Source organism: Malus sylvestris, chromosome 9, assembly GCF_916048215.2.
Source record: "Malus sylvestris chromosome 9, drMalSylv7.2, whole genome shotgun sequence".
NCBI lineage: Eukaryota > Viridiplantae > Streptophyta > Magnoliopsida > Rosales > Rosaceae > Malus > Malus sylvestris.
Genome location: NC_062268.1, coordinates 5,351,018 through 5,420,203, shown reverse-complemented (window position 1 = coordinate 5,420,203; position 69,186 = coordinate 5,351,018). Strand labels below are relative to the sequence as shown.

General features: G+C 37.8%; 9 protein-coding genes and 1 long non-coding RNA gene across 12 annotated transcripts; 7 read left to right on the top strand and 3 right to left on the bottom strand.

Annotated features, from left to right (window-relative positions):
* Nucleotides 1-5,514: 5,514 nt before the first annotated feature.
* On the top strand, nt 5,515-7,499 carry LOC126583005 (phenolic glucoside malonyltransferase 1-like). Its single transcript, XM_050247298.1, has one exon. The coding sequence runs from the start codon at nt 6,034-6,036 to the stop codon at nt 7,237-7,239; it is 1,206 nt and encodes a 401-aa protein (XP_050103255.1). The 5' UTR covers nt 5,515-6,033; the 3' UTR covers nt 7,240-7,499.
* A 7,650-nt stretch (nt 7,500-15,149) lies between these two features.
* Nucleotides 15,150-17,013, top strand: LOC126583004 (phenolic glucoside malonyltransferase 2-like). The gene has a single exon (XM_050247296.1). It carries the CDS (start codon nt 15,494-15,496, stop codon nt 16,916-16,918), a length of 1,425 nt encoding a protein of 474 aa, XP_050103253.1. The 5' UTR covers nt 15,150-15,493; the 3' UTR covers nt 16,919-17,013.
* Nucleotides 17,014-23,060: 6,047 nt separating this feature from the next.
* On the bottom strand, nt 23,061-23,897 carry LOC126583003 (stress-induced protein KIN2-like). Its single transcript, XM_050247295.1, has 3 exons — nt 23,739-23,897; nt 23,570-23,638; nt 23,061-23,337 (listed from the first exon to the last, which is right to left on the bottom strand). Exons 1-3 carry the CDS (start codon nt 23,793-23,795, stop codon nt 23,257-23,259), a joined length of 207 nt encoding a protein of 68 aa, XP_050103252.1. The 5' UTR covers nt 23,796-23,897; the 3' UTR covers nt 23,061-23,256.
* An 8,001-nt stretch (nt 23,898-31,898) lies between these two features.
* On the top strand, nt 31,899-34,821 carry LOC126583002 (proline dehydrogenase 1, mitochondrial-like). The gene is made up of 4 exons (XM_050247294.1): nt 31,899-32,608; nt 33,395-34,040; nt 34,140-34,380; nt 34,472-34,821. The coding sequence occupies exons 1-4, from the start codon at nt 32,057-32,059 to the stop codon at nt 34,509-34,511; spliced, it is 1,479 nt and encodes a 492-aa protein (XP_050103251.1). The 5' UTR covers nt 31,899-32,056; the 3' UTR covers nt 34,512-34,821.
* Nucleotides 34,822-36,464: 1,643 nt separating this feature from the next.
* LOC126583001 (probable inactive ATP-dependent zinc metalloprotease FTSHI 3, chloroplastic) lies at nt 36,465-41,323 on the bottom strand. The gene is made up of 5 exons (XM_050247293.1): nt 39,879-41,323; nt 38,745-39,068; nt 37,862-38,162; nt 37,571-37,767; nt 36,465-36,821 (listed from the first exon to the last, which is right to left on the bottom strand). The coding sequence occupies exons 1-4, from the start codon at nt 40,995-40,997 to the stop codon at nt 37,571-37,573; spliced, it is 1,941 nt and encodes a 646-aa protein (XP_050103250.1). The 5' UTR covers nt 40,998-41,323; the 3' UTR covers nt 36,465-36,821.
* Nucleotides 41,324-42,053: 730 nt separating this feature from the next.
* LOC126583000 (uncharacterized) lies at nt 42,054-45,871 on the top strand. 2 transcript variants are annotated; one of them, XM_050247291.1, is made up of 9 exons: nt 42,054-42,303; nt 43,159-43,391; nt 43,522-43,717; nt 43,876-44,046; nt 44,121-44,244; nt 44,877-45,070; nt 45,163-45,222; nt 45,315-45,413; nt 45,502-45,871. In XM_050247291.1, the coding sequence occupies exons 2-9, from the start codon at nt 43,252-43,254 to the stop codon at nt 45,592-45,594; spliced, it is 1,077 nt and encodes a 358-aa protein (XP_050103248.1). In that variant the 5' UTR covers nt 42,054-42,303; nt 43,159-43,251; the 3' UTR covers nt 45,595-45,871. The 2 variants fall into 2 exon arrangements, with proteins under 2 accessions (XP_050103248.1, XP_050103249.1); XM_050247292.1 differs by having other exon boundaries at nt 42,058-42,303; nt 44,128-44,244; nt 44,873-45,070.
* Nucleotides 45,872-49,683: 3,812 nt separating this feature from the next.
* On the top strand, nt 49,684-50,203 carry LOC126582999 (uncharacterized). Its single transcript, XR_007609643.1, has 2 exons — nt 49,684-50,009; nt 50,123-50,203. It is a non-coding gene; the product is annotated as an uncharacterized LOC126582999 (long non-coding RNA).
* Nucleotides 50,204-50,981: 778 nt separating this feature from the next.
* LOC126582997 (S-adenosylmethionine decarboxylase proenzyme-like) lies at nt 50,982-52,515 on the top strand. Its single transcript, XM_050247287.1, has one exon. It carries the CDS (start codon nt 51,166-51,168, stop codon nt 52,288-52,290), a length of 1,125 nt encoding a protein of 374 aa, XP_050103244.1. The 5' UTR covers nt 50,982-51,165; the 3' UTR covers nt 52,291-52,515.
* A 734-nt stretch (nt 52,516-53,249) lies between these two features.
* LOC126582998 (protein PXR1-like) lies at nt 53,250-56,869 on the bottom strand. Of its 2 annotated transcripts, none has more exons than XM_050247290.1 (9): nt 56,504-56,869; nt 55,903-55,995; nt 55,657-55,803; nt 55,250-55,324; nt 55,000-55,116; nt 54,753-54,899; nt 54,488-54,585; nt 53,850-54,063; nt 53,250-53,588 (listed from the first exon to the last, which is right to left on the bottom strand). In XM_050247290.1, the coding sequence occupies exons 1-9, from the start codon at nt 56,577-56,579 to the stop codon at nt 53,503-53,505; spliced, it is 1,053 nt and encodes a 350-aa protein (XP_050103247.1). In that variant the 5' UTR covers nt 56,580-56,869; the 3' UTR covers nt 53,250-53,502. The 2 variants fall into 2 exon arrangements, with proteins under 2 accessions (XP_050103247.1, XP_050103245.1); XM_050247288.1 differs by having other exon boundaries at nt 55,657-55,806; nt 56,504-56,868.
* A 1,559-nt stretch (nt 56,870-58,428) lies between these two features.
* Nucleotides 58,429-59,240, top strand: LOC126582996 (uncharacterized). The gene is made up of 2 exons (XM_050247286.1): nt 58,429-58,593; nt 58,823-59,240. The coding sequence occupies exons 1-2, from the start codon at nt 58,534-58,536 to the stop codon at nt 58,964-58,966; spliced, it is 204 nt and encodes a 67-aa protein (XP_050103243.1). The 5' UTR covers nt 58,429-58,533; the 3' UTR covers nt 58,967-59,240.
* Nucleotides 59,241-69,186: the final 9,946 nt, after the last annotated feature.

The window sequence follows — 69,186 nt, the reverse complement described above, 5'->3', positions numbered from 1 at the left end:
GTGAGATGCATGGTTCAAGGCGAAATAGACTTTTGTCTTTTCTTTAAGTATAAAGTTGGGACTCCCAAGTTTCTGACAGCAACTTTAAATTTATCTCCCTCCTTTTTTATATGACTTTCCAGGCCTTCAAGTTCCAGTAAGACTTTGAAAGTTCAACAAAACCTTATTTCTTTTCCATATAAGGAGACTCCCACGTGAGGTGATCACTCTCTGGCAATTGAAAAAGGCATCATGGCAGAGAGTTCATGGCCGTGAACGGCATTTGTTCGAACGGGGGAACGACGGATGCGCCTTCTCCTACTTCAGTAACCCAATGGTCATTTTCTCTGCGGAACAAAGGCACCAGTTTTGGTGGACTTTGTTTCTTCTTCTTCTTTATCGTCAGTAGCCCTTTTTTCTTCACTCGATGGCTATGACGGGAAACGGAGCTCTTGGATTTGATCGGAACTTCACGGGGTGGTTTAGACCCCGAAGAAATTCATGAGATTAAACTGCAGCGGTAAGGAGCGGAAGTGGTGATTTCGTTGCCTTTGTTGGACTGCAACTCGAGAATGCTAGGGAGTGGGAAAAGTTGAAGAAGCAAAGTGCTTCTTTTCTTCCTACAAAGCAGAAGAAGGAAACAACCCAAAAAATTAAATGAGATGGCTTTATACCTTCAAATGCTATGTAGCTTTTCCTGCTCTTTGTTCTTGCGTGTAGCTCTTGATTTCTTCTTCTTCTTTCTTTTCCTTTGTTGTGCCTTTGCTCTCTTACTTTGCCTCTCTGTTGTCTTCTTTGTGCTTCTCAATTTTTGCAGCGTCTCCTCTCTTGTTCCCGTTTTTTCCCTTTTACATTGCAACTAGTACTTATTTATAGGCATGGTTGGAAGGCTCTGGAGTTTTTACGTGGGGGAGTAGAGGCCTCCACTTTCCCTTAACTTCTCCCACTATATGTGCATCAATCTTCCACGACTGCAACCTTCCCAAGTTTTGCAGAAAATGAGGAGTTTTTGCTCCACGTTTCTTTCTCTTCTGTAGGGAGATATATGTGTTTTTATTTATATATATTTATTATTATTTTTGCTCCCGTCTTTGTCGACTTGGGTTTTCCAAGTCTGAGATGTGCTACCTTTCCTTTGTCTTTTGAGAAGTTTGTTTGCAAAATTCTCTTTAATGTTATTTTTATTTATTTTTTGTTCAACACCAACTTCTGGGAAGCTAAATCCCCTGACCAAATAAAATTCCTTGCGCAAGCAGAAAGATGTTTTAAAAGGCAAGATGGCAATTGATAAACTGAGAAACTATGGAGGAACAAGCTTTGATAAACAGACTGCACTAATTGAAGTCGTCCAGCCATTGAGAGAAGTTTTCCTTTCCAACCTGAGAGGTTGGCTTTAGCCTTGTCAACCAAAGCTTGAAAGTGAATTCTCCTTGGCTTATCACGAAAAATGGGTACCCCAAGATAAGTGAAAGCAACAACACCCAAATGAAAGCCAAGGTGTCTCAATACATGCACTCTACGATGAACAGAGGAGGAGCCGAGATAAAAAGTACTCTTAGTTGCATTAACAAGTTGCCTTGATGCACGACCATACTTATCCAAGAAATTTCGAAGAGATCGAACATTCCCACGATAAAAAATGAAAAGATCATCATCATATAACACATGAGTAGGAGGGCAACAACCTCGTAGGGCTAAAATAGTAGTAATCTGTCTAGTAGAGAAAGCGAAGATAAACCTCTGCTTAGAGCTTCATCCGCTAGACAGAAAAGAAGAGGAGAAAGAGGATCACCCTGACGTACCCCATGGGAGTAAGAGAAAAACCCATGCGGTGTGCCATTTACCAAAATTGAAAGGTGAGCTGATTGTAATAAAACATGTACCCAATCCACAAAGATGTGTGAAAAACCAAAGCTAGAAAGCATATGGAGGAGAAACTTCCAATTCAATGTATCAAAAGCTTTAGTGATGTCGACTTTTATGCCTACGTTACCACCAAAAGCCTTTTTGTCCATAAAATTGAACCCTTCTGAAACTAGCCCAATACAATCAGAAATACGTCTACCTTTTAAAATTGTCGTTTGCTGAGGAGAAATAATGCGAGTGGCAATTGGGCCGAGGCGATCAACAAGAATCTTTGGAATAATTTTGAATAGAAAATTAGTAAGAGCAATGGGCCGATACTAAGCAATAGTGGTAGCCCCATCAACTGACACGACCCGATCCCGATATTCCCCAAATACCAGGATAGACACGTGCTAGCCGACACCCTAGAGTGACGAAAGTCATTAATTGATACAAAAGCTAAGAATAAAAAGTAAATAAGGGTTATGAACTTAAAATACCATGAATTACTAATTTAGAAACGTGTTCAGAGTATACAACTAACTAGAGTTCTAAAAGAATTAATGTAAAATTGAATAAATAAGAGGATGTGGGTCCTATACCGAGAGGACTCAAATATGCCAATGCGAAAACGTTGACGTCGGGATCGCATGCCTCGATTCTAAATCCTGAAATGGGGCGCAAAACAAAGGTGAGTGGACCAAGTTATATATACATACATAATACGAAAACAGTTGTGAACATAGTAACCCCCCAATTTTAATAATAAAAACTACTAGCATAATAAGTGATAGGTTTACTAAAAACCTTAGCATACCATAAACATCTCAAAAGACATATCGCAGAAAAACATCGAGGAAATCAAAGCATCAATAGTCTCACAAATCGTCTCGTAAGCGCGATGTACTGCTAGAAATATCACTGAATAAATATAACTCCCGGCCCAATGCCTGATCCGTGGTCTCTGCGCCCGTAGCCAGAGATTACCAACTCCCGGCCCAATGCCTGCTCCGTGTCCCTCAGCTTGTAGCTAGGGATTATTTCTCCCAGCCTATCTGCCAACACCAGATCCTCGCCCCAGGTGGCATAGTGTCCACTAGGTACGTACAAATAGTTACGCCTTTAAAAAATAATCACTTCATAGTATAAAGTCATCCATCGTCTATACTATAAATAGGGGTTTCGAAAACATGTTCTAGCATCCTATCGTCATCCATCAGATTGTCTACCAGTTCATGGTTTTTATAGAAAATACGATATATCAAAATACAGCTCAATATAGGCCAATAATTAATTCCTCACCAAAAATGAGATGATAAACAACATATTCCACAAAATGCTTAACATAAATCAAATCACAAACTCGTAAGACATGCTATTCATTTATGCAATTAAACTATGAAATCATGTAAATTTTAGAAGGGGTCCACTCACAGTACTTAGCCGCCAAAAAGCCACGCAAACGAGCAACCACGAAAACGTCACAAATATTGCCCCTAAGCACTTAAATGGTCCAATTAATAAAACTCTATTATAACAATTGAATTTCGGAAAACGGACGTCAGAAACGAGTTCAGGACGTCGAATTACCCTAAGAAGGGTCCCGATTAATTTTCGTAAAAGTCGATAGAATATGCCTAGAATATTCCCTGACATAATATTTGAATATTCCCTAATGGAATATTACCTAACGGAATATTTCTCATAAAGGGTTTGGACCGATTAGGGTTAAAGGTTTTAAAGGTTAAAGGGTTTAGGATTTTAGATAAGGCCCAAAGGCCTTGGTTTAATAAATAAAATAAAAATAATTTAAAATAAAGGGTTTTTGGGTTAGGTTGAATGGCCCAAATGCCTTTTGGTTTCTAACAGAAAATAAAATAAATAACAAAATAAAAAGATTGGGTTGCCCTAAGTTTTTGGGCTTAGGTTCAACGGTCCGAAGGCCTGGTTCGAAAGGGCTTTGGGGCTTGAAAGCCCAGCCCGAGTTCCAATTGTGGGTCGCCGGACCCATTTGAAAGAGAAGGCCGGAATTTGGCCGAAAAGTTCCTTAGCTTTAAACGTTCATAACTTTGTCAAAACTCAACAAAATTGAATGATTCAAAAACGAAAGTTGTAGCCCTCGAAGAGACAAAGAGCATGCTACCTCACACAACATATAACTCGCCATGGTTTGGCTGGAAAACTCCTCAAAAGCCACTGAGGTCGTCAGAAACTGGATAAGATTCAAATGGATATAACTTCTTCAATACTCAACGAAATTGGGTGAAACAAAAAGGAAAGTTGTATTAATCAGCGAGACGAAGAGATTGATATCTTGCATGCCAGCCAACTCGCTGTGGTTTGGCCGGAAATTGTCTCAAAAGTTGCCGGAGGCGTCGGGGGAGACTTGGGTGTTCTCTGGGTGTCCCGGAGCTTCGTCGAGACGGGGGAGAGAGAGAAGAAAGTTCCAAAGGTGATGGTGGTGTCGTAGTTAGGTAGTTGTGGTGGTGGGTGTGTGTGTGTGGGTGCTCACGGTGATAGAGAGGGAGAGAGATGAGTGGATTTCGAGAGAAAGAATAGAGTGTGCAGAGAAGGAGAAAAGAAAGAAGAAAGGGTCACGGGGGACAAAATCAACGGGTGGGCCCCTTGGGCACACTAATTAAGACCTAAAAACAATTTTAAAAGCAAGATAATCACAAACTTAGTGAAAATACAATTTAAATTAGGGGTGGGTGTAACATCAACTTTAGGGATAAGCACCACAAAGTTGCAATTAACATTCGGATAAAGAAAATATCAATACACAATTCGCATGCACCAACATAAACTAACACATCTCAATTCCATCTGCACAGTTCATGTACATCCCCAAAATAACCAAATCCAAAATTTATTCACATGAATCGCAGTTTCATCAATGTTTCCATGAAATCCATTCAGGAGCCATATATCAAATGTCATCTAACAACCAATGCACAATTGAATTCCATAACTCCAAATCAAGTAAAATTTTACCTCTGTCTTCTTCAATAATATTGTTCGACCAGCCTTGAGACTTCCAAAACTCTCAATTCAACCATATAGCACTTCAAACATGAATTTTTTCAAAGTTATTAACATGAAATCCCCAACCAAAATATAATTTCGAATATGCAAATAAGCTTTGAACTCTTACCTTCGTTCGTAGAGCTCGACGTTGTGATCATAGAGGCGAAAACGGATTGCAGTTCTGATGTCTAGAAATTAACCTACACATTTTTCTTTCTTCGACACCTAAAGAGAACCCATGGCTGTTTCTTTTCCTTTCTGCCCTTTTGGAAACAGTGCACCGAAACACAAAAAGAAGAAGGGATCATCCTACACACACGTGTTCTCCATTCCTTTTGTCACACATATATATATATATATATTTTACACACACACACTTTAAACCATCTAAACCTTTACAAGCTCCCTATAACTAAATATATATTTCTGGGGTTTTACACCTAGTAGTATATACATGAAGTTATAGTCCCTGCTCCCGTATGTGAAAAAACCTAAGTATTAGACCTATTCATACAGTAAGGGAGCTATTGAGTAGTGGGAGTAGAAGACTGACTGGCATCTCATCCATGGCGTCGAATACAAGTAGGTGTTCTTGAGATAAATTTCTGTTATGTGCGGTATTATACTCGGCATGAATTGAATGAATGTATTGTAATCCTAGTACCTAGTTGATATAGTTCTGACTAATGAGTTTCATTGAACTGCTTACAATATGGTACCACTTACATATAAGTACTCGAACAAGAAAAACAGCAAGCAATACTAATTCGAGGGTCTGGAAGCCTGGAACAACCAGATCAAATCCAGAAAAAGCCCCAAGGACCAAATTAAAAGCTCCACAAATATAAAAACCAAAGAAAAAATCTTTTTAAGTTTTGCCGTGGGGTTCAGTTTCGGTGCGGTTTCATATGTTTCATATATTCAAAACAGAAAGTAAACCTTTTTTCAAACTGCAGTTCGGTTTCAAACTAAAACAGTTTCAAAATGGCAAAACCGAATTGTTCAGTGCGGTCTAATTTTGTTCGTGTTTTAATTTCAGTTTTCGGTTCCAAGTATTGGAAAATATTAGTATTTATATTTATTTTAGTATTTAGATTTTGCTTGTTAGTTTAGGAATTGAGCTTAGTCCATCCAAGTTAGTGTTTCTTAAATGTTCTCTATAAATATAATTTGTAATTTAGTATGAGAAATAAGTTAGTCAAAGAGGCCGTTACTCTCTCTTCGTGCCCCTCTCTCTCTTCCACCTCCATCTCTTCCAGGAGCTGCGTGCCGGATTTGAAACTGCAACCAACCGTGTGTAAATTTTCGGTTCGGCTCCCGGTTTCAGGGGTCCGGCTTTCTTTTCCATCTCCGATGACAAAACCAGGCTCAGTCAAAGTTGTTGAGGTTCGTAGAGTGGCTCCGAAACCAAGCTTGCCGCCGAACTCCGCCCACCCGGAGGATCTGTCTCTTCCTCTAACATTCTTTGACCTCCGCTGGCTAAGGTTCCCACCCCCTCAACACCTTTTCTTCTACAACATGCCTTCATTCGACACATCACACTTCTTCGATTCCGTACTTCCGAAACTCAAAACCTCGCTTTCTGCCACCCTCCAACACTTTGTACCTCTAGCGGGAAACCTCATCTGGCTTCTAGACTCCCCCAAACCCCTTCTCAGTTATATCAAAGGCGACGCAGTTTCGCTCACAATCGCCGAGTCTGATGCTGATTTCCACCGTCTAATTTCGAGCAACAACTTTAACATTGAAGCCAAAGAATACCATCCTCTTGTACCCCAATTGGCAGCGTCTCAGGACAAAGCTGCTGTGCTGGCATTGCAAATAACCGTCTTTCCCAAAGACGGCTTTTCGATTGGATCAGCCATGCACCATGCCGCCTGTGATGGCTTATCTGCCATCTCGTTTTTAAAATTTTGGGGTCACTTTTGCAAACATGGAGAAGGAGGAGGACTGCCACCTTTGCCAAGTCACAACAAAAAGGTCATAAAGGACCCTTCCGGGCTCCAAGCAATCTACTCAAACGAGTGGTTAAGACTGGGTGGTCCAAACAACAGAAGCTTAATGCTTTTGGAGGCTAGAGGTCCAGGAGACGGAATTCGAGGGACCTTCGAATTCACACGCGCGAAAATCGAAATGTTAAGGCGGGTGATGAGGATTATGATGGCAAAGAAGAAGGAACAAGCTGATCATTCAAAACTGCTGCATTTGTCGACATATTTGCTAACATGCGCCTATACATGGGTTTGCTTAGTCTGGGCTGAGGCGATCAAGACAGAGAAAGTATTATTCATGATTAGACCCTCCTCTACTACCAACCTATTTCGGGAATTGCAGGACATCGAGCTGTTGCAGAAACAAAACGCCTATTGGGAGAAGATGGACTGTTAGTGGCCTTGAATGCAATTAGTGAAGTGAAAAAAAGTTTGGATAAGACCCTTTTGGAGGAGGCAGAGACTTGGGTCTCAAGAATCTTCAATGCAGTACTGCAGCCTTGTTCTTGCTTCGAATGTCGAGTTTAAGAAAGATCAACCAAAAAACAAAGAATCACAAAATAAAAACAGGAACACAAAAGGTACATACTATCAATTGAATTGTTTTGAGTATCAATATTTGAAATTAAAAATCTTTTGCCATGTGGCCCTTCTTTCCACAGTTGTAGTACTTGCCCTCAAGTCTTTTATTATTCTGGGACTGACCACAGTTGCCATGATATTTTGGAACTCCCCCTACTTGAGAACTTCCTCCTCCTTGAGGACCTTTCACCTCATCATCATTTCTTTTAGGTCCACTAACAACATGCTTCTTGAAGCTGCTTTTACTTTTATTAGTGTAGAGTGCTTCTTCCTTACCTTTTGACGAGACCCCTCCACTTGCTTAGTCAAAGCTTCTTGATCGGCAAACAAATTTTCAAACTCAACAAGTGATAAATGGATCGGCCATCCTTGCACAGTGGCAACAAAGCCTTGGTATTCGGTCTCAACCCATGGAAAAATATTCCTTTTATCCTAGATTCTAAAATGGATGCAATAGGATCTAACTTAAAAAATTAACGGCATATAGACTTTACCTTGTGGAAATATTAAGCAATCGTCATGTCCCTTTGGGCCATCGATAACAGCTCGTTCTCGAGAAGCTGTAGTCTCATATCGTTTCTTTTTTAAAAGAGTGTGGCGAAGATGTCCTATGCTTCTTTCGGCGTTGAAGCTTTTCGTAGGTGCTCCAACTTTTGTTTTTTTTTTTAAGAAACCTCGACGGTACGAGGGAAATTTTATTGATAATGAAAAAAATTACACCTAGTCAGGGGGGTCATAAACCTTACTCCACAAAAAAAAAAAGACAACAAAAAGGAATACACGAACATGGCCTTTCCTGCTTTGATCTTCCACTCCACAGAGTGTTGTGACTCATTGATGCCTTCTTACGGCTTCGTAACTTCATTGCCGCCGACAATCTCCTAAAGATCTTGGCCTTGTAGGTAAGACTTCATGCATGTTGCCCACGTGTTGTAATTTTTGTTGTTAAGCTTCTTGATTCCTCCAACAACTTGAAGGTTACCCATCATGCCGGCAGAACTTCGATAAGCCGAACAAGATTAGTCAACAATCTTGCGAAGTACTAAACTTTTCACAATTCTCAAAAACTTCACTAGAGCCAATCTCTTATTGTACCACTCTGATACTAATTGTTGAGAAAAATTAGAGTGCACAACTCTACTATAAGTGTTGTAGAGCAAAAACAAGTAAACAAATTATTTGTATTACACTTACAAAAATTTCAAAACACAAACTCTCAAAGACATAATTTTAGAAGTTATGACACTCTCTCATTATCTAGAGACAAACTCTAGAACACTCACACTCTTATTTGATTCTTTCCCTCGCACTTAGAGTGAAACTCACTTCTTGATTCTTGCTAGCTACTTGCTTGCTTTGCTTCTCTTCTTGCTTCTCTCTTGCTTGCCTACTTGGGTGATTACAATAAGCATAGGCTAGTGCCTTTATATAGAAGCACTCCACCCTAAGCTCCTAAAAAGGTTCGGATATCTATCGTTGTGTTGCTCATTTATAGTACAAACTATAAGTAAAATTTCTTATAATTGAACCTTATAATTGAACCTTTTAAAGCATTCATGCACTTGACATATCTATAAGGACACCAATGTAAAATATAGTGTTTGTACCATACTTGACCAACCCCGACCCCGAAACTACTAAGCACTGGTCAACATTATACCGCCAAGGACCCACAAGAGTCTCCCTCCAACCAGGAGGCCAATCACAACGCGACACATGTCAACATCAGAGGCCAATCATAACGCAACACGTGTCGACATCAGAGGCCAATCACAACACGACACGTGTCAATATCAGAATGAAACTAGAAACTCTCTTCTATAAATAGAGATCATTCTCTCATAATATTTCCGAATGTCATTTGTACTAAATTATTCACTAGTACTCACTAAAGGAGAGTTTGAACCTATGTACTTGTGTAAACCCTTTACAATTAATGAGAACTCATCTACTTCGTGGACGTAGCCAATCTGGGTGAACCACGTACATCTTGTGTCTCACTGATTTTGTGCATCAACATATAATTTGAAATGATTCATACCTAATAAACATTCATGCTTTAATATCGTACAATGGCCAATAGGATGTAGTGTTTTGTTTTCTTTAAACGAATGATGGGTACGTATTGCCGGTCTCATTTTTGTGTATTTTTGTTGGGAATGTGTCCGAATGTTAAAAGTATTTAAACCCCAAATTCGATTTGCGGTGTCTGAAATTCAACATTGCCGTGCTTTGATTGGAACCTGTTCTTGTGGTTTTAGTTTAAAAGACCATATTCTCAATACATAATTTTGTGTATCCGCACCTTCGATTTGAACTCTCGCCAACCTGATAACGGTTTCAATATGATTAACAATAATTTGATGTCCCGTTAACTTATTCCTTGGATTCTACTGTGATGCTTTTCTTAGTGAGTCATGCATTGTCGTGTGTTTTAATTTTTTAGCATGATGGTGCACGTTTATTTTGGACCACAACAATGACTTCCCGTGCTACTGTGGCATACGATTTTCATGATCCATAAGGAAAATTCAACCACCAAAGGCTTGTGGTTCAACACAACACGAGCAGCTTTCTCATAGTACAAGTTGGGCATGTGGTTACTTTTTGAAATAGACTGGCATACTAAGGCCATCTCCAACCGAATGAGGGCCAGAAAGCTCCTTTTAATCCTATAACATTCCAAGAAATTATATTTTAATGAACAGTGTCAAGCCATATTTTATATCATCTATAACCGAGGGGGCCAAATGGCTATAGGCCAAACATAATTTATTATTTTAATTGAATTAATATGGTTACTTAAATTAAACTACCATATTAAAATAAGGTTTTAGGACATATTTTGAGTGCCACTTATCACCAAATGAATAAGTCTCCAGATTTCTTATCGTTCTATAATCTGAATAATTTTTTTGATAGGATTTCAAGTGGCACTTGTCGCTAACGTGAGTAACTCTCCAGATTTCTTGTCGAGATGTAATCTTAATAATTTTTCAGATAGGATTTCGAGTGCCACGTGTCGATATGTAATTGGTTATGCAAACTTTAGATGAGAAATTTGAAAATATAGCCATTTCAGAGAACACGTATAAAAATATGACCTACTTTTTCTAATTCTTATAAAACTAACCAAAATTTATGTTCCAAAGACTATATTACCCTAATACTAAAACCTTCTAAGTTCCTCCCTTCTTCCCATTTCTGAATTCTGATTGAGATGCTTCTTTGTTATGTCTGATATCTATCATTTCCTCTGTCTCTTCGGCCTTCGACTTCCATTTTCAATCTTTATATAATTCCATGAGATTGAGCTTCTCTTTCTTTCCAGTATACACAGCTCGCCATTCTGCTAAGTCAGTCGTCTTCCTCACGAGTGTGCGTTGGTAAGTGGGTGGTTGAATCAGTTCAATAACTACTCTATATTTGGTAAATAAAGTTTGCTTTCGCAGAATCTGGGACTGAGGAAGTGAGAGGGAAAAAATGTGTGACAGCATATGAAAGTGCAATAATGCATGGAAGACAGCTAGAAGCTGCGATACCAATGATGCATGCAAGTGCAAAACAAAAAATAAAAAACAAAAAAAAACATCAAAACCCGGGAAATTTATGCATAGCCTGTTAAAGATCAACACCAGCCCATTAAGATCAGTAAGTACAAAGGAACTAGATTATTCTAGTTCAAACATGCATGGAATTGTTCTAGAAGATTCTAGCATATAATATTGAAGATGGCTGGTGCATGCTTGAATATGTTAGAATATTCTAGCAAGCTAATGTCGGTGGGCAGCTGCAAATGAACTAGATTTTTCTAGTTGAAATATGCATGTTAACATCGGTGTGCATGCATAATAATCTAGAAAGTTCTAGCAGCTTGTAGAATTGTATGGATATTGCAAAGCCTATGTCGGTGATGGTGCAATGCATGATAAGTAGCTAGAAAGTTCAAGCAGTACCAAAGTCGGCAAACCTCACACTATAAATATGTGAGGTGCTAAGCTATGTAACCAACCAATCAAGAAGAAAGAAGCCAAGAAGCAAGCAAGTAGGCAACCAAGTGAGAGTGAGAAGAGTAGTCTTGTGAGGAGTGTGAGTGGTTTAGAGTGTGTCTCTAGAAAGTGAGTGAGTGTCATAGCTTCTAAGAGTGTCCTTGAAAGTGTGTGTTGTAATATTTTGTGAATGTAATACAAGTAATTTGTTTACTTGTGTTCTCTCCAACACTTGTGTTAGAGTTGTGTACTCTAAGTTTTTCCCCAACATAGCCAGCAAACAAAGCCACATTGCCATAATTACTAGTTTACCCTTGATTTTCATACAAGTGGATGAGAGAAAGAGAGCACAAAACGGTAGAGCTGCGGGGCGGCGCGTGCTAAAGATTGGCCAGCTGCCGATACCCAATATAACCCAATGATCCACCTACCACTCGGGTAGCAATCGTGAAAATCGTACGGTTGAGGCATTAACTGCATAGTTTGTGGTAAGAAAAAGGTGACATTCATTTGGGTAAAGTGATTGGTGTGCTGATCTCTTAGTTCAATTGCTTTTGAGTAGAGATAACAAAGTTGTGTGGTGGTGCTTGGACCATGATAGTTCAATAATAGGGACGATGTTCGGTGCAAAAAAAAAACACAATATTAGGAGGAAGGGAAAGTTTTAGTCTAGGGGTAATTTTGTCTTCTAACATCAATTTTGGTTAAATTTATAAGAATTAAAAAAACTAGGATATATTTCAGTAAGTGTTCTTTAAAATGGCTATATTTCCAAATTTCCCATTTTAGATAGGATTCTTATCTACATAGCGACATGGCTTAAGTATTTATAGGAAAGAAATTAGAATTTTTAAAATAAAAAAAAATTCAAATGCAACGGTACGACGTCAACTAACGTGTCACATCCTGGCCCGGGACGGATCACTTCCCGGGCCCGCTCCACCACCGTAGCACGATATTGTCCGCTTTGGGCCCCGACCACGCCCTCACAGTTTTGTTTCTGGGAACTCACGAGTAACTTCCCAGTGGGTCACCCATCATGGGAGTGCTCACGCGCGCTACTCATTTAACTTCGGAGTTCCGATGGAACCCGAAGCCAATGAGCTCCCAAAAAGCCTCGTGCTAGGTAAGGTTGGGAATATACATTTAAAGATCACTCCCCTGAGCGATGTGGGATCTTACAATCCACCCCCCTTAGGGGCCCGATGTCCTCGTTGGCACACACACGGCCAGGGTTAGGCTCTGATACCAAATGTCACATCTCGGCCCGGGGCGGATCACTTCCCGGGCCCGCTCCACCACCGTAGCACGATATTGTCCGCTTTGGGCCCCGACCACGCCCTCACGGTTTTGTTTCTGGGAACTCATGAGCAACTTCCCAGTGGGTCACCCATCATGGGAGTACTCACGCGCGCTACTCGCTTAACTTCGGAGTTCCGATGGAAGCCAAAGCCAGTGAGCTCCCAAAAGGCATCATGCTAGGTAAGGATGGGAATATACATTTAAGGAACACTCCCCTGGGCGATGTGGGCCCGCTCCACCACCGTAACACGATATTGTTCGCTTTGGGCCCCGACCACGCCCTCACGGTTTTGTTTCTGGGAATTCACACGAGAACTTCCCAGTGGGTCACCCATCATGGGAATGCTCTCGCGAGAACTCACTTAACTTCGAAGTTCCGATGGAACCCGAAGCCAGTGAGCTCCCAAAAGGCCTCGTGCTAGGTAGGGATGGGAATACACATTTAAGGATCACTCCCATGGGCGATGTGGGATGTTACAATCCACCCCCCTTAGGGGCCCGACGTCCTCGTCGGCACACCACAGCCAGGGTTAGGCTCTGATACCAAATTGTCACATCCCCGCCCGGGCCCCCACCACATCCAGGGTCCGCTCCACCACCGTAGCACGATATTGTCCGCTTTGGGCCCCGACCACACCCTCACGGTTTTGTTTCTGGGAACTCACACGAGAACTTCCCAGTGGGTCACCCATCATGGGAATGCTCTCGCGCGAACTCACTTAACTTCGAAGTTCCGATGGAACCCGAAGCCAGTGAGCTCCCAAAAGGCCTCGTGCTAGGTAGGGATGGGAATACACATTTAAGGATCACTCCCCTGGGCGATGTGGGATGTTACATTGGACATCTTTGATCATCTACGCTTGGGAGCAGGGAGGAGGGAAAAAAGGAAGATATCATGAGGGATGAGAAGGAGACATTGTGAGGGAGAAAGAGAAGGAAGAATAGGAAACGTTTTGGAGGATGAAAGAATATTAAAGATATTTGAATTCCTATACTTAATCCGATCATTAAGCATAAGATAATCCTATGAATAAATAAGGATTAAAAATCATCATAAATAAAAAAATAATAGTAATATATTAATTACTTAATTAGTCAATTTAGAGATAAATTTGGCAGGAGAATAAAAATAAGTTGATGTGTACAATGAGCCATTGGACCTAAGTCAATAATCAAGCAAAATTGGACCATATCTCATAAAGGCTCACAAAATTGGACTCGTATCAAATTTTCCCTTGTTATATTTCCCACAAATTATTAAATCCTAATTTATAAATTTATGAAATTGAAGAGAAACTTCCGAATCATAAAGGCAATTCAATTGATTAGAGTGATGTAGACTTCGATCAAAATAAGATATTTACTAATTTAAGTATATTGACTTGAAATTTGAAGATTTTGGTATTTCTCATGTATAATGATTTTTTTTTCTTTTGTACTTTTCAAGGCAAAATAAAGAGAAGAGCAGTCACAAAAAAATGACTAGACGCATTCGTATTACGGACTATCAGGTTTCATTGTTCATACTTACTATAATTTTATTGTGATCTTGTTTGAGATAAAAAAATATGACACCTATTAGAAAATATCTATCTGACTACTTAGAGCGTCAAAGAAAAAGAAAAGTTAAACAATTGACTCAATCTCAAAAATGAGCTATTGTTAGTTATTAGTATTATGGTTACTTTGTATCTTTCTTTACATTTAATAATATTTAGAAATAGGTGGTTAGTTAGTTTTAAAGTTTATTTCGATATTATTGTTCAATTTTTTTTAAGATGTCTTATAAGAAGGATCATTTTTATGAATTTCGCACAAGATCTCCGAAATCTCGAAGACGTTCCTATGTTGCGGCATACGATTTTCACGATCTGTAAGGAAAAAGGAAAACTAATGAAAATGACTTAAAAACTTTGAGTTTTAATGAGAATGACAAAATAAAAGGTAAAATGAATAGTACCAAATTTGATTTTTTAGTGTAAAAATATAATTTTTCATAAAATGAACAATATCGTTGGTTTTTCGTTAAAATTCCTTAAAGGAAAATTCAACAACCAAAGTAATGGTAGTTGTGCAGGCTTGTGGTTCAACACAACACGAACAGCTTTCTCACAGTACAAGTTGGGCATGTGGTTACCATGTGATGTAGACTCTGGCATTCTAAAGCTGTTGTCAGTCTTTATTTTGTATTGTTTGTTAATACCACTTGTGTAGTTCTTTCTTTTCTGCATGTACAAGTAAGCCTTCTCCGTAAGGATTTAAAATACTCCAATTCTATTTTTCAATTCAACAAATCAGTTTGTAAACTGTTTAATATATCAGATAGTGTTTTTCCTAAGGTACAAGGATTGTTTGTCCTTCTTATTTTTCATGTCCTTTCATATTTTTTTATTTTATGTGATAACGATTAAACCACGTTAATATTTTATATTATTTTTTATAAAAATAATAAGATAAAAATAAATAATAATATAAAATATTAACATAACTTAACCGTAACCTTACAAACAGGAGAGCATGAAAGAACTTGAAAAAAAAAGAGAACAGACCATCCTTGTCCTTTTCCAAGAAGCTTACTGACACTTCCAACAACCAAACTACATCTTCCTTTCTTGTGTAGATCATCTCACCCCTCAATCACTCTCTTCTCCGGCCCATCCCAATTCGTCTCTTGTTCGGTTTCTTCTAAAATTTTCGGTTTTGAAACTGTACCCAACCGTGTGTAAATTTTCTGTTCGGCTCACGGTTTCAGGGGTCCAGCATTCTTTTCCATCTCTGATGGCAAAACCAGGCTCAGTCAAAGTTGTTGAGGTTTGCAGGGTAGCTCCCAAACCAAGCTCGCTGCCGGACTCCGCCCACCCGAATGATGTGTCTCTTCCTCTAACATTCTTTGACCTCCGCTGGCTAAGGTTCCCACCGCCTCAATTCCTTTCCTTCTACAACATGCCTTCTTTCGACCCATCACACTTCTTCGATTCCATACTTCCGAAACTTAAAACCTCGCTTTCTGCCACCCTCCAACACTTTGTTCCTCTAGCAGGATACCTCACCTGGCCTCTAGATTCCCCCATGCCCCTTCTCAATTATGTCAAAGGCGACGCAATTTTGGTCACAATCGCCGAGTCTGATACTGATTTCCACCGTCTAATTTCAACCAACAACTTTGACATTGAAGCCAAAGAATACCATCCTCTTGTACCCCAATTGGCAGTGTCTCATGACAAAGCTGCTGTGCTGGCATTGCAAATAACCGTCTTTCCCAATGGCGGTTTTTCGATTGGATCAGCCATGCACAAGGCCGTCTTTGATGGCTTATCTGCTTTCTCGTTTTTCAAATTTTGGGGTCACTTATGCAAACATGGAGGAAGAGAAGGAGGAGGACCGCCACCCTTGCCAACTTACAACAGAAAGGTCATTAAGGACCCTGCCGGGCTCCAAGCAATCTTCTCAAACGAGTGGTTAAGACTTGGTGGTCCAAACAATAGAAGCTTAATGCTTTTGGAGGTTGGAGGTCCAGGAGACGGAATTCGAGGCACCTTCGAGTTCACACGAGCGAAAATCGAAATGTTAAGGCGGTCAGTGATGAGGACTATGATGGCAAAGAAGAAGGAACAAGCTGATCACTCAAAACTATTGCATTTGTCGACATATATGCTAACATGCGCCTATACATGGGTTTGCTTAGTCAGGGCTGAAGAGATCAAGACAGAGAAAGTAGTATTCATCCTTCACGTGGACTGCCGGTCGCGCTTAGACCCTCCTCTACCACCAACCTATTTCGGGAATTGCATCGCAGGACATGGAGTAGTTGTGAAAACAAAAGACCTACAGGGAGAAGATGGACTGTTAGTGGCCTTGAATGCAATCAGTGAAGTTATAAAAAGTCTGGACAAGACCCTTTTCGAGGGTGCAGAGACTTGGGTCTCAAGAATCTTGAATACACTACTGCAGCCTAGTACTGATAGAACAATTACCACCGCCGGTTCACCCCGGTTTGATTTTTACGATGCGGCGGATTTCGGATGGGGGAGACCGACGAAGCACGAGATAGTTTCGATAGATGGAACAGGGGCGATATCTTATCAAAAGAGCAAGAATGGCGATGGTGCAGTTGAGGTTGGGTTGGTTTTGGAAAAACGTTACATGGAGGCTTTTGCTTATCTATTTGCTGAAGGTTTTGAAGAAAAGTTAAGCCGAATGTAGTAGAGCATACTACAAAAGCTTTGTGTGTCGTGCTGTGATTTTTCTCGGTTTATTTTTTGTGATTTGTAGATTAATAAAAATGGTTTTCGATTTCATTTGTCATTAAAAAAAAAATTGAACAAACACTCTGAAGAAACACTGGTGCTGCTGGAGAAAAATCATTGAAATTATTAGCATACACGGTCAGACTTTGTTCTTGCTTCAATTGTCAAGTTTAAGAAACATCAACCCAAAAACAAAGAATTGCAGGGACACAAAAGGAGCATACTCTCAATTGAATTGTTTTGGTATGCATCATATTGTGATTTGCAATTAAGTAGAAACGGCTTCCGAGTTCATTTGGTATCAATTAAAATATAAAAAAAATAAATTGAACAAACACTCTGAAACATTGGTGCCAGAGAAAAAATAAAATTGGAATTATTAGCGTAAGGTTCTCTGAACGAAGCGCCACCCATTGGATAAGGATTGTCTGTGTATCACTTCTGGTGTCTTTTCGTGCTTTTTGTTTATATGATGACGGTTAATTCATGTCAACATTTTATATTACTATTATTTTTATCTTATTATCTTTATAAAAAAAAATATAAAATATTAACGTGATTTAACCGTGACCACACAAAACAAAAAGACACGGAAGGGCACTGACTTGGGATGGCAGACCATCCTTCTCCGCACCCATTACCCGAGTAGACGGATGTCCAATCACAAAAATGGTTGAACAAGGCTTTGCCACGTTGTTGAAACCATTGCCAGACAAAGAAGACGACGTATGAGGAGGCACCGAATTGGAATCCGAGACCGTCGTCTTTGTCATTGGCGGTGGAGCAAGAGGACCCGACCTGATTTAGACACCGAGCCATTAGCAGTGAACTCATGACGGTACTAAATAGAATAGTGAGCATTTAGTATAAAATAGTAGAAAGATTAAATTTTTAAACCAAATTTATAAACCAAATGATATATTATCAATAGAAAATAAACACGGTAATCAACACTTGACTAATAATCTAATCATCAACAGCCACATTCTTTGATTTACAAAATTTGATTTAAAATTGTGGTCTTCCTTAGAGCATTTCTAAAGGAAATGTCAAATAAAATATGTCTAAATTTTATTTGATGGCTGATCTGGCAAATTGAATACAAGTGCTAAATTCTTTTCTTTTTCAATAATTGTGTTAAATATTTATTTTATTATTTTATTGGGCCTAGAGTTACGTTAACTATTAAAAAATAATCAAAATTAATTGTAGTTTTTATTCTATTTGTTATTAATGGGATCTATGTATTAAAAAAATTCAATTAAATATATTTGACTTCTTGTTTGCTGTCAAAAGAGGTAGCTAGAAAGTAAGGAATCAAATGACTCACATGTCATATCATATATAGCATATCCATTGAAGAACACCTAAATGTCTTTTAATCCTATTTGGCATATTTGACATCTCCTTTGGAAATAGTCTTAGCATTACCCTCTGATAGGCCTGGTAATTCCTGACATGACCCGATAACCCGACAAGACACGACACGAAATTAAAAGGTGTTCGGGTTGACACGATAACGAATCGGGTCGTTATCAGGTAATCCGATAAACACCTGTTAAGATAACGGTTTGGTTCGGGTATACAAGTAGGTAACACGATACACGATAAGCAAAATATTAATTTTATAACCCAAAAAAAAATACTATAATTATATATATATAACAATTTTATACCCCTAAAAACTATAATAATTATATATATAATTAAATATTCAAAATTAATGACCATTAGATCGGCTTAAATATATATATATCATTCAATTTCTTAAGTGTTATATGAACAAAATAAATAAATTTAAATCTACTTAATAAATAAATATATATACCATTGAACTTGATATGATACGAATTCTACAAAACTAATTTCAATGATCCAACCATCAAACTTGTTTGTATATGCTTCGATATTGCATCAGCAAAAAACAAAAATTCATAGATTAAGTAACGAGACAAAACTTTTAGACGGTTATCAACGAAAAATCACAATTTAACGGTTATTTTAACTCTGATTTTGATGATTTTTTATAGCTACACTCATTGACCATATATGAATACTATGAATGAACTCAATCTTCAATTTAAAATATTTACACTAATGGATACCACAAAATTTTATGTTATACTTAATGAAAATTTGAATAAACTCTTCAGTATTAGTTAATCTATTGTTTTGATGGGATACACATTCTACGAAACTAGTTTCAACGATCCAACTGTCAAACATGTTTGTATATACTTTGAGATCGCATACACCAAAAATTGAAAAAAATAAACATTCAGAGATCAAATAACGGGACAAAACTTTTCGACAGTTATAAATGAAAAATCATAATTTAACGGTTATTTTAACTCCGATTTTGATGATTTTTTACAGCTACACTTCTTGATCCTAATGAATATAATGAATGAATTCGATCTTCAATTTAAAATATTGACACTAGTGGATACCACAAAATCTTATGTTATATTTAATAAAAGTATAAATAAACTCTAAGTGTTAGTGAATCTATCGTTTTGATGAGATATGCATTCTATGAAACTAATTTCAATGATCCAACCGCCAAACTTGTTTATGTATGCTTCAAGATCGCATACGCTAAAAATCACAAAAAATAAACATTCAGAGATCAAGTAACAGGACAAAACTTTTCGACGGTTATCAACGAAAAATCACAATTTAACGATTATTTTAACTCCGATTTTGATGATTTTCTACAGCTACACTTCTTGACCCTATACGTATACAATGAATGAACTCGATCTTCAATTTAAAATATTTACACTAGTGGATACCACAAAATCTTATGTTATACTTAATGAAAGTATGAATATTCTTAAGTGTTAGTGAATCTATTGTTTTGATGGGATATGCATTCTACAAAACTAGTTTCAACGATCCAACCGTCAAACATGTTTGTATATACTTCGAGATCGCATATGCCAAAAATTGCAAAAAACAAACATTCAAAGATCAAGTAACAGAAAAATACTTTTCGACGGTTATCAACAAAAAATCACGATTTAACGGTTATTTTAACACCGATTTTGATGATTTTTTACAGATACACTTCTTGACCCTATATGAATACAATGAATGAACTTGGTCTTTAATTAAAAATATATACACTAGTAGATACCACAAAATTTTATGTTATACTTAATGAAAGTATAAATAAACTTTAAGTGTTAGTGAATCTATCATTTTGATGGGATACGCATTCTACGAAACTAATTTCAACGATCCAACCGTCAAGCTTGTTTGTATATGTTTCAAGATCGCATACGCCAAAAATCGTAAAAAACAAACATTCAAAGATCAAGTAACGGGACAAAACTTTTCGATGGTTATCAACTAAAAATCACGATTTAACGGTTATTTTAACTCCGATTTTGATGATTTTTTACAGCTACACTCTTTGACCCTATGTGAATACAATGAATGAATTCGATCTTCAATTTAAAATATTTACACTAGTGATGATTGATGAAAATTGAGGATTTTGTAAAAGGAATAACATGCAAGCTTTGAGTTCTAGTGGCAAGGTTTAAACTTTTAAGAAAGGTTTCACAACCTTGAAAACAAAAACTCTTTCATTTTGCATATCCTTGCACATTTAATATTTTGTAATAGACTAGTAGTGTATGGATGTTTGTTTGTTATGCTCTTATTTTCCAGTGTAGATGTAGTACTTAAACAACAAATGTGTTTTAATGTTTTGAGTAATATTTATGTAGCAATGTGTGGTATGTGCAAATTTAAGAAAAAAAATATTTTCTTAACGGGTCTGGTGGGTAAAGTGACCCGACCTGTTAAGGACCCGTTAAGATAATGGATGTAACACGACTCGTTAAGATAACAGGTGTTACACGACACGACAGACATGACACGTTTGCCAGGCCCTACCCTTTGAGCATAATATTTCAAAAAATGAAAATATACTATTATTATATATTTATATCATCATTTGTATGTTTTTCTAACAGATGTGAGACTCATGTGTTGGTAAGCCACACCTGTGGGGGTGGGCATAATTTGGATTGGTTCGGTGCAATTTTGCGTAAAACCGAAACTATTTTGGTTTGCTTTGATTCGGTTTTAAATGATTTTAGTTTCAGTATCAAATTTGCAAAGTAAATGTTTTAGCCATTAATACAATCCAAAGGGATTCAAATTGCCACTAAAATCCAAATAATATTCCAAACTGTACACCAGTTTAAACCAGAGCCGTCGTGATTCAGCGGCTTCACTGCAATCTCAAAGGGATTCATAATCTGGAAAAGTTCTAAACAAAAACTACAAAAGCAACAATAATTACATGACTTTACAGAGTTTTCTTCACTATGCGGAAGAGCATAAGGCCGGTGGACATATGTGTAAAGCTCTAGTGAATGACAATGAGTGTTAGTTGATATTACTTGGATGACAACTTTATTCTCGAGTTATTTGTAATACAAGTGGTATAGTTAATCTTTAATTCATGAGGACTACGGAGTCTTAACTCGATGCAACTAACTTAAAGAAATCCTGATAAGGATTGAATGCAAAGATATTGAATCATGATAGGACTCATTCAGTATTAAGATGATAAGGATATATAAATGTTAATAGGCTGGTTGTGTAACCCTGTCAGTATATATATGAAGTTATAGTCTCTGCTCCCATATGTGAAAAAACCCTAAGTATTACTGAGACCTATTCATACAGTAAGGGAGCTATTGAGTGGTGGGAGTAGAAGACTGACTTGCATATCATCCATGGCGTCGAATACAAGTTGGTGTTCTTGTGATAAATTTATGTTATGTGCGGTATTATACTCGGCATGAATTGAATGTATTGTAATCGTAGTACCTAGTGGATATAGTTATGACTAGTGAGTTTCATTGAACTGCTTACAATATGGTACCACTTACATATAAGTACTCGAACAAGAAAAACAGCAAGCAATACTAATTCGAGGGTCGGAGCTGCAAGCCTGGAACAACCAGATCAAATCCAGAAAAAATCCCAAGGACCAAATTAAAAGCTCCGCAAATATAAAAACCATAGAAAAAACCCTTTTAAGTTTTGCGGTGCGGTTTCATATGTTCAAAACCGAAATTAAACCTTTTTTCAAACTCTGGTTGGTTTCAAACTGAAATCGTTTCAAAATGGCAAAACCGAATCGTTCAAGGTCTAATTTTGTTCATATTTCAGTTTCGGTTTTTGGTTCCAAGTGTCGATCCCTACGCACCTCTGTTAGACCATCTCTAACCGTTGGAATAAAAATTTAAGTTTTAATCTAGAAACAGTTTTTCTGCTCCAACTCTTTTGGCTTAAAATTTTAGCCCTATATTATTAAAGAATAAATTTAGGCTATTTTTTTTAAAATTAACTTTAAAAAAAATATGTAGACTATCATAAATTAATTTTATAAATATGGGGGAGATCGACGAAGCAAGAGATAGACTATCATAAATTAATTTTATGAATATGGGGGAGATCGACGAAGCAAGAGATAGACTATCATAAATTAATTTTATGAATATGGGGGAGATCGACGAAGCAAGAGATAGTTTCGATAGATGGAACAGGGACGATATCTTATCAAAAGAGCAAGAATGGCGATGGTGCAGTTGAGGTTGGGTTGGTTTTGGAAAAACGTTATATGGAGGCTTTTGCTTATCTATTTGCTGAAGGTCTTGAAGAAGAGTTAAGCCGTATGTAGTAGCATACTACTAAAGCTTTGTGTGTGAGATTTTTCTCGGTTTATTTTGTATCTCGTACTGATTTTTCTCGGTTTATTTTGTGTTCCGTACTGTGATTTGCAGATTAATAAAAATGGTTTTCGATTTCATTTGTCATAAGAAAAATGAAGAAACACTGGTGCTGGAGAAAAAATCATTGAAATTATTAGCATACACGGTCAGACCTTGTTCTTGCTTCAAATCTCAAGTTTAAAAAACATCAACCCAATAACAAACAATCACAAAACAAAACACAGGGACACAAAAGGAGCATACTCTCAGTTGAATTGTTTTTGTATGCGTTGTATTGTGATTTGCAATTAAGTAGAAATGGCTTCCGATTTCATTTGGCATAAAAATAAAAATAAAAAATTAACAAACAAATATAATTGAAATTATTAGCGTAATGTTCAATGAACAATAAGCGATTACATGATCAGACCTTGTTCTTGCTTCAAATGGCAAGTTTAAGTAAAAGATCAACCCAAAAAAAAAAAAATAGAATCACAAAACAAAAACAGGAACACAAAATTTGGGAGGAATCAGACGGATGAGATCTCCCATCACCTTAGCTTCTTTTGTTGGCTCCAACTGCATCCTTGACGGAGTCAGCTGCTCCCTGTGCCTTCTCCATCATTTGCTGACCAGCCTGCAAAAACATACATGCAATTACAACATGCATATGCAACGCATAATAAGTGTAGACGACGATTCTTTATTAAATGACGGATTATTGATACAGTACCATTAAGACGTTGATATCATTGCACATAACATGTCAATAATATAGCGCATTGACATGTTATTGGTACAAAATTATTCCTTGGCAAAGAACGGATGTAATGTACGTAGAATTAACAAAAGGAACAAGAAGTTCAAACCCCTTGGGCAGATTCCTTGGCAGATTGGGCAGCATTGCTCATTTGGTCCATCATGCCACTGGCCTTTTCCTGTATATTAAAATTGCAAAAGCACATGATCATCTACCATCAAAACGACCAACAAACTTTTAACCAAAGTGCTTTTCTAGACAGCTGCTTTTAGACTCACCTGAGCTTGGCCCTTGGCCTGGCCAGCTTGTTGGCTCATGTTCTGGGATTGGTTCATCTTGATAAAGTATAATTCTCTTTCTACACAAATACACACAAGAAAATATGAGGCAGCTGAAAAATGCTTACAACTTCCTTATGATGATGAAATGTTGAGGTTAGTGAGGGGGATTTTATAGCTTTTTCAGCTCCATTCATTGCTCGACACATGTTGAGCAAAGTTTAGACTCAAGCCTAAAGACCAGGGCCGCTTTTGATTAGGGTTTGAGTCATTCTCTCATGAAAAAGCTAATTAGTTACGAATTTAGAGAGGGTTGTTTGCAGACAGGCTAAATTATGGCCTAATTTATCGACTTTGAACTTAAATTTAGGCAGCTTACAGAGTAAAAATAAAATGTCAAATTTCCATATGCACAGTTTAATTACTCATGGCAAAAACAAGAGAGTAGGCCACTTCAAGTTAGTTAAGTTAGTTTAATTCTATGTCTTATGCTTAGTTTAATTCTATGTCTTAGGCTCCATTCTCTCCTATACTAAAATACAAACAAGCATCTTCACCAAAAACAAAAAATACAAACAAGCATGAGAGTACGGTATTGTCTATTCATATACTGCACGAAACTCTTATTTGTACTTCTCAGCTGTTTCACTCTCGTTTTTCGCTTGTTGAAGTATATCTCTAGCACCGGAAATCTTATGAAATTAAATCTCTTTTAATATTTGAATGATTTTGATTCTAATTGTATCAAAGACTTTTTATAACTCAATAATTATCGAATTGTACAAATGATTAAGTTAAAATAATAATAACGTGAGTAGTAATAATCCACTAAGTCTTTGAAACTTTGACAGTACCCTCTCCAACGTGCGAGAGAGATAAAGGTGTGATGAGACGTGGATGTTTCCTCATTGCCCAATAATGTAGGAGTCACTAAACTAACAATATGTTGATAGAGTGTGTTTCTCATGCTGCGGAGCTTTAATTATGATACAAGACTAAACAATCAATAAAAAATGGATGGATAAGATAAGAGTAGAAACTTATTATATTAGGTTCATAAAGAATAACAATATTGATATAAAAAAGTGAGAGGGATTACATCTAGACCTAATAATTTTGTACTTGACCACATGTTAAGAATCCATTAATAACAAGATTTTAACAAATTTCCTCATAGTAACCTGATAAAAATATATATTTTATAAGTGATGAGTAAAAATACACTCACCGTAAAATACAATTAAACAAATTGATTTGATTGTAAGTGGGGGTTTGTTTTCTTGCTTTTTGTGCCAGATGACAATATTTATGGTGGAAGAAAAATTAATATAATATAGGTTGGGGGGTTCAATTTCATATGCCCCATAAGAGCAACTCCATCCATGTGGGTTGCTCGGGGGACAGTGGAGAAGAAGGGGCCGAAGGCTCGGTGGGAGTCCGAGCGAAGGGGGGGTGGGGAGTCGACGGGCCTGTGGCCTGAGGGCTTTGCAATTTTTTATTTTTTTTGTGTCAGAGAGAGAGAGAGAGGGGGACCAGAGCTTTTGCAATTTTTTATTATTTAAACAAACAAAAAAACTATTATTTTAATTGCTTATTGTCAGGGGGAGGGTTCCAAGGGTGGAGATGTAAATGACAATTACTGTTCATTAATGGTAGTTACTATTCATTTAAGGCAGTTACTGTTCAATAGGGTGGATTGAATAGTGGATTGTCAGGGGGGAGGGCTCCATGGGTGGAGTTGCTCTAAGAGCAAGTCCACCACTGTATTTGGCCCGATAGACAAGTGACAGAAATGAGGCAATAGCCCCAGCAATCAGCTCCAGCCCATGCGGGCAATGGGGCTCGGGGGAGGCCCGTTGGACAGGCCAAACACAAATCCACAGCCCGAGAGCCTAAGGCCCAAGTGATGAATGGCTGACGTCAAGGTGACGTCAACCACAATATAAAATTAATAAAAATAAAAAATATTAATAAAAATTTAAAAAATGTAAAAAAGTAATAAAAACTAAAAAAAATTAAAAAAAGTAAAAAATTAAAAAAAAATTAAAAAAAAAATTTTAATTTTTCTATAAATATGTTATCATTATCTTCCAACTTACACCATAATTTTATATTTTCTCAAATACTTTGAGTTGTAATTTCTTATTTAATGACACGTGGTACAACAAGACTGATTAAAAATCATATCCGAAATTACAAATAAAATTATTTTGTATTATTTTATAAAATAAAAAATACTAATATTTTATTGTCTATTGCCATGGCTATTCAGTGTAGGGATAGAGATGCAAAAGGCAATTACTGTTCATTGGAGGCTATTCAATAGTGACTTGCCCTAGGGAGCCTTTGCAACGGTGGAGTTGCTCTAAGAACAATATTTAGACGTCCCCAAAAAGTAAGCAAAATAGTGGCAGTCATTTTCTTTTTTTTTCGATCAAAGCAGTAGAAATATTACCGTAACACACTAAAATTTACAACGGGTGAGGTTCAATTACAAGAAAAGTCCAAAAAAAAATATGGACCCCCAAAACAAAGCCCAAACCAAAAGTTTGAGCCCAAAAAGCAAAAGAAACAGAAAACCCTAGATTCCCTGCGACCACCTTTGATGCATCACCGGAAAACATTCGTTCAACATAAAATCCAGCCAAACAATTCCACAAAAATGATGGAATGACAACATCAACAACCTTCATAAAGCATCATAGATGATAGATCAATAGCAAACCAAAGGAAGCTGGTGAGAGAACTCATCAGCAACAAAGTCACTAATGGCAACAAAGCCGTCAAAGACAAATCCATGGGAGGTGGTGGTGTAAACACCCAAGCTGAAGCAAAACACACTTCCCAATCCGTGAGAGGTTGTGGTGTGATCACTTGCACCGGAACTCTATGCACATCCCGTGATAATCGCGTCAAAACGCATTTAAGTTAAGTAGCTACAAATCCGAAATCAAATGGGTTTAAGGAAAGCCAAGGAGGTGGAGGATGGGAAAATTGGTTAAAAGAAATTGGAATTGATGGCATAGGATTTGGAAAATTAAAGCACAAATTGGTGATGATCAGCGGAAAGATTGCAAGGAGAACTAAACTCGAGAGCCACCGACCCAAGGCTTGGCAAGGACCGGCGGCGAAAGAGATGAAGTCTAAAGAAAGCTCAGCACATAGACTAAAAAGGCTCTCACGGGGGTGGAGAGAAAGACTCTCATAGTGGGAGAGAAAGACTCTATCAGTGGCAGTCATTTTCTTGAGTTGCATATGACAGAGAGAGAATTCAAAGACAGTACTAGAAACTGGATCCTCTTATGTTTTGGTGGTATATGATTTTTAATCTGTTATTAACAGCATTATATATGAACGGCACGGAACCAAGTTATGTTGTTCATAATTTTTTTTTTGTTTTGTGGTGGTGCTATACACGCAATCATTTTCACCTTATATATATATATATATTTTTTTTTTAATTTTTAGTTTTCTGATCGAAAAAATTGAAGAAGATCAAGGGGCAAAAATTAACAAGGATGTGTGGGAGGTAAAAAAAGAGTATGAATAACACTACCCTTCTTTTAATACAAGGACGGTATTCGATCGGGATGACTTCAGAAATGGTTCAGCGAAATTACACAATGAGTTAGTAATGTTACAAATTCATTCATCTGAGTCAAACTTAATACTTCTTATTTATAAATGTCCCATTTAATTGTAGTGATATTAGACTTGTTTGGAAGTGCTTATGTAATGACTGAAACCATTTTTGAAGAAATTTCTTTTGGAACCAATTCTTAGCAAAAAAGTAAGCGAATTCTGAAAAACATTTGAAGTATTTTCTACATGCAAAAAACACATAAATGGTACTTCTTGTATAAAACACTTCAAATGTTTTTAGAATAAAAAAAATCGTTTTAAAAATACTTCTAAACGAGCCCACATTTTGCACTATAACCTGAGTAAAAATATAATATAGTGGGTGGGATTTAGATAACCTTCCATTGGCCGATAAACTTCGAATATTTATTTTGTACGTTTTATGTAGCAACTCAATGAAGTTATTTATAAAGAGTAATGTTAGGGAGACTAAATTTGTAAACTAAATGATGTGTCACCAATAGGATTAAATACGTTTATCAACGTTTAAGTAATCAACCAATCATCAACTTTCATGTCATTTTAGTTTTTAAAATTTTGTCTTCAAATTTAATCTTCCTGACATTACCCATTTACAAATAGTTCATCTAACAACAATAATTGAACAAAATATGAACAACGTGGTTAAGAAAAAAGAATAATTGAATATAAAAATCAGTTAGGCCAGTTGGCTTAATCCCTCTACTTCTCATAACTTAGCTCATGTGATTTTTGCTATATATAACAAATTTTGAGAAATCTCATGCGCTGACATAGTGTATCCATATCTTTGCATTTGAGTTTTGATTTTCTCTAAAATAATTTAATTAGAATATCATTTTATAATACAAAGGTGACAAAATTTAAAAAAAAAAATCATCTCCTTTGTCCTCTCCTCCTCTTTCTCTCTTTTTCGAGAGAAAGGTGAAGCTCCTGTTATTGACACATCCCGACGCGGAATGTTCACCAGGCCCCGAATCGAGCCGTGTTGGCCGACATCTGGAAGGTGACGAAGCCATAAAGTGTGATAATGTATAAAATGTGAATAAATTAAAATCTAAAAGTGCCTAAGTACACGAGCGCGCAGTGAGCGGGTCTGAACCCATTTCACGCATGATACAAAGCATAAGTAAAGTCTAGTAAGGTAAGATAATGATTATACCATCATAAGAAGCCACATACACTGGGAAGTGCCACGAATCCTCGTCGATACAGAACTTTGCTACTAGAACCTGGAGGGGTACAAAAACAGAAAATGTGAGTGAGTGAAACAAAACTCTTCAAACCAATTCCAACTACCAAAGATAGTAGCCCCTCGTCGCAATACTTGCTTAATTTCCCAGAAAATAACAGGCGTGACTATAAATCAAGACCATAACCAAAATGATAGTCTTACGGTTATGCTATGTCAATTATCTTAACATGAATGAGTAACCCAGGTGAATTAAACCAATAGGAAATGGCATGTTAGCCGGATCCACCCATCATGTACGGTTGAATCAATATTTCATCCCATATATGCTAGCATTTCATAACATATCTCATCATAAATATATGCTAGCATCTCATCATCATATATCATCACATTTATACTTGCATTTCATCACATATCTCATCATAAATATATGCTAGCATTTCATCACATATCTCATCATAAATATATTCTAGCATCTCATCATATATCATCACATTTATGCTAGCATTTCATCACATATCTCATCATATATCTCATCAATCATGGCTAGCATATAAGTCGGAATCACCTTTAGTGACCTGTACGACATATTCATGTCCTCAAGGACCTTCAAGAATAATTTGAGACCTATTGACCAAGAGTCAACAACCCTGTATAACTCGATCCGAAAGATCCACAAATCAGATTTCCAATCCGCAACTTCTAAAGATCCACATTATTCTTCTAGAATAACATACTAAAATTTCATTACGATCCAACGGTGCCAATTGCCCAAAACCAAGTGGCGGTTAACATTTATTTTATAAACTTACAAATCCAATTCGGGAAGACCCGTAAGTTGGATTCCCGATCCGTAAGTTTCTATGGTTCTCAAATATTACGTACTATAATGTATTAAAGTTTGGTGATGATCCAATGGTCGGATCGTTGATTACTATCCTAATCAAGTGGTGGACCTTAGTGGAACTTTGCCGGATTTTGCAGATTTCCTAGGCGATCTTTGAAACTCCATATCTCACTTGTTTTTCAACCAAATTCAACCCATAATACACCAAATCAAAGCTAGAGAAATGTAGAACAAAATTATACCAGCTTGGAGTCCAAATGGTAGCTGGAGGTGGTCGGAAAATGGTCTGAAAGATGGCAACATTTCAATGTCCATAACTTTGTCAATACTCAATGAAAACAGGTGATTAAAAAATGGAAATCATAGTTCTCGACGAGACGAAGAGATTGGTACCTTACACGATGGCTAAATTTCCGTGGTTTAGCCGAAAAACGCTCTGAAAGTGGTGGAGGTCGCCGGAAACTGGGCAACCTTAAAATCGTTATAACTATCTCATTTCTCCACCAAATTAAACGATCCAAACATGAGAATTCATCTACAAAACATGAGGAATTGATTTATACCTACTACTAAGGCTAATTGGGCCGAGAAACACCTCAAATCACCACGAACAGTACAAAACCCTTGAATTTAGGTGTGCTCCATTCGAGCTCGAACGAACTCCGACGTCCCAAAACTTGTTTGGGCTTTATTCTAGACCTCATGAGGATGCTATAGGTGGTGGTAATTGGTGAAAATCATTTCAATAATAGGAGAATCGACGGTAAAGGTTTCCCGCACCCACCGATTCGGTCTTCATACCTTCATGGCTAATTTTCTACAATTTTGGGATGTAATGGGTAAAGGGAAGGTCGTGGAACATTTTCCAAGGGGTTAGATAACGTGGTTCGCCGGAAAAACCGACGAAAAACCACCGGAGAAGATGAAAAGGACCGGGTCGTGTCGAAAAATGGAACCGGGTTGACGAATCCCCCGCTCCCCTCTTCTCTCCTTTTCCCTCCTTTCCTTTGTTTCTAATTGGGCCATCCTAACTCTCTCTTCTCCCTATTAGTCACACACTTCCTCTCATTTTTTTCTTTTATCTTCTTTCCTTTACATCTCCACCATCCATTCCTCATTTCCTTTAATCTGGGACACCCACGTGACACTCCAGATTTTCCCCTCAACAAAATCCAAAATTAATTAATTAACTAAAATATCCTTAACTTTAAATATTAATAACTCTTTCGTTATAGCTCCAAATCACGTCCCGTTTTCGCCCACACGTACGTAGCGACGAGTAACACGAGAATCACCCAGAAAATGAGTCTCACATGACACGACCCGGTAGTCAACACAAGTGAACACTTTGCCTCGAAGGGCATCTTCATAGCTCACGTATTAAAATTATAAAATCATCATTTTTAGGGACGGGCTGTTACAGTTATAGCTTGTTTTTAATTAGAAAAAAAAAAGGTAGTTAGCGTACAAGCCTCCGGCTTCTAAATTTTTCCAAAACGTATTTCGTTTTATGTTTTTAGTTCACTATATAACTGAGAATTGTTGCCGAAGAAGCTGTTAAGTATTTAAGGTTTTTCAGTTCATTTTCCGTTGTTTTAGGGAGGAATGGAATTAGGTAGTTTAGTTTTATATATACATTGCATGAAGATCGCAGGTGATAAATCCAACTAAATTTAAGACCACCTAAATTGCGAGATAAGTTTCTTGGTAATCCTACTACTTATTTGGAAAGTCAATACACTTACTTTTCTAGACCCTAATTTTTCGGAAAAAAAAAAACAAAATATCCTACTTTCTATCTGAGAAAATTTCTAACAAAAAAACAAAATTGAAAAAATAAAATAGAATAGAAACTTGAAGAGAATTATGTGGAGCTAGATTTTTCAGTGTGCTGAAACATGGAACGGTATGTCACATGTTATTATATAATTGGATAGACAATTCACATATGTATTCAATTAAAATTTTGAAGAATTTCAATGGATTTATAAATCCAAGATTTTGAGGGAGTTTAATTGATTTGCATAGATTTAATGTAAAATCTTGATTCAATTCTTTCAAAATCTCAAAGGGAGAGGTCAGAGGTGAGATTTGTGAACGAATCTTACAAATTCCCTCAAATTTATCAACTTTTTAAAATTCTTTAAAATAAATTAAATACACTTCAATTGTTATAAACTTCTTTAAAATCCTAATTTAATATATCCATATTTCTATAGATTTTAATAAACTATCTTAAAATCTTGATTCATTACATGTTGACAATCACTTAAAATCATAATTGAATACCCATAGATTCATTAAAAGAATTAAAATCTCTCAAAATCTCAGTAAATACACCTCTTAAAAACACTTCTTTTAATTGTATAATAATATTCTTTTAATTGTATAATGACATATGATTTACCATCGCTCGTATCCGGAACAAAAAATTTCTCACCCGACAGCAGCTCACACCGCGCTGTAAAAATTCTGAAACTGTCTATATAAGGAACTGAAACCCAACAGTTCTAGCCACATAACAGAGAAAGACATTTCTAGAGAGAGAGAGAGAGTGCTAGAGAGAGAGAGAGGAGGAGGATTAGAAACAGAGAGCTAGAGAGGGAGAATTAGAAACAAGAGAGCTATAGGGTTACTCAAGCCACCCACCGTTGAATGGCAAACCGTGTAATCCCAGCAGCATCAAAACTCCTGAAAACTATCAGGCCGCTTAACTCCGCCTCCTCCACCACCATCTCTGCCATCTCCCAGCCAATTGGCCACGCCGAAAAAGCACCACACCCCACTACCACCACCACCACCAACGCCGACAGCGTGACCCTCAGCCTTTCCAGCTTTGATGACGCGGACAAGCTCTTTGCGTCGGTCTCCACGTCGCGGCTGTTGAGGGCGGCGCTGAACCTCCACATGGTGGCGGTGGAGCCGATGGTGGATGTTGGGATGTGGGTCATGCGTTCTAGGCTCATGCAGACTCCGTTGATCAAAGACGTGATCTTGGGGTTGATACGGTCAACGATTTATGACCACTTTTGCGCCGGCGAGGACGCTGTCGCCGCCGGAAAGTCGGTGATGGAGCTGAACGAGGCGGGGCTGAGAGGGATGCTGGTTTACGCTTTGGAGTACGCCGGCGACAACGAGGCTTGTGACAGGAACTTGCAAGGGTTCTTGGACACCGCTGAATCCACCAAATCCCTGCCACCTTCTTCGGTAAGTTGTATCTTCATATCACCCCACATCAAAGATTCAAGATTCTATTTCTTGACTCTTTCTTTGGTAGTATCAAAATTCTGCTTTTCTTTTCTATTTTTTTCGAATTAAAAACGTTGTTTTTGTTGTCATAAAAGTGAATTTCATTAACCATATTTACTAATTACATCACTAATCACGCTTATAATGATAATAATAACGTAACGTGGGCCCTACATAGCATGTTTACTACAAAGACTAGTGTTACGGAGTCCAAATTTTAACTGTTAGAGCTTAATTTTTATATTTTAAAACAGAATGTGTAACGATTAATACCTCGTAAAAGATCCATGTTCATCATGCATTTTTTGCTAATAAAGTTTTGAATGGTATTAGACCAAAAAACATGAATCTTGTTGTTTTAGGAGATTGTTCAACATGTCACGCGATCAAACAGTCTGAGTACATACAGTTGGCATGTCATGCATCTAGGTATGGAGGATTGCGGGTCCTACTTTCTTACTTATACCAGTTGGTTGTTTGCATGCACCATCATGTTGGTTGTCCGACGTTGAATCTGCCACCTAGGCCTAGGGCTGTTTACATTTGACTTGGCTTCCTAGTTGCTGGCTGCCGATTACCTGTCTACGGACAAATTTTCCAATTGAGTTCTGATTCTGGCAGTGACTTATCAAAAAAGCACTTTCAAACAAAGCAGATTCTTGATGTGATATGTTTCTCTTCACCACTTCCATATGAAGTTTATATGTGATGGTAACTGAAAGTGATGTTTTTGGCTTGTAACAGGTGAGCTGTATCATTGTGAAAATCACTGCAATTTGCCCTACGAACCTGCTTAAGCGAGTGAGTGACTTGATGAGATGGCAACATCAAGATCCTTCTTTCCATCTTCCATGGAAGCGCGATACGTTTCCCATTTTCTCCGAATCGAGCCCTCTCTACCATACTCTCGAAAAGCCGGAGCCTTTGACTCCGGAAGAAGAGCGCGATCTCGAGTTAGTCCGCCAGAGACTACTAAAACTGTCCCAGAAGTGCGCAGAAGCCAATGTGCCTCTATCCGTCGATGCGGAATACACTTCAATTCAACCGGCCATCGATTACTTGACCTACTCCTCTGCAATCATCTACAACAAAGATGATCACCCGATTGTTTATGGGACGCTTCAAGCTTACTTGAAAGATGCAAAGGAAAGATTGTTGCTGGCAACAAAGGCTGCAGATAAGATGGGTGTTCCAATGGGGTTCAAAGTGGTGAGGGGTGCTTATATGTCAAGTGAAGGAAAATTAGCTTCTTCCTTGGGCTGTAAGTCTCCTATCCACGATTGCATTGAGGATACGCACGCGTGTTACAATGATTGTGCTTCGTTCATGCTCGAAAGGATTGCCAATGGCTCTGACGCAGTGGTTCTTGCAACCCATAATATGGAATCAGGTAAATAAATCACACACCTTAAACTTGCAGAAAAGCCAACTGCATTGTTACGAGTTTTGCATCTGTATGTCTGACGTACAATTATTAATGCAAATGTAGGGAGACTGGCAATGGCAAAAGCACATGAAATAGGGGTCGGGAAGGTGCACCAGAAGCTCGAATTTGCACAGCTGTACGGAATGGCAGAATCGCTTTCCTTCGGCCTGAAAAATTCAGGGTTTCAAGTGAGCAAGTACATGCCATTCGGACCGATACAGTTGGTGCTGCCTTACCTGTTAAGGAGGGCTGAAGAGAACAGGGGACTCTTATCTGCTTCATCTCATGACAGAAAACTCACAAGGTAAATTCAAAATCGGATAAAAACTTACATATTCACAGCATAAAAGATCAGTTTTATTCTAACGCGGTTTGAACTCTTCGTTTGAATACAGGAAGGAGCTGATGAGGAGACTTAAAGCAGCAATCATCTAACGCGAAAGTAACGGCTTTGTGGAACAGCAAGCTTGGTGATCCGTCGCCAATCTTGTAAATAGGATGGTCTGTAATTGTGGTGGCTTGCTCGTAAGTTAGTTGAATTAAAATGTGCATATAGGAATTAAGAAATTTGGTTTCTGCTTTCCCCATTACATTATGTTGCTCTACAGGGGAACTGATCCATGCTTCCTAGGTCTACTTCCATGGCAATCCACCGCAAGCGCCGCGGCCCTATTGACAGTGTTTAAAATCGTGTTGCTTCCTTCAGCTGAAGGAATATGAATAAAATGTTTATGTTGCCTCCAAATTACTCAATGTGTGTGGATGACATTTGAATGACTAGTAGGAGTAACTAAAGAGGAACTTGGGTAAGGTTGCCCTCTCTCACACGGATGGGACCGGCATCCCATGATTTTGTGAAGATAGTCCGAATGGCCACGTGATCAGACGGTCTGATCTAAGATTTTCTCTTAAATCTAGAAATATAAAAGCACATCCTTGACTCAATTTCCCAATACTTGCGACCAAAGACACCTAGGAGTGGCTTGCAGTGGTTATCAACATCTTTTCTCAGATCAACATGTGCAATGGATGGGCGGTGGGGTCACAGGTTTCCAAACCATAAAATATTCCCTTCATTTAATTATTATGGGTAAATTACATGAAACTACCTCAACTATTGGGTTAGTTACAGTTTCATACCTCGTCTTTAAAAAATTTCAATATCATACCTTTCGTCAGTTGTCTTTCAATTCCTCTATTAAATGCTAACGTGGCTTGAGACGGGGTCCACTTTCTATTAAAAAAAAATTAAATATTAAAAAAAAAAATTTACCCTTAAAAAAAAAAATATATCAAACACCCATCTTCCCCGACCCCTTCCACTATCCAAAACCACTCCCACCCACACCAACATCTCCCCCCCCCCTCCAGACCCACCTCATTCTCTCCCACTGCCACATCATCCTCCTCCTCCTCCTATCCAACCCCCAAGCCTTCGAGCTTGGCCATCAAGCATCTGCATCGTGCCCGAAACAGCAACACGGCACGGCGGAGAAGAAGACGAGAATGAAGATGAGGAGGTCAAGGGGGAGTTGAAGATGTAGGAAAAGTAGGAGATGATGAGGAAGGTCCTGGAGAAGGGGACGAGAATGAGGATAAGGAGGTCGAGGGTGGCCGACGGCGAGTGCTTGCAAATGAGGGTGCAATTAGGGCTTGAGGATTTGGGTTTGGGGGTTGGATAGGAGGAGGAGGAGGATAACGTGGCAGTGGCAGAGAAAGAGAAGGTGGGTCTGGGGGAAGATGTTGCCGCGAGTGGGAAATGGGTTTGGGGTGGTTTTGGATTTGGGTTGCAAGGAAGGGGAAGGGGTAGGGGATGATGGGTGTTTGGGTTATTTATTATTTATTTTAAAGGTAAATTATTAAGGGTTTAGGTTTAGGGTTTGGCGTGGGTGGGAGTGGTTTTGGATTTGGGTTGCAGGGAAGGGTTGGGGAAGATGGATGTTTGGGTTTTTTTTTTTTTTTAAGGGTAAATTATTATTTTTTAATATTTTATTAATTTTTTTAATAGAAAGTGGGTCCAGTCTCAAGCCACGTCAGCATTTAACAATTTAATTGACGGACAATTGATAAAAGGTATGACATTGCAACAAATTCGAAGATAAGGTATGACATTGAAATTTTTTAAAGACGGGATATGAAACTGTGACTGACTCAATAGTTGAGGTAGTTTTATGTAATTTACCCAATTCTTATTGTTGTCAATAATTATAATCTCGTGGATATCATAAATACAAGGGTGAGCCTTGACACAATGGAAATGTTGTTTTTTTATGACCAAAAGGTCACGGTTCGAGTCGTGGGAACAACCTCTTTGCAAAGTAAGGTAAGGCTGCGGACAATAGACGTTCCTCCCTGACCGTCGCAAAAACAAAGCCTTGTTGGCTTGGGTTGCCCTTTAAAAATCATAAATACAATGGAAAGATACAGCAATGTGCTTCAACCAATATTAATATTATCCAAAAATGAAACCCTAATGCATCTAACCTGGAAAAACAGTTCATTTGTATGTTCATGGTATGCTTTGCAATATCTTGATCGAATCTACTCGATACCCGATTGCCTCTTCGTAGTTCCCTCAGCTTCGAAATTCTCATGACATTGCAAATACGATCCCATCTGATCGGCTGCCCACTTCATAGCAGTCATTCCTCATATAGCGCCGGACCTGCTCTCTCATATAGTGCCGGACCTGCATCCGAGAAGCCTCGTGTAGATTCGGCCTTCTGGGAAAAGGTCATGGAATCACTAACAAACAGAAACAAAAACGAAACAAAAGTGAGTTGAAACGCATGAGAGAATCCAAGAGAATCTTAAAAGACTAAATGGCAAATCTATAGGCCCTAATCATGGTTTATAGGCCCTAATCATGGTTTAGGTTGCTGACAAGATTTAGCATGATACATCCCAGTTGGAAAATGACATCCCACCAAAAGTGACCAACCATTTTTCATGGACAAGATTTACACACACATACATCAATACATCTTTAGTCTTACTGTATTTGATATCAGTGTGTTTAAAAGTGCTTTTAGAAGGACTTAAAGTGCTGCAATCCAACAATTTAACTTCGTAGAAGGAAAATGGAGAAAAGGAAAAGAAGATGTAAACTAGAAAAAAACAAGACAGCTAATGATTCTCGAAAATATGATGATAAACGGAACCAAGAAAATGTGGACAAGTCATTAAAGGTTGACATCAAACTAAAGTTGATAATTGCTCCTGTGTGAACTACTTTTCCTGTATACGAACAGCAGTTTAACTACTCAAATTTTGACAAATTTGAGCTCCTATGTACAAGGCATGACTATAGCGATGAACATTCACTCTCATAGTAAGTTAAGCTTTCATATAGGATACCAAAATTAACCATTTCCAATTATTTAACTATATATATATATCACTTCCGATGATGATAACAAATATAAATCAAAATTGCTAACTCGTAAAAATTTTGTACTGTATCATATCACTACCACTAGAACGTATATACATACTCAGCTCAGAGTTTGATATCCTAGTGGCCCTTGCACTCCATCTTGTCTTGTGTTCTTTCCCATCAGAGAAGGCATCCATGGGAACATTTTCCCGAGCTCCTTGCTTATTGTACTCGGCCTAAGTTGCTTATCATTAATTCCAAACTTTGCTCTTTCAATTGCTTCCATTACATCTTCCCTGGCCACAGTTTCACCACCTGCAACAGACCATAGATTAATATGAAGTCGAGATCCATGTACAATTTCAGATGGCAAAAACCGAGTGATATTTGGATGTACTATATACCCTACCCCTACGAGCAGCAAGTAAAGCAGCTTCATTGATGATGTTTGCAAGATCAGCACCTACAAAACCTGGTGTCAGTGAAGCAATGAGATCGCAAATAAGATTAGTGTCTTCCTCCAAAGGAACTCCTCTCAAATGTACAGCCAATATCTTTCTCCTTCCTTCTTCATCTGGTTCTCCTACAACTATTTTTCTTGAGAAGCGGCCTGGCCTACAAAGGGCAGAATCCAATACTTCAGGCCTGTTTGTTGCTGCAACAACAATCACCTTCGAGTCTGACTCAAATCCATCCATTTCCGTCAGCAACTACAAGAACAGAAACATTTTTTTGATGAAAAACATTAACTTAATTGATATTAAAATAAATTTCAAACATACATTATAGATGACAAGATGTCACCTGAAATTCAAATCCAAGATCTACCAATATAATAATGTGGTTAATACTTAATACTGCCTTTTACTATTGTACATAACAGCAGGGATCGAAATTCGAAACAATAAGCTAAGTTAATGTGTTGATACTTGATAGCTATTTAGACTTGAAAATTGAAAACAAAACTAAGGACATTAAAGGAAATACTCAACGTTCCAAGATTGAAGGTGAAAGTACAAGCTAAACGCATAGTAAATAAGCAAGAAAGGTTGGCAAGATTTTAAAGGGGATCAATATGATTTTCTCATCAGACGAAATCAAACAGGAGAGAACCAGAGTCTTCCTACATACAGTGGTTTGACAATTATCAAAAAGTTTGGAAATACAAACAATGACCCACAGATCAAATTATACTAACAATTCCAGAAGACATTCAGAATGTGACTGCTAAAATTTGATATGGATGGATGCAAGAAATGCAGGATTGAAGCCATAATTGGACCTTATATTACCTGATTCAATGTTTGGTCACGCTCATCATTGAAACTTCTGCCACGCTTCGTTCCAACTGCATCAAGCTCATCAATGAATATAATTGAAGGTGAATGTTTCCTTGCCATATTAAAAAGGTCTCTAATGCGAGCTGCCCCTCTTCCAACAAACATCTCCACAAATTCACTGGCAGAAACACTGAAAAATGGTACACCTGCTTCTCCAGCCACTGCACGGGCAAGTAATGTTTTCCCTGTTCCTGGAGGACCCACCAGCAATACACCTCTGGGTAACTTTGCTCCTAGTTTGTTGTAGTTAATAGCTCCTTGCAAGCATAAAACTATCTACAAACGAGAAAGATGTCACAAAAATAAAGGAAGAAAATTGTATAAAAAAATTAAACAGTGAGAATATATTTCGGTGCCTTTGTTAGTAATCACATATACAAACAGGTAGTAAAATCTACTATGGTAACAAAATCATAGTTTTGAGAGGCAATAATAAACTTTAGAAGGACATACAACTTAAAGAGATTCCATTATACAAGGCATATGTTGTTCACTTGCTTGTCTAACACCTCTAAATAAAACGAGAAGCATCCACAAGATTACATCTCAATAAAAATATGCACCCTGAAAGGCTCATCGCCATGTGTAATAGGGCTTGTTGCAAGCCATGGGATACCTTCCCAGCACTGTTCTGGATACAAATATAGACTCATGAACTCATGATGTGAACTTCACAACCTTCTATGTACTATATATATATATATATATATATATATATATTTTTTTTTTTTTTTTAAATTTATTTTTTATTTGTTCAAGACTTTGGTGTTTCAAGCTCGTGGAGATCAGAACACTCCAACAACAAGCAAAAGAAGCATTTTTGGCTGTTCTTCTAAGAACTGATAAATATGTCTTCCTAGTGTTTCTAACTTGTATCAGCAAGTGTTTAAGCCAAAAGCTTCCTTGCTTTCACGGAGTTCATAATTGTAGCAAGCAGAGTGAAGGATATCCACAGTTCCGTGTTAAGAAAGTAAGTACCACATTATCAACTCTATAATCAAGTTAGCAATGAAACAAAGTATCGACACAAAGAAATAAACAAAAGCATGCAAAATATCTAATGTATTCAAGAGAAGAGATGTGTACCTCCATAAGCTCCAATTTCGCAGCATCAACTCCCTCAACATCCTCAAATCCAACCAACTGCTTATCAGGTCGTTGCTTTCTAGCTGGGCTATTAGCAGCTGAAAGTTGACGATAAAGAAGCCACATCAATGGCATCAAAGGAATCCACAGAGATATTATAGTTATCAAAGTAGTCCTCATTGACATCAAAACTGATTGAGGAGCCGAGCTATATGTAATTCCTTTCTCTCTCATCAAACTAAGTAAAAATTTCTCATCATGATCTACTTTTCTAGTCAAATACTGCCAGTCAGGGGTTGAAGCTCGAGTCGCTGATAAATTTCTCAATACATTTGTATTCAGTGCTTGACTAGATCGAGAACCATCATCACTTGTTACTTTATCGGCCACATTCTCACTTTGAACGCTTGGTAATTCTCCTTCAGACAATTGAGTATCCCTATCAATGCGAGAGTTTGTGTTATAATATATTCGACGAGACCCCTCTTCAAGTAGAACTTTCGTAACAGACTCATTTCTCAGGCTTGTTACCAATTCGGAATATGGAACCATTTTCGGAGAGGGCAAAGCTGTTAACTTCAGAAACAGATAGCTCAGCCCCAATATTACAGAAACCAAAGAAACAACAGTCACTCGTCTTATGTTCTTTTGCAAGAAGGCCCGAACACCATTCAACACTGACTGAATTGTAACTCTTTTCACTCTCATAGCCAACCACCGCAACCTCGGGCGTAATCTCAAAGAAAATCGCCTCCTCAAAGACCTCAACTTAGTGTCTCCTTTCTTCCCGAAATGGATCTGCTTATTCGCGCTATTCGCATTTGTCAATGGCTCAATTTTATTGTAACAACACAACCCATGTCTAGAATCACAACAATTATTCAATCCCTTTAACCAAACTCCATTGTTTCCATTCATCAGTGGCCTAAGCTCATTGTTCCAAAACAACCCATGTTGAAAGTTTCGAAATTTATGAAACCCCGCCGACCGAAAACCAAATGAACTACAGTAAAAACCTCTATACCTCCCCAAAGACTTGGACTTTCCGCCATTAAATTCCAATTTGTTTGGGACAGATAAGAACCCAGTATTGGAAACTACAGAAAAACAACAAGCCATGCTTTTCCTACAACAACACTTAGTCTACTGAAACATCAGAGCAAAACCCACTAACTGTATAATCACCATTACAAGATTAACACAGAAAAAATCATAATTTTGTGTAATTTGGCAAGAAAAAGGGACAAAATTCTGAAAAATAAACCTGTCAGAGGTGTTTGTTTTGGTACTCAAATTCTTCAGAGCTGGGGAATTTTGGTTGAGCAGGAAGAGCGTTTGCTAGTGATTTTTGGAAGATGGGAGATGAAAGTGAGGGTCTTTGTGGATTGGGTCCATGAATAAGGAGGGGGAATACAAAAAGGAAGAAAACAGTTTGCTATGAACTGAGAAATTCTCCCCAAGGTTTTTGCTAACAGATATTTTTACATGGTAAGCTCTGATTGGTTCCACTGTTTCTCTATCATGGGTATGGCTGCACAGGATTATGATTTTGTTTGACTAAATTGGACCGGTATTGCCGGTATTTTACTTTGTTTAATTAGTTTTCTCAAAATATTGGATTTCACAAATGAAAATATGTGTGGAATAGGGATTTAGTGATCAAGTTAATTGAGGAGTCGACTAAAATAAAGTTAAAACAAGACTAATGCTAGGGTACAAATTACATGAACAAAAGTGAGAATACGGTAATCTTGAATGTTGTTAATAAATTTCACTTTTTTTTTTATTGTTTGTGCGCAGATTTATTCTCAATTTAAAATTAATTTTAATAGGACTAAAATCACTTATCGAGAAAAAAAAAACAAGAAAAGTATTTTTCTTCGCAAATACTACCAAACAAGGTGCATTGCCCAAAAAACAACGGAAGAGAAATGTTAAATAAGTTTTCTTAAGTGAGATTCTCTACATATTTTTTGTCATATCATACTTTAACGTTAATTCATTTATCAATATTACAAAATATCGTATTAAAAATATAAGATAACAAGTATAAATAATCCCAACTTTTTTTTAATGTCGTGTTATATCCAACAAACCACGCGTTCTGTTGTCGTTGGTTTGCCATTAAGCAACGACTCCAAAAAGCCGCCATCTATAAAAATCTCGATTAATAGTATGCTATGATATTTTGATCCTAATGAGGAGAGAGAGGGGGAGGACGCACTCCATGGCGCACACGCGTATAGCAGCTCCATTTGGTTTTGGTGGATGACAGAAACTACCATTATTAGGCCTTCCTGTGTCTTGAATTCATTGATTGGGAAGCAGCTGAAAAAACCATCACCATTTGAGGGAAAAAGGAAGCAACTTTAACGATCAGAGGAACAAGCAGAAGAAAACCCATCAAACTTGTCCAATTGCCCAGGTGGGTTTTTAATTTTTCCTGCTTTTGACTGTGATTTCGATTTGTGTTTTTGGTTTTTTGGTTTTTGCCTCAATGCATTGAGAAATTTGTGGATCCATAGAGCTCGGTGGATGTTTGATTGTTTTCCACTCTGCCCATGTGTTTTGTTTTTTGTTTTTTGTTTTTGTTTTGGTTCTGAATCTGATTTGATCTGATTTGGTTTTCCTGTTATTGGGTATGCTTTTGTTTGTTCAGAAGATAAATGGTTGTGTTTGGTGGATTACAGAATGGTCTCGTTGTCACCGAACGACGAAGAAATATGTGCCCTTCGATTTAATATCAATGGTGGAGAATTAAATGGATGTGCTTGTCGTGTTTTAATCTCAACCCTTGATACCAAATCCAAGGGTGGGTGACTTCCTTAGTCACTTGACGAGACTCGTTTTGGATTATATGTGATTCTTCAGTTTGATGATAATGGTATTGAGCATCTTCTTATGTGCGTGTCTTTGTAGTTTCTCTCATGATACGTCCCATTTGGTGTCCATATACATTGTTGGTCTCTTCAGCTGTATTTTGTCATATTTAAAAGCTAAGGGTACGGCATATTCATTGAGTAATGGAAGTTATAGTTATCTGCCAAATGGTTCGATAGATTGTTTTAATCGATAATATCATGGCCGTCTAACTTGCGAGTCTTATTAGCAATTCGACAGCAATAGGTTGCTGTTGTTGCTGTTATATTAATGGCTACCACAAGTTGTCATTCATATGTTTTTGGGTGCTCATGGAAGTGGGTTTGTTTGTTTTCTTGTAATTGTGGTAAACTTTTTTATTGCAAGAAGTTCCACTTTTCTTTTGTTTCACCTCTTTCAGTGTTTTCGGTCTATTTGGTCCACGGAATTGATCATGGTAACAAAGTTGTCTCTTTTGCAATGTGGCGTGCAAGAGATTCTTTAAGATAGTGAAATGGATAACAAACTAGAAGAAGATGATGATCATGAGCCAGGTCCAGTTCCTCCACTGAGACTGGACAGATTTGGCTTCTTAAAGCCAGAAGTTTCTCCTCAAGGTTTAGCCAAGAGCAGGTCAGCCTTTGAATATGAGAGGTAAACTTACCAATTTACTATTTTCTGCTTTTGTTTGGCCATAAAATGTTCATTTTAATGAATATGAGACTCGAGCAATTTAACATTTAATCCATTCTAATTATATACCGTGGCTCTTCACCGTTTTCAGAGAGGAAAGAAGAGTTAGAAAATGGAGGAAGATGATTGGGGTGGGAGGGAGTGATTGGAAACATTATTTTAGGAGAAAACCTCACGTCGTTAAGAGGAGAATAAGGAAAGGAATTCCTGATTGTTTAAGGGGTCTCGTTTGGCAGTTGATCTCTGGAAGTCGGGACCTTTTGCTGATGAACCCTGGGGTTTACGAGGTACATATTATTCTCAGTTGTTACTTACACTGCTCGTCCTTATTTGTGATTATTCTTTTCATATCCTAAGTCGATACTTCATCTTGTGCTCTTGTTTCTTTGTGCACGCAGCACGCATATCCCTAGTATTAAACTAATAAGCGGTATGGTTGTTGCAGCAATTAGTGATTTATGAGACCTCAGCTTCAGAGCTGGATATAATTCGAGATATATCGCGTACCTTCCCTTCACATATTTTCTTCCAGCAGAGACATGGCCCTGGTCAAAGGTCGCTCTACAATGTTTTGAAGGCGTACTCCGTCTTTGACAGAGAAGTTGGATATGTTCAGGTTTGACACTTTCTGTTTGTTCACTCTTGCACTTAGTTTATGTCAGACACTGGATAATTTTAAATGGTTAAAAGAATGCAGGGAATGGGATTTCTGGCTGGTCTCTTACTTCTTTATATGAGCGAAGAGGATGCATTTTGGTTATTAGTCGCATTACTCAAAGGAGCAGTCCATGCACCAATGGAAGGTTTATATCAGGTAGCCTTTATGCTATTTGAATTTCTTGATCTTTTCTTTGGTGGTTTGTTGACTAACTAAACATAATCATGCCCATCATTACTAATGCAAAAAGAAGAATGTTAGACCGCCATTTTGATCATCTGGTCCAATTCTTATAGTCAAAAGGAACAACAAAAACAAAAGAGATTGAGATGGTATCAGATAAACCAATTGGTCAAATAGGATTTAGGTGGTAAATTGCAAAACTCTAACCTACTGCTGAGCACATTGGTTTCTCGTTAGGCAAAGTAAGAGTTTATCTATGTTTTTCTTTCTTTTCAAAGGACATCTTCTTTGAGCGTAGGCCTAGACCTTTGTTTTACTTGAAAGATTTTTCCTTTGTTATTTGCTGGCGTTCTGAGCATTTCGGAGCTCTAATTCTGTTATGATGTCTTTGGTGTCTTTTCTACTCCTTGTATCATATGGGGGTTTTGATCACCTTGTTCACATTCATTTTTATCTATACGGATTATGCCTAAAATAGTTTGTTCGTTTATTATACTCAGACCCAGATATATTGTTTCTCGTCAAAAAAAAGGGGATAGTAAAGGGTAAAATGGCTTCAGTGCTCTTAGAAGTGTTAGTTTATGCTTGTCATGTCGTGTAGGTAGGGCTACCACTGGTACAGCAATACCTTTTTCAGCTTGATCAGTTGGTCAAGGAGCACTTGCCAAAGCTGGGCGAGCATTTTAGTCAAGAAATGATAAATCCTAGTATGTATGCAAGCCAGTGGTTCATAACCGTTTTCTCCTACTCTTTCCCCTTCCATTTGGCTCTTCGAATTTGGGATGTCTTTCTGTACGAGGTTAGTTATTTTTAATGTGTTGTATCTCTCTTTCGAAGTACTATTGGTGGCGGGAATCTAATTTAAAATTTTTCATTTCGAATTTTTCACAGGGTGTGAGAATTGTCTTCAAAGTTGGTTTAGCCTTGTTAAAGTATTGCCATGACGACTTGGTGAGTATATCACAACAGCTTTCTACTCCGCACCATGATAACTAGAACATCGCATGCTTATAGACTTTGTTACCATATTCTCTTTTTGACAGACAAAATTACCATTCGAGAAACTTATTCATGCTCTGCGTAACTTCCCTGATGATGCAATGAATCCAGATACTTTACTTCCATTGGCTTACTCAATCAAGGTTCTTCTTCGTATCCATTGCATTGCTTCTATCATCGTAATTCTTGCTTCTATCATCATTCACACACATGCATCTTTGATCTCACCAGGTATCGCGGGGTTTGGAGGAAACAAAGCAGGAGTACGAGAAGAAGAACGGAAAGGAAGGTAAGTCTCAAGAGATTGAGAAGCAGTTGGAATGAAGGTCGTGCGCTTCTCATCGGAGCACTACATATGTTAATTAACTAGTCATTATTTTCCCGTCATGGCAGTGATTGTCCGAAACAATGTACTTTCGACAACATCGTCCTCAATCGTTGTTTGATAGTTGCATTGTTCAAGTCCTTGCTTATGAGCTCCCCTGTTCCTGTTACAAACTCAAATGTTGTTAGATGTGAATATTTATTAAGATAGGAAACCAAAAGGATGTATATAAATCTTTTTATTCTTGCATTAATCTTGGCTGCAGTTATTCGATCATCCCCCTGAACTCTGTTTTATTAGTTTTTACTTACGACGTTTGTGGTATTTCTAAGGTTCCGGCTCCTATGTATCCCGCCCCCTTAGTACGGCCTCATGCCGTCCATCCAAGCCCTATTTTTTAGTTTTTATCAAGCATTTAGTACAATGCCGGTCCACAGAGGGCGGGATTATTTTGAAATACGAGGCCTCCAGTCTAGTGGTCATCAATCGGCCTATGGTCCCAGAGTGAGAGGGTCGGCCCCTAGCCTAGGCCCGATCTACCAAGTGAAATGAAATTAAGGATCTAATCTGAACGAGTGATCTAAGCCGTTGGTTTTGGAACTTTCTAAATTCAAAGCCTTGATCATTTGTAATATATCTTTGATTCAGGGGCAAACTCATTAAGAGGCAAGGAGATCAATTGTCCTTTCGAACTCCGGTGAATGTTCATGGATGATTTAGATGTTGTCTTTTTTAAAGTTGAAGCTTCTCTTCATGCACTTCCACCTGCTTGATAAAATGCTTCAAAAAGGAGTTGCCCTTCTAACTTTTAAAATTATTACATGTCTAAAAAATGTTTGCGAACTTTTATAAGTGGCCTTCCGAATAATTTTTTCCGAATCCGTCACTGTTCAAAATTTCCCATCGTGACACACAATCTTTTAAATCATATTATTCATTAGTTGGAAGAAGCTAGAAGCGTAATTGACATTAAGAAAAGTTGATGCCAAATATGTGCTTGTAGCAGAAAAGACCATAAGAGTGTTTTTTCAGACTTGATACACAGAGACACAGCTGCGCAGCATTACTTGAACCACGCGTTGTTTGACATGCATGCGTTGCGTTCCCTCCTGATTTTCTGCGTCAAGACAGAACGAACGAGAGGAATCAAAGGCTGCTTTTGAGGTGGGAAGTTGGAATGCGTCCATCTCGAACCAACTCGAATATTAGACACGGACTCGTTACACGACTCATAACGATTGTTTACACGTTTAACACTGCTCCAACTAATATTGTTGTTATATTTTTTAAAACCAATTTGACACAAATTTAACATGTATATAATGAGTTTAAATATTTTGTACTCAAAGCTATCGGTCGGCGCTTTGTGACCTATCTTATTGAACGACACGTGTCTTTTCGTTCAAATTTATTTTTGCCGTTTTAGCTAAAATAGTTTCTAGGATGGCATAACTTCTTATTGGCACTGAGATTTAAAATCGATAGAACTCGTGTCTGAGTTACTTTACTGTAAATCATTTTGGTTTTTCCGTTAAAAATTTTATTTAAATTACGAGAAAATGACAAAAAATACTCTCAATTTTGTCAATTCATTTTGGCTCATTGTTTATTAAATTAAGGGTATTTTGTCGTTTTGGTCCTTATTTAACACAAATTTTTCATAGAAATACCAAAACAAATTTAAAGTCGTATTGCATTTAACACAAATTTAACGTAGTGACATGTGTCACTCAATAGGATAGATCGCAAAGAGACCACATAAAATTTTGGGTTCTTTAGATTTAAGTACTTGCAACTCTTAAACTCTAGACAAAAACCCACATATATTATAACTTATAAATAAAATCCAAAATTTAAATATAATGTCATGTTGGATAAAAGATGTCCATGAATTTGTGTTTATTTACAAAATCATGCCACCAAATCTCTTATACGTTTCTTTTAGACATTTAATTTGTTTAATATATTTTTAATTTTGTGTGAACTCCTCCAATCCAAAACCTATTTAGATCAAATATATAAGGACATATATTCTACATTTATGTATACTAATACCATAAAAAGAAGTAGGTAAATTAATTTTGTTACAAATTTAAAAAGTAGGCACATTAATTTTCATGTAATTATACAGTAGGTAAATTATTTTCACAAAATTAAACAATAAATATTGTTTTCAAAAAATTAATTTTCATAGTAGGTAAATTTTTGCATGTAATTATACAATAGGTAAATTATTTTAATAAAATTAAACAATAGATATTGTTTTCAAAAAATTAATTTTCATAGTAGGTAAACTATTTTCATGTAATTATAATGTAGGTATAAAATTAAACAATAGAAATTGTTTTCATAAAATTAATTTTCATAGTAGGTAAATTATTTTCATAAAATTAAACAATAGATATTGTTGAAAATAAACACTAAATTAGGTATATTCAAATTGAAATTTATTGTCAAAATTAAAAAAAAATCCAAATTAATTTCTCCATCTACAACCAAGACCTTGCCAAATTCAATGCACATGATCAATTAAAACAAAATTACAAGAACTTTCCATACTGGCTTAGATGGGGTATATTAGGGATCCAAAAAATATAAAAACGGACACACAAACTTAATTTGGTAAGTTGCTTAGTTGAATCCTAATCATTGGGTTTTATTCGGATAAATATTATATGATGGGCTAGAGGCTAGAACAAATGAGTTTGGAGGGGAAAAGTTAAATTCTTAGTAAAATTTCGAATACAAGGAATTTAAAGTTGTATATAATTGAGTGAACATAAAACGTAACACAAAGATGACATAAACATAAATAGATAAATATGAACGTGGCTCAATGCCACCCCCTAATTCGAATAAAAAAGATTCCTATAATTGTGGCAATTAACTTGCTTTTACGTTAGTGGGTAGGTATTGTTGCCATTAGTTGCATGCTTTTGCTTAATTATAAGACGCTTGCCAACAAACAAAAAGAAATTAGAAGATGCTAAACCTCCGAATCACGATATTAGGAGAGATGCATGCATCGCCACAAAATTTGGATGACCATTCGCCAATCTTTATATTCCAAAATTAAGTATCCCCAAAACAAGAAAGTCTTAATTAGTTAATTTGGTATTAAGCATTATTGGGAATGTTGGGCACATATTCTAAAAAAAAAAAATTTAGTTTTTTCTATTATTATTAATTGATACGTATCAAGTTCGAGAAATGCAAACGAGATTCTCTCAAAAGTAGGACTTGTATGAACTCTCCACCACCTTATTTTTTTGTATAGTATTTTATAATGTTGACATAAAAATTGTGGTAAAAAACAGAGGTGGCAGAGAGTCTATAAACAATTACACTTCTGAAATAAGCTCCTTAACATTTTTTGTTAAGCTTATGACAGCAAATTTAAAAAAAAATTAAGTTTACTAACAAGTAAATTAAGTCTGATACAATTAAAATATCTGATATAAAATAGTTATAAAAAATTTGTATTTTTTAGTACATCGATACTTTTACACTAAGGCAAATGAGAATTAAGCTAAGTCATATAATTGGCATCCTAATTTGATATCAAATTCGTCATCGACATAATTCGAATATAAAATTTCCAATTTTTAAATGAAAAAAAATACCACCAGACAGTAATAAAGATTAACGTTACAAAAGATTTGAACATGGTGTTACATTGCATGTGAAATGTTCCTAATGAATTAATCAACACAATAATTATTAGAGACACGATTGGGATAGGAGTGGAACAAAATATTGAAAACGGCACAAGTTATTATTCTTTTTTGGTTTGCGGTCCAAGTTGCGTGGACCAAATTGCAATTGATTTGATATCAAGTTCGAGGAGCATCGTCATGCGGGCCCACACAGCCACGCAAGACGAACCGGTCCCTCTCATTACGTGTGGTCGATTCACAACCACACCTTCTTATCCTTCCGACACGTGTCGCGATGACGCGCGCTCGTCCCCGCCCTCAATCTCCGGACCCCCCTTTGACGCCGTCGTTTCGCTTTCGCAGGCCTTTTCAAAACTTTGATCCGCGATCAAATGTCCAAACTGCCCCTGCCCGCCTTGTGGACGGCGAACTTCCTATCCGCGCAAACACGGAAGGGCAGAATCGTACGAATAAAAAATTACGGGAGGTTCGTGAGTCGTTGAACAAACACACTTGAAGAGGAAAGAAAGCGTGGCATGACCGTAAATAAAGAGAAATATCGTGGCAAACACGCATTATCCGACTATTTAAGATAACGCCCCCGTAGGGGCTCGGAGCTTCACGAAAACAACGAAGCACCGTTTTTTCTGCTAACAAATTTTCGTGAGCCTCAGTTATTTTTAGGGTTTCCATTTCGCCGAATCCTTCAGATCTTCGCCTCCTCCTTACCAACTTCGTCCCAGTTTTCGAATTTTCAGGTACGATTAGGGTTCCATTGTTCGCCTTCCGTTCTCAATTCTATGGAATTTTAATTCAATGTTTTGTTGTTGTGTAATTCTAATCTTTTTGTGGTTTCTGTTGGCGTTTTCAGGTGTTGATATAGAGATTTAAAGGGGGAATTTTGAAGGAGATTGTAGATTCGGTATTAGATTATAAAAAGAAAAAATCAATTGTAAGTTTGTTTCCCTAATCTCGGTTATTATTTCGATGTTTGATTTGATTATTGGTATGAATATATGAGAAAATATTGTGTTTGTTGCTGGATTAGGTCAAAGTTTTGTTTTTGTTGTTGAATTGTATTGAATTGGGGATTTTTATTCTATTCTCTTGTGGAAAACGTAATGATTTGGTTTAGAAGCTGAATCAAGATGTTCATTTGCAAATTTAATAGCCAATTCTATGCGTATTATCGATATTTTCGGGGGGTTTTTAATCTCATATACAGACTACTCACAATGCTTGTTTGTTTTGTGTATATAATTGTAGCATTTTTGTTTATAGGGTTTCATGCTTGGATGTATGATTGTTATTAAAAATAAAATTGGTTAATTAGGCTTTTGATCTGTGCGAATCGTTGTTTATTGGTCTAAGCAATTGGCTTTTCATGATATTTTCATAGAGGTAACGGATTTGCTAGTTTATTACTTGTGAGGTTATTTGGTGTTGATCCCTTTTTGGTTAATCCTTTCTGCAGGAAAATAACTGAATGAGCTAATGGAGTCCAAAGGTGGCAAAAAGGATTCTAGTAGTAGTAAATCATTGTTCTACGAAGCTCCCCTCGGTTACAGCATTGAAGACGTCAGGCCTCACGGTGGAATCAAGAAATTCAGATCAGCTGCTTACTCTAACGTAAGTTTTACTTTTGAGTTTCTTGGTGCATGGATTTCCTGGTTTGTTTTGTATGGATACCCTACTAATATTATCATACATTGTTCTCTGTGCAGTGCGCTCGGAAGCCCTCCTGAGTTGTGTTAAGTCCCGACATAACCCCGTGCGATCGTTAATACTGCAATCTTACTCTAGTTATTCTAGTCTATTTCTTTTTCCTACTTCTCTCGTTCTCTCGTTCCCTCGCTCCCTCGCTTGTTATCACTTCATCTGCTGTTGCATCGTCATTTGCTTGCTGAATTTGAGATGGCTGTACCGGTCTCTGCAATTGGATTTGAAGGGTATGAAAAGAGGCTCGAGGTCTCTTTCTTCGAGCCTGGACTGTTTGCTGACCCTAAAGGCATGGGTCTTCGTTCTCTATCGAAAGCTCAAATAGATGAGATTCTGACACCAGCTGAGTGCACCATTGTTTCTTCACTGTCGAATGATGATCTTGACTCTTATGTCCTATCCGAGTCGAGCCTCTTTGTGTACCCTTACAAAGTGATCATCAAAACCTGTGGCACAACGAAATTGCTTCGATCAATCCCTGCCATCCTCAAGCTTGCCGACTCCCTCTCTCTAGCTGTAAAATCTGTGAGGTACTCTCGTGGGAGCTTTATCTTTCCTGGTGCTCAGCCCTCTCCGCATCGTAGCTTTTCGGAGGAGGTAGCTGTACTTGACGGCCATTTTGGCAAGCTTGGTTTGGCAAGCAAGGCATATGTTATGGGAAGCCCTGACAAAACTCAGAAATGGCATATTTACTCTGCATCGGCGGAGTTGGCAAGCTTATTGTGGGGTTCACGCCAATCAGGCCCTACCTACACTCTGGAGATGTGCATGACTGGTTTAGACAGGAAGAGGGCTTCTGTCTTTTACAAATCCGACGCAAGTTCAGCTGCTGGTATGACCGTAGAATCCGGCATCAGGAACATCCTCCCGCAGTCCGATATATGTGACTTTGAGTTCGAGCCGTGCGGTTACTCCATGAACTCAATCGAAGGGAATGCAGTTTCTACCATCCATGTGACACCAGAAGACGGTTTCAGCTACGCTAGCTTTGAAACAGTGGGCTATGATTTCAAAGATGTGAACTTGACCCAACTGCTGTACAGGGTTCTGGATTGCTTCAAACCAGCTGAGTTCTCCATAGCCTTGCACACCACGAGCACCGCAGGCGAAGATCTTGACGCTAAGTGCCCTCTGGACTTGAAGGGATACTGCTGCGGAGGAAGCAGCTACGAGGGTTTGGGGCTGGGTGGCGCGGTCACGTACCGCAGCTTTGTCAAGGACGACAGCGGTTCTCAGTCTCCAAGGTCGATTCTGAAGTGCTGCTGGAGCGAGGACGAGAAGGACGAGGAAGTTGAAGAAATAGGTCTGGCAAAGATCTAGGGTGATATTGTTCTTGTTTTTAGTATAAATAAAAGTAAAAACAAATGTGACTGTGGGGTTATGTTGCAATTATAGTAGGGTAATGGTTTATGATATTTTGTCAATAAACCGGATCTCGGGTGGCAGCCGATATCCGTTGTCGTTCTGAGACTTCCTGGATGCATGAGTCTTTGTTGATGTACCTTTTTTCCCTCAATAAGATGAATATTATTGTCATCTATTTAATTTCTTGTGTTATGACAATGGTTTATGTTATTTATCAAGTTTTTTAACTTCTTTGAAACGGTTAGTCTACCCTTCTGGGTCGGGCAAATTCATAAAGGTATTTCAATCTCCTTTTTAACTATTATCGTGTGGTTTACCAATGTTAGAAACAGAAACGAGCCTCTCTCGGTAGTTCATACATCATATTAGTGGCCTGAACACGGAATGAATATAAGTCAATACACTTTTTGCCACCCATTGCCTTGGTGAGGAGTAATCATCTCTTTCCTCAAGGAAGCATCCTCGCTTCTAAGCTTCTTGTTTTGAGGAATGCTAAGAGGTTTCTCTTAAAAGTGACTCTCTATGGACTCTGCTACCTCATAATTTAACTTCAATTCTCGTGAACACTAAAACATTGTGCCGCAAGCATGAGGTGACAAAGTTAAAAGAGTTCCCTTAAGAGTCTCTTGTTTTTGGTAGAAATTTGTTGGGCATTTGGGTTGTAAAAATTCAAGGAAGGACATTTCAAACGAACTTGGGAAAATTAAGCTGCCAAATTTGACTTACAAAGGAAAACCAATAGGCATTAAGCAAAACCTTGGAAGAGGTCAAGCAGCCATTCATTATTGCATATGCTGAATTTGTACCAGTGGAGAAGTTGCCCTGCTAAACCTAACTAGGAATTATAGACTTTTTAAGACAAGCATCGTTGATTTCGACTGGTCAGAGGAGACAGAAAAGGGACCGGAGGCCAATTTGTCTAAAAACAGTGAATGTGATGTCGGCAGTCGATGAATTCCAATCTTAACACATGAGAAATGTGCAGGTAAAAAAATAAAAAGAAAAAAAGAATTCAACATGGATGTCACTTACATTTGATAAAAACAAGCGGAAAACCAAGTAGTGGGCGCAAAACTGTTATGCAATGCGCATTGTACTACTCATGTCTCGACATTATGAATGAGAACAATTGATTCCTGGCTTTTCTTCGTACAAACTTTCAGGCGTTCAGTAAGGTCGAAACTTCCTAGCCGCTCTTAATTGCTGTATCCGCTTTTTATCTTGCTCAAACTTGCTCTGGAGCATCATAATTTCTGCAAGGACAGATCGTATTAGTGCTTCGCTGTTTTCTGCACCGCATTAACTAACAAAAATACATATATTCTAGTTCTAAAATCAAAACCCTTCGTGTGTGAATTATGAAAGTTAAACAGAAACTGACACCAGAAGCGTATGTAACATGCCATTGCTTGCTCGTTATGGGAGTGCTTTAGAGGATATGCAACATTTTCAGCAAATGAAGTGTGGTTTTTCAGGTTAATAAAAGATGAGCTTTATATGTAAGATTAACATACCATTCCTCTGAGCTTCTTTCCTTTGGAACCGGTAAAAATCTAGCCCAACAACTTCTGTATGTTTCTTCTTGGCCACCTTGTCCTCCAAAGCAGCCTGGGCGACAGACCCTACTGTAATTCCACTCTCAGCATCTGTGGTCTTCTTCCTTCCTTTATGATGTACTACAACTGTCCATCCTCCCTCTGCAGCACGGGCTTCTTTCTCTTTCTTTTCCTGTATGTGCCACACATATATGCGAACTTAGACACTTTGATCAACTCGGAAGTTACATGCAATGAATATAAACAGATGGACATACACAAACCACACAATATACCATAAAAATAGATTATACATTTCCACGTTACATGGGCATATATGAAGCGAGTTCAGAGGCAGGAATATGCGGCATATATCCATGAAGTAATTATGAGGGCCATAATTCAAAACAAGGAAAAACAATAGAGCAAGCACATCAGCTATACATTATGTGTTTATAGATGGCTCAATATACATGAAAGTGTTTTTATGATCTTCAAGTATGTGCAAATTCTTAAGACGGTGCGAGCAGTGTTATTAAGAGTGAAGGTTCCCATCGCTGGTTTGAATGAAGATACTCTAGTTGTAGGGTAATTGTAGCATTGAAGAGGAAAATTACCTGTTCCAGTTTTTCATCATGTTCAACCATAAACTGATCGATTCTTTGCTGCAGTTCCTTCAATCCAGGTCTGCTTTGATGGTATTCCGTAACCCATTCTGTGGATTCAGAAATTCTCAATGAGAGATAAAATATCACCATATGTTGACTTTCGTAAATGAAATAATTTGAAGCTTATTATCCATATGTATACTGATGGGTGTTTGTCGGCTTAAGAATATGAACAGTATACACCAATGAGCATTTTGAAATGAGTAATTCTTACTTTTCATTCCTTTCGAAGACTCCTCATCCCCCGAAGAAATAAGGTAAACATCAGCCTGATCAACTTCTACTTCCGTTTCCATTGTCTTTGTGGACTCTGATGAATCAAGATCCCTCTTTTTCTTTTTCAAAGCTTTCTTGGATACGCCTACATTGACAATTATCATTCCTAAAAGTAGAATAGCACTGGTTGCAATGAAACTGTAATAACTCGGATACAAATAAATGTTCAAATTCAAGAATCGTACTTGATATTCCTCTTGAGCTGCTCTCCTGACCAGCTTCTACTTCCTTTTCCAGTGACTTCACAAACTCTAATGGATTACGATCCTTCTTTTTCTTTTTCTTAGCTTTCTTTGACTTACCTACAGTAAAAAGAAAACCTCAATGAGCACTTGACCTTATAAGTATAACTGCAATAAAAGCTCCATCCAATGACTCGACGCTCAGATCAAACAAAAGCTGCCACTTTACTAAGTTCCAATTTCAGACCCTTACCAGCCTCAGTGAGCACTTCACCAATTTCAATCTCTTCCTGAGTTTCAAATGGGCTCTGATCAGCAACTCCATCATCTAATAGAAAGACAATTAGATTAATTAATTAATTAAAAGCAGCAGGAACGGATTCTACAGTTGGCACTTCAAAAGCACCCAAGCATTGCCATACAACTTGAGTCAGAAATTGAATCCAGTGACCTTAGGTTATATAAAAGAAAACAACTCTGACTTAACATTCTTATCATAACAAAACACAGACAGGCAAAGATATTGGAAATTTACAAACTTCCAACATTCACCCCCAAAAAGGTACTTGAATGCACCAGGACACGATTAACAAATTACACAATAAAGTGGTTCCCGTGCATACAATACACTATACTGCTACCCAACTAGTGGCAACTTACCTTTTATTTCATTAAAATCGTCATCAGTCTCCGTATTTGGGTGATCATTCTCGCTTTCCACAGCTGCATAATTCTTCGCATTCTTTACTTTCCTTTTCTTCATTAGTTTTGTCTTTTTCTTATCTTTGGCTGGTTTGGCTGAATTATCTACTGAAACAACAAAACCAAACCGAGAACATAGAGTTCATTCCAAATCTATAGTCCTAACAACGTACTTAACGAATAAGAAACAGAAACCCAATGTACCTTCAATAGAGACTTGGACAACCTTTCGAGAGTCAGCATCGCTTTCCTTCGCCCTTTTTCTCTTTCTCATCTCTGCCGATCCTAACTTCTCATCTGGAAACAAATAAAATTGCAAAATCACAACTCATTTATACTCTTCGCCGTAACTTTACACATACAGAGAGCAAAAACACTATGCTGCCAAGGACAACTACCAAATTTCTGTGTCTACACAAATATGAACAATTACACACACATCTACTATTTTTTTAGTGTAAATTCTACAATTTCCCAATGTATGTAGCATCTATTTTATATCATTTTATTCATCATCCAATACAAATTTCTAAACAATGAGCTTTCAATGTGAACATAAAGTTTATCAAGAACCCAAGTCAGAATCAAGCTAAAACAGTAAAACAGTAAAGGTCGGCTCCCGCTTAGTCTGGGAGAGGTGAATGTCGGCTAGCCTTACCCCCATTTATGGAGAGGCTGCTCCCAAGTCTCGAACCCGAGATCTACCGCTCATGGACGAAGGCAATTGCCATCGCAGCAAGTGCACCTCTAAAACAGTAAAACAGTAAGAAAAAAAATATTAAATTTATATGAAATGTGACAATACCCTTTTCAACAATATCCAAATTTGGCAGGGCAGCCTTCTTGCTCTTATGGGTCTTCTTCTTGTCCTTCATTCCCATCTTTCTGGGTGGTTTTCCGTACCCGGTTCGCAATTACCTCAAGAACCCGACTTTCCTACTCTGAGACTCTACTTCCTCTTCCTATCTGTAAATTTTTCTGGAAACCAATGCAGAAGAAGAAGAGGGTTTTTTGGGCAGAGAAAAACAAACAAAAAGATTACAAAAAGTTGGAAACTTTGGAGCTCCGCCGATAGCTGGTATCGAACGAAGAGGGAGAAGGAGGCTGTTGCCGCGGGAGTTGAGGGCTTTTGTGTCTCACGACGACTTGGGTTTAGGGTAGGGTGTTTTTTTTTTGGGTCTGTGTGTGGGCCGGGTATACAAAATTAATAAATTTAACCCGTCTGTACTGTAATTTTCGAAAATATCAGGGGCTCCCATAATATTTCAGAATTTTACTCTCTTACCCCCTTTATTTTCTGTTTTTTCAAAAGCTTTTCAAGCGTTGATTTTTCATGGGTTTGGAGGTCGGCAGCACCCATGGTGGTAATTTGCAAGGCCAAGACGCGTCGAGTGGACTCATCATGAGTCATGAGGGGGTGGGTGGGGCCATAATAAATGGGGCTTGAGTGTGATGTTTTTGCGACTTTAACTTATGGGAATATTTTTGTTCATCATTTTTAAGCGATGGTAATATTTACTACTTTATTTATTGTAACTTAGATTGTTGAGGTTGTTTCGGGCCTTTTAACCAAATCCCCTTCAAGATTATTTCGGTCATTTCGACTCCTAATTTAAGAACAATATGGACCACATAAAATTCTCTAAGCTTGCAATTATTAAACTCCATCTTAGTGAGCCTAATATATATTTTTTTAGTAGTTCACCTTAAGTTTTTGAAATGAACACAACATGTTTTTTAACGAGCCAAGTTTTTTAGGTTCGTACCAAAGAGAAGTAGAGGACTTGTGAAAAGGAGGTCAAATGTCCAAAACTAATTTATTTCCTCACCTCCTGGTGTAAATATATCTTTTGTATAAAAACAAAAAATTAAAAACTTGTGAAAATGAGGTCAAAAGTCCGAAATAACACTTATGTGCAAGGCACCGAACTATTTGGATGGAAAACTTAAAAAAAATAGAGTAAAATGACAAATTAATAATTTCAAAAAATTGTTATGACAAATCGCGTAAAATTTTGTTCATATGACAAATAAAAAAGAATATAAATTCATATAAGGCTTCAAAAAATTTCTCTAATAATGATGTTTACACAGTTTCTCTAACAATAATGCATCCCATGACTACTACATACGTAATGTTGTAAGAGACAACAGTAATTTTTTGTAATAAAGTCTACAGAGACAGAAACTAAATTCTGTATCTTGGACCGGCTTCTTTGCCCTCCCATTTTCCATACATTCTCATCCCCTCCTATTTTGTGCGGTCACCGTTAAACCACATCAATATTTTATATTGATTTTTATTATAGAGATAATAAGACAAAAATCAATAGTAATATAAAATATTGACCTACCTTAATCGTGATCGCACAAATAAAATGAGATAAAAGTGTATGAGAAATGGAAGGGTAGAGAAGCCTAATCTTTCTATAAGAGGGGATGTGCGGTCACGGTTAAGTCCATCATCTCCCATCTCATTGATGACATTATCATCCCAAATAATCAATAATATGACTGTTAAAGTAGCGTCCCTTCACAAAACTGTCAAAACCCTATGAACAGCAAGTGAGCAACTACCGCAGGAGATAAACCGCTTCCTGATCAGGAGGCCATCCAATTGATAACGCGACACGTGTTAGTCGCGAGAACGATCTCAGAGCAAGCCAGTGAATAACTTACGCGTGGCATCACACGTGTCGACATTCAGCTGGTCCGAAATTCTATATAAACCTATGTCCATCTAAGTAATTCATCATCAAGCAAATCAAATTCCATCTCTCAAAAGCCTTCATTCGATTTCTAAGTGTTTTTGCTCCAGTTTCCAACAAGAAGAAAATGGCTGACAACACTCAGAAGATGAGCTACAACGCTGGAGTGGCCAAGGGCCAAGCTCAGGTAAACCCTAACTCATCTCCATTTTTCGTTTTGAAACTTACTAGCGTTTCAAAATAGTCATGCTGCACTCGTTTCTTCTTTGTTCTTACGATTGTAGTGCTTGTATGATCGACTATTTTGAAGCGTCAATAACAGTTTTCGTAGCGTTTTCTTTTGCTTTACGATTGATTGTGCATAGAGATTGATGTGTGTGTGTGTGTGTTGTGCTGGATGATTTTGGATTTGACAGGAGAAGACCAGCACAATGATGGACAAGGCCAACAGTGCCGCCCAGTCTGCTATGGGAACAATGCAGGGTGCTGGCCAGACTGTGCAGGCCAAGGCAGTGGGTGCTGTCGACGCAGTCAAGAACGCTACCGGCATGAACAAATGAAGCAGGAACTATGGAGCCTCTTCTTAGACAGCGTTGTTAGTGTTTTTAATTTCTTGTTTGCAACAATGGGAGCTTTAGCCCCTCGTCTATCAGTTGAAGGGATCGATGTTGTCGAGCTCTCATTTGGATGTGTGCTTACGTAGTTCACACATCGTTTATTTGTTCAGTTTTCTTTGCTTTTTTCTTCTGTTAATGTTTGTCTCTCCTTTGAACAAGGAAGAGGGGCTCCGCTTGTTGTAGTTCTCACCTAATTAGTTCATGAACTGTTTAATTATATCTTAAATCTTTTACTTTTATTCCAATACTCATCTTTATATTTTCATGATATTAAGATGCTTAAAATGTTGCTAAAAGGCATATTGGTCTTTGCCATGAAAATAAAATCAATTTTTGATCCTTTTTACTCTCTTTCAGAAGCCTTTAGGCCCCTTAATTACAATCAGAAACCTGACAAAAAAAGGAAATGAGTATGATTAATATAAACACAGTTCAAAGAAAGAACAATATTGATATAGGAACTATAAAAATCTGAGAAAACAAGAAATTAAGTAAATTAATATTTCTATCAAAATATTGATATAGGAACTATAAAAATCTGAGAAAACAAATCAGAAATTAAGCAAATTAATATTTCTATCAACAACAACATGCATTCATGAGTTGCTTGCTTAGTTGGATAATAGGTAGGGTAGTGAAAACGTCGTAATAGGGTATGGAAGGTAATTTGTAGTGGTAAAAAAATTAAAATAAAATTTTCGTTAAAGATTTAAGCTCAAAAACAGATTGTTGTTGTCTTTCTGCTAACCCCAACACCCATGGCTCCACACTGAATACTCAAGCTTTCAGCAGGTTGGAAGTGGCCTCAAGGGAGGTGGAAACATGGATTTGCTATGGTAGGATTAGGGCTGAAAAAAATTCTCAAAATTCTCAAACCAAACCGAAAAATCCTAAACCGAAACCGAAATTATCCCGAACTTTAGTAATCCCGTACCAAAAAGTACCGAAATATTCGGTATGGGATTGGTTTTCAAATTTTATTTTTCGATAATCCCGAAATCTTCTTTTCCTTTTGCTTTTGGTTCGTACTTCCCATGCTACCAAAGGACAAAGTGTGCAGCAAAGCAAACTGCAATATCTATTAGGAATTAACTTGGCTGCTGTAAATTCAGCAGCCACTTCTCCATGCACCCAATCTTGAGTGGACACGTGTTTAAGTTTTAATTCTATTAGAAATTAACTTGGCTGTTGAAAATTCAGCAGCCACTCATCCTTACACCTAATCCCGGGTGGACACATATCCAAGTTTTTAAAACTTGTTCGATCTATTATATATTATTAAAATAATCAAAGTGCGCAGAAAAGCACATGAATGTTGTGTGTTGTCTAAATTACTATCAAGCAAACTGCAAACATAGCATATTATATAATAGGGGCATTTTGATATAGATGCCTCGTTTTTTAATTTTTTAGACTAAACATACACTCCTTTTGAAAATTTGATCAAACATTTTCCTAAAATTTTGGTTATTAATTTCAGTTCCTATTATCCCTATTATCCCTATATTTATGCATTTATTATCTGTCACAACCCGTCCCAGAATTACTAAATACCGAGGACGTGAAATTACAAAAACGCCCTTAAACGGGATTAAGGTGCGTAATTTTGGTGTTTGTTTTATTTTAAGATCCTAAACTAGGGTTAGATTATATTCGTATGTGTTAAATTATATTTGGACTTAGGTGGGAGCCCCACCTCCTGAAATCCTTCCCCCTTTCCCGTTTTGTTGTCTCTCTCTTCCTCAGCTCTCCTTAGTCACTCTCTCTCTCTTATTCTTCAGAAAACACTCTCTCACTCTCTCTCTTACTCTCGAACTCACGGCAAACACCAAGCATAACCACAATCCTACACCAACGTCCAATCTAAGATCACCATCGTGATCTAGGGAACTTCACGAGCACGGGGGTATAAGTTTCAGGTGAGTTCACTTCGAGAAACCCTAGTTTTTAAAGCCCCGTGATTTTGTACTGTTCACAAACTTAAGTATGGTTATGTTTTAGGTTAAAACAAGATCACCACGAGTCTTAGGAAGTTCCAAGGAGGCTCGGAATGCCTCGTTTGAACAAAATGGACGTCGGGATCGTTGGGTTCGAGTTTGGCCGAATTTGAGGAATTTTGGAAGGTATGATCTTGTTGTTTTTGGACCTTAAAAACCTTTCAACGTGATAGTAGGTGTTAAATGCTTCATTTTGGTATAAAATGCGAAGAAATTGGACGAAAAACGAGTGAGATTAGTGGAATTGAAATTTTACCCAGTTTCCGGCGCCGGCGACGGTCGCCGGAGCTGAAGGTTGAAGGTGACGGAATATTCCGTCAAGTTTGACGGAATATTCTGACGCCGTTAGTTAGTTTTAACGGTAACCGTTAGTTTTTAACGGAATATACTAAGATTTGACGGAATATTCCCTAACGCCGTTCACTGTAGCCGTCAGTGTGCATGTCACGTGGCCGCGCGTGGGGGGCGCGTAGGTCCGTGCCACGTCAGGCGCGTGGGGGCGCGTGAGACCTCCAAAAATTATTTTAAAAATATGGGGATGATCCTGAGGTTGTGTAGGTCACGGTGGTATATTCATATACCCAATTTGAGCAATATATGAGGAGTTATTAACTAAGATTTGGGTTAGGCGTTAAATAACGTCAAAATGGTTACTTTTGTATAGGTGAGGTTTATGCGGGCATCGGGCATGGCCAAGGGATGCTCAGGGACTTACGAGACGTCGATGTAATCTGTGAGTGGGCAGTTTTGTTTTCCGTATATATATATACTTGACGTTTCCCAGAAATTGAATTGAAATGAAAATATGTTTAAAATGAAATGCATATGAGTTATGTGGAAAAAAACGGGAAGTGAAATACCATGCATAGAATTGATATGAAAAGTATATAGAAATGTGAGTTGAAATGCCATGCATGAATTAATATATGATGCATATGTATGAATTGGTGCGGTGGACGCACAGGTAAGAATTGATTTATGATGCATATGTATGAATTGGTGCGGTGGACGCACAGGTAAGAATTGATTTATGATGCATATGTATGAAATGGTGCGGTAGACGCACAAATGAGTATTTAATTACTGTTATGATGATGATGATATATATTGAGCTCAAATCCTGCACCATGGTTTAGTGCTTATAGTATTCACCGCATCGCACGCTCGCCTTGGATCCAAGTAGATGCTAGTCGTACAGTCCACGCGGAGTGGGTACGACAGACCAGTCGCGAGAGTGTTAGTGAGATTCCGACTGGTGGGTGACCTTAGATTATGTGCACAGATGATTTATGAGAAGCACTAGAGCGTAACTTGTGTGCAGAAGGCCGGACGGGTCACAGAGGTGACTCCGGTAGAGTGATAATGATAGATTTTGAGCTCTAGGTTCAACCGTATAGGGCTATTAGAGGGCCTACGGTTGATTACTTTCTTGCACCTGATATGATTATGTTGATGCATTCATACCTTATTACTGTTGAGATGATGTGGCATGGCATAATTAATATGAGAAATGTTGAGATGACATGGCATGGCATGATTGATAAAGAGATAATGTTGAGATAGTAAAAATGAAGTTTTGAGAATATATATGTATATTTATATTTTACATTTCTGGGAAAGTATACAGGTTTTACGGAGAGGGGTTACAACGTTTTGAGAAATGTTTGGATTTGGAAAAGAATTGTTTTACTGACCCACTCAATTTTGGTTTTGCGCCCCTCCAGGTTCAGGAATCACAAAGGTGTGGTGACTACGAGGAATTCGACGGTGTTCTGACAGATTGGACAAAATTAGGACTCACCTTCGGGTGTATCAATTTAAATTGTATCTTAAAGCTTCCGTACTGTGCAAATGGTTACGTCACTCTCACGTGACGGCCAGCATGCCCTCCTTCGGGACGGGGTGTGTCAGTTGGTATCAGAGCATGGTTGCAATCTTGGACATCTTGAGAAGTTTCTAGTGAATTCTGTCAGAACTACACCGCCTCGTAGCAAACCACGTAGTTAGAGGAACTTAGTCTCCTTGATTAGCGGGTTAGGGGAAACTATTCTTATGGTGATTCAGTATATTAGAAAAATGGACATTTTAAGACGGGTTATGAGTTGAATTTGAATCACTTAAGAGAAATGATGAACCTGAGGGAACAAAGTGACGGATTAACCAATTGGAAAAGATGTTTCGGAATATGCAAGTCAAAGGAATCTTCCTTCTGACAAGGGGTCGAGACGACTACCTGGTTTTGGTTATGAATTTGTATCCTGGTGGAAACAGGAGTATGAATTGTTGTCACCAGAGGAATCAGTCGATTGAGAATTGTTTAAGGACTTGTTTAAAGGAAAAGTTTATCCCTCCGGCATTTATCGATGGTAGTAAACAAGTGTTTACAAATATGAGACAAGGAAGGTGATGATCGAGGGATATTATAGAAAGTTTTCAGACTTGCCTCGTTCCATCCAGATATTGTTGTTAATTTGGTGGAGGTGTTATGTTGTTTTAAGTTGGGTGACAAAAAGGGAAGTGGTAATTTGGGTGACCACTATCCATTGTACTTCTTACCAGGAATATACGAGATGCTGTTGAGTCTTGAGGACTCTGAGAACATGAGCAACGAGAATAAAGAAGAATAAGAAATGAATGGGAATTAAAAGAAGACGATAAAGTTAATGATTCGTCATATCAAGGATATAGAAAGATTCAGAGCTTCGAAAGAAGTGAAGCTAGAGTTAATTCTTCCAGCTGAGGTTTTAATGTCGCTGGTCAGAGTAAAAGTGATGGATATACTGGTAATCCCAGATATTTTAGACAAGGTGTCTCGAGTAAAGGAAATGTACTTTGTGCAGCAGGTACAAAATTAACACTTTGGGAAGTGTGAAATTAATGAATGTGTTTATGTGAACAGAGGGGACACAGAATTGTGAATCGTCCCTAGAATCAGTTGTACCCAACAGTTTTCTATGACATCGTAGTGTCGATTCAGCAAGTTTATGAACTTAGTAGTTTGGTCGGATTGACCGTGGGTACAGAGAGATTTGATGAGTTATATGTTCAGCCGTACAGACCATGAGAGGTGGATCTGGCTGACGCATGAGAAATTGGTGAGTTATAGGCTCGGCCGTACCGACCACGCGGAGTGGATTCGGCCGACGTATTATTGAGATAAGAGTTGAATCAGCCGTATTGGTCATTCTAGTTGACTTCGGCTGATATATTTCTTATTATGTATGTTATTACCTAGAGAGTAGTAAATAAATGTAGTAGAGACGAGTGTATGTATTTTGTATTGAGTGACAAAATAGTAATGTTATATCTTTGAGAGTGGTTGCCTACTTATCGAGACAACGATGATTTATCAGTATTGCGGGCTGCAGACCGTAATATTAATAACTCATTTGTGGATTCGTTAAGCAAGCAAACCGGTAGGTTATTTTATGTTAGTGTTGTACTTATTCAGAATGCTTAGTAGTAATAAAGTATGTATTGTATCAGTTAATTCTGTTCCATTAGATTGGTTGGTTATAATTGTGACTAGATGGATTGTTACGGGAAACCAGTCACTTTCCATCGATCTGGATGATCAGAGGTTACCTTAATGAGTGGGCATGCAAAGTGAAGTGAGTTCAGCCATTATTTATGCTGTGAAAGCAAAGAGATTGTTTTGAAAGGCTGCCCAAAAATACTTAGTTCATGTGGTACTAAAGGATGTTGCTCGGAGAAGTGTGAAAAAATGAAAAAGGGGTTAGACTTTTCTTGATGTCTTCCTTGAAAGTATACCTGGATTGCCTTCAGGCAGAGATATGAGGTTCACTATTGAATTGTTGCCAGGTATAAATTTATATTGGAGATTGGTTCAGGATGAGTTAAGGGAATTGGAAATTCAGTTGAAAGAATTGGTTGATAAAAGTTTTATTCAACCTAGTACAACGCTTTGGGGGAACCCCAGTTCGTTGGTGAGGAAGAAAATGGATTTTTAAGGCTATCCATTGATTATAGACAATGGAGTCGGGTAACGATTGAGAACCGTTATCCATGGTGATGTACTGATGTTTATTTAACCAGCTCAGAAGTAAATTGCGAAGATTCAAAGATTGAATTGAGATCTGGTTACTACCAATTGAATATTTTAAGTGACGTTGATCATAAGATGGTTTTCTGGACTTGTTATAGTCTTTATGAAGTTTGGTGATGCTATATGGATACTCATGCTGTTTTATGAGTTGATGGATGAAGTATTCCAATAATGCCTTGATAAATTGATATCATTTTCATTGAAGATATTCTGAGCCAGAGTAGAGCATGTAAACGTATTAAGTCGATGAAGCAAAGATTGAGAGAACGTTGGTTGTATGCTAAGTTTAGCAAAGGCTAAAGTTAAATGAATCAAGTGGCATTCTGAGAATTGTTATATATTCTTAAGGTATTCAAGTGAATCCTTAAAAGATAGCAGAAATTGAGAATTTGGAACAACCACGAGTCGTAATTGAGATTTGGAATTTCTTAACTTACCAGGCTATCTTGGATGGTTGTGAAAGATTTTTCAGTCATTGCTTTGTCATTGACGAGACTGTTGAGAAAAGAGGTTATGTATGAGTGGGAAGAAAATTGTGAGCAAAGGATTCAACAACTGAAGTATTTCCTCACTCATGCACGTATTTTGGTATTCCCAGAGAATAGTGGTAATCATAAATTTTTAGTGATGTTTCTTGAATGGTATTGGAGGCATGTTGATGCAAATGTTAGGGTGATTGTATATGTTTCACGACAAATGGAATCTCATGAGATGAATTACCCTACTGGTGATTTGGAAGTCACGATTATCATCCTTGCTGTGAAGTTATGGAGACATTATATGTTGATAAGAATGCAAGATTTTACAAATCAAAAGAGTCTCCAATATTTGTTTACTCGGAAGGATTTTGATATGAGGCAACAAAGATGGATTGAATTACTTAGTGATTATGATTGTACGATCAGGGTGATCGTGAATTGTTGTAGCTGAAGCACTTGATGAGAAGACTCCAGTAAGAATTAATGCTTGGTACGCTTGCCAAGATTATCTTCTTGTGGATTGGAAATCAACTGAAGTAAAGTTGAGAATTGGAGATCGAGAAGAAGCTCTACTTGCTAAGTTTCAAGTTAGGCCTTTTGGTAAGGTCGTACTCGAGACTCAAATGGTTAACGAAGAAATTTAAGAATTAACTAAGGCAAGGAAAGAAAGGAAAAAGAATGAGTACATGATTCGTGAATCGGATGGTATGTGAATACAAGCAAACGAGAAGTATGTGCCTAATGCTGTGGGTTTAAAATAAGCAATTTTGGACAAAGTACATTGTTTAACTTCTGCAATATTCCAAAAGTAATAAGATTTATCATACCATTCGACAGTTTTATTTGGTCAGCAGATTGAGGCAGAAAGAGATAAACCTTTGGATTGAGATAATTATTTTCTGTTTCGCAGTGGAAATGGAAAGATATTACTTTGGATTATGTGTACAAGCTTCCTTGTACACAAGATGGTTATGATCGAATTTGAAGTGATAGTTGGTCAATGTAACAAGTTAGTATATTTACTCCAGTGTTGAGTAATAACTTTTTCCCAGACAGGACAACGGTACTTATTTGTTTTATGGAAAGAGAATTGGATTACGGAACTGCTGAGTTTCTTAAGTATGTTGGGTGCGCAGTTTCCGAAATAACGCCATAGGGTCCCTGAAGCGTGTCGTGTGAATGAAATGCTTCTGAATAGAGAAAGATTCAATCAAGAAAGAGTTTTAGTAGACCTTGAGACTATGGATGAGTCTACTCAAAGTATTCAGGTGATTAAGTTAACCTGAAGTAACCAGGAATGGCAAAAGAGATCAACATATAGATATGCCACTAATCGAGTATATAAGGTAAATGGTTTTATATTTTCGAAGTGTTCACCATAGAAAAGTATAATTCGGGTTGGAAAGGAAGGCAAGTTAAATCCTAAATGAATCGGACTTAGCGTGATCATCGAAAGGTTAGTGAAGTTGATTATAGAATTGAATGGCCTCCAGAGTTGTCTAAGGTACATAATGTGTCTCATGTCTCGATGCTTCGGCATTATGTTTCAGATCCTTCACATGTGATTCCTCCTCAACTTTTGGAAATTAATCCGGATTTGACGTATGATGAGGAACCAGTGACTATACTGGATTGGAAAGATAAGACTCTAAGGAATAAGACCGTGAGCTTGGTAAAAGTATTGTGGAGAAACCATTCAACTGAAGAAGCTACTTGGGAGACAGAAGAACGGATGAGAAATATGTATCCGAGGCTATTCTATGAGTTTTGATGTTCTGGTTGATGACTGGAATTTCGGGGACGAAATTCTATAAGGAGGGGAGATTGTCACAACCCGTCCCAGAATTACTAAATACCGAGGACGTGAAATTACAAAAACGCCCTTAAACGGGATTAAGGTGCGTAATTTTGGTGTTTGTTTTATTTTAAGATCCTAAACTAGGGTTAGATTATATTCGTATGTGTTAAATTATATTTGGACTTAGGTGGGAGCCCCACCTCCTGAAATCCTTCCCCCTTTCCCGTTTTGTTGTCTCTCTCTTCCTCAGCTCTCCTTAGTCACTCTCTCTCTCTTATTCTTCAGAAAACACTCTCTCACTCTCTCTCTTACTCTCGAACTCACGGCAAACACCAAGCATAACCACAATCCTACACCAACGTCCAATCTAAGATCACCATCGTGATCTAGGGAACTTCACGAGCACGGGGGTCTAAGTTTCAGGTGAGTTCACTTCGAGAAACCCTAGTTTTTAAAGCCCCGTGATTTTGTACTGTTCACAAACTTAAGTATGGTTATGTTTTAGGTTAAAACAAGATCACCACGAGTCTTAGGAAGTTCCAAGGAGGCTCGGAATGCCTCGTTTGAACAAAATGGACGTCGGGATCGTTGGGTTCGAGTTTGGCCGAATTTGAGGAATTTTGGAAGGTATGATCTTGTTGTTTTTGGACCTTAAAAACCTTTCAACGTGATAGTAGGTGTTAAATGCTTCATTTTGGTATAAAATGCGAAGAAATTGGACGAAAAACGAGTGAGATTAGTGGAATTGAAATTTTACCCAGTTTCCGGCGCCGGCGACGGTCGCCGGAGCTGAAGGTTGAAGGTGACGGAATATTCCGTCAAGTTTGACGGAATATTCTGACGCCGTTAGTTAGTTTTAACGGTAACCGTTAGTTTTTAACGGAATATACTAAGATTTGACGGAATATTCCCTAACGCCGTTCACTGTAGCCGTCAGTGTGCATGTCACGTGGCCGCGCGTGGGGGGCGCGTAGGTCCGTGCCACGTCAGGCGCGTGGGGGCGCGTGAGACCTCCAAAAATTATTTTAAAAATATGGGGATGATCCTGAGGTTGTGTAGGTCACGGTGGTATATTCATATACCCAATTTGAGCAATATATGAGGAGTTATTAACTAAGATTTGGGTTAGGCGTTAAATAACGTCAAAATGGTTACTTTTGTATAGGTGAGGTTTATGCGGGCATCGGGCATGGCCAAGGGATGCTCAGGGACTTACGAGACGTCGATGTAATCTGTGAGTGGGCAGTTTTGTTTTCCGTATATATATATACTTGACGTTTCCCAGAAATTGAATTGAAATGAAAATATGTTTAAAATGAAATGCATATGAGTTATGTGGAAAAAAACGGGAAGTGAAATACCATGCATAGAATTGATATGAAAAGTATATAGAAATGTGAGTTGAAATGCCATGCATGAATTAATATATGATGCATATGTATGAATTGGTGCGGTGGACGCACAGGTAAGAATTGATTTATGATGCATATGTATGAATTGGTGCGGTGGACGCACAGGTAAGAATTGATTTATGATGCATATGTATGAAATGGTGCGGTAGACGCACAAATGAGTATTTAATTACTGTTATGATGATGATGATATATATTGAGCTCAAATCCTGCACCATGGTTTAGTGCTTATAGTATTCACCGCATCGCACGCTCGCCTTGGATCCAAGTAGATGCTAGTCGTACAGTCCACGCGGAGTGGGTACGACAGACCAGTCGCGAGAGTGTTAGTGAGATTCCGACTGGTGGGTGACCTTAGATTATGTGCACAGATGATTTATGAGAAGCACTAGAGCGTAACTTGTGTGCAGA

What these genes read in the sequence shown, in the direction of transcription:
- LOC126583005 (XM_050247298.1), top strand. Translation starts at nt 6,034, where the DNA reads ATGAGAAATAAGTTAGTCAAAGAGGCCGTTACTCTCTCTTCGTGCCCC.
- LOC126583004 (XM_050247296.1), top strand. Translation starts at nt 15,494, where the DNA reads ATGGCAAAACCAGGCTCAGTCAAAGTTGTTGAGGTTTGCAGGGTAGCT.
- LOC126583003 (XM_050247295.1), bottom strand. Translation starts at nt 23,795, where the DNA reads ATGAACCAATCCCAGAACATGAGCCAACAAGCTGGCCAGGCCAAGGGC. An exon ending in AGGCCAAGGGCCAAGCTCAG is followed by an intron (nt 23,639 to 23,738) that starts GTGAGTCTAAAA and finishes TTTAATATACAG; the next exon opens with GAAAAGGCCAGTGGCATGAT. An exon ending in CCAAGGAATCTGCCCAAGGG is followed by an intron (nt 23,338 to 23,569) that starts GTTTGAACTTCT and finishes ATGTTTTTGCAG; the next exon opens with GCTGGTCAGCAAATGATGGA.
- LOC126583002 (XM_050247294.1), top strand. Translation starts at nt 32,057, where the DNA reads ATGGCAAACCGTGTAATCCCAGCAGCATCAAAACTCCTGAAAACTATC. An exon ending in AATCCCTGCCACCTTCTTCG is followed by an intron (nt 32,609 to 33,394) that starts GTAAGTTGTATC and finishes GGCTTGTAACAG; the next exon opens with GTGAGCTGTATCATTGTGAA. An exon ending in CATGACAGAAAACTCACAAG is followed by an intron (nt 34,381 to 34,471) that starts GTAAATTCAAAA and finishes GTTTGAATACAG; the next exon opens with GAAGGAGCTGATGAGGAGAC.
- LOC126583001 (XM_050247293.1), bottom strand. Translation starts at nt 40,997, where the DNA reads ATGGCTTGTTGTTTTTCTGTAGTTTCCAATACTGGGTTCTTATCTGTC. An exon ending in GTGACCAAACATTGAATCAG is followed by an intron (nt 38,163 to 38,744) that starts GTAATATAAGGT and finishes CTGTTCTTGTAG; the next exon opens with TTGCTGACGGAAATGGATGG. An exon ending in TTTACTTGCTGCTCGTAGGG is followed by an intron (nt 37,768 to 37,861) that starts GTAGGGTATATA and finishes GGTCTGTTGCAG; the next exon opens with GTGGTGAAACTGTGGCCAGG.
- LOC126583000 (XM_050247291.1), top strand. Translation starts at nt 43,252, where the DNA reads ATGGATAACAAACTAGAAGAAGATGATGATCATGAGCCAGGTCCAGTT. An exon ending in GAGAAGTTGGATATGTTCAG is followed by an intron (nt 44,047 to 44,120) that starts GTTTGACACTTT and finishes AATGGTTAAAAG; the next exon opens with AATGCAGGGAATGGGATTTC. An exon ending in GGGATGTCTTTCTGTACGAG is followed by an intron (nt 45,071 to 45,162) that starts GTTAGTTATTTT and finishes AATTTTTCACAG; the next exon opens with GGTGTGAGAATTGTCTTCAA.
- LOC126582997 (XM_050247287.1), top strand. Translation starts at nt 51,166, where the DNA reads ATGGCTGTACCGGTCTCTGCAATTGGATTTGAAGGGTATGAAAAGAGG.
- LOC126582998 (XM_050247288.1), bottom strand. Translation starts at nt 56,579, where the DNA reads ATGGGAATGAAGGACAAGAAGAAGACCCATAAGAGCAAGAAGGCTGCC. An exon ending in TTTGGATATTGTTGAAAAGG is followed by an intron (nt 55,996 to 56,503) that starts GTATTGTCACAT and finishes ATTTGTTTCCAG; the next exon opens with ATGAGAAGTTAGGATCGGCA. An exon ending in GTCTTCGAAAGGAATGAAAA is followed by an intron (nt 54,586 to 54,752) that starts GTAAGAATTACT and finishes CTGAATCCACAG; the next exon opens with AATGGGTTACGGAATACCAT.
- LOC126582996 (XM_050247286.1), top strand. Translation starts at nt 58,534, where the DNA reads ATGGCTGACAACACTCAGAAGATGAGCTACAACGCTGGAGTGGCCAAG. An exon ending in TGGCCAAGGGCCAAGCTCAG is followed by an intron (nt 58,594 to 58,822) that starts GTAAACCCTAAC and finishes TGGATTTGACAG; the next exon opens with GAGAAGACCAGCACAATGAT.